Source organism: Mustela nigripes, chromosome 14 (genome assembly GCF_022355385.1).
Source record: "Mustela nigripes isolate SB6536 chromosome 14, MUSNIG.SB6536, whole genome shotgun sequence".
Classification (NCBI taxonomy): domain Eukaryota; kingdom Metazoa; phylum Chordata; class Mammalia; order Carnivora; family Mustelidae; genus Mustela; species Mustela nigripes.
This window is the reverse complement of record NC_081570.1, coordinates 34,091,739-34,153,945: the sequence shown is the minus strand read 5'-3', so window position 1 is coordinate 34,153,945 and position 62,207 is coordinate 34,091,739. Positions and strand designations below refer to the sequence as shown.

Genomic DNA, 62,207 nt, shown 5'->3' with positions numbered 1-62,207 from the left:
CTTACTCTCTCTCTCTCTCTGTGTCAGTCAGTCAAATAAATAAATAAGATATTTAAACATCAAATAGAAAATTGAGAGCAAATAAAAATACCCAGAACTTATCCTCAGAGTATAACTCACAAACAGGAAAGACTACACATTCCAATTTAAGAGAACGAGAAGGATGGGGCACCTGGGTGGCTCAGTGGGTTAAAGCCTCTGCCTTCGGCTCAGGTCATGGTCTCAGGGTCCTGGGATTGAGCCCCACATCGGGCTCTCTGCTCAGCGGGGAGCCTGCTTCCTCCTCTCTCTCTCTGCCTGCCTTTCTGCCTACTTGTGATCTCTGTCTGTCGAATAAATAAATAAATAAAATCTTTAAAAAAAAAAAAAAGAGAGAGAGAACGCGAAGGAGATAAATACCAGAGCCTAGCAGAATTGTTGCTGAAGCCCACATAGATGTGGCTATGCAAGAGTAAAGAATCTAGGTGGTCCGACCAGTGGCAGAACATAGGTAACATCAACACGATTCACTCCTCAGAGGAGAAGAACCCACCCTGAAGGGAACTACTGAGAGCAGGTCTGAGAGAAGTCATGGGAAGTGGCTTGGGAAGCGCCTGCAATCTTTGGAAGGTACTACTTTTAAGGGAGAAAAAAAGAGGTACCCTGAAAGATAGCAGTGGCCCCAGAAGGCCTCAGTAGATGATGAAGAAAAGGAAAGAAGTAGCTCAGAATAAGGATTCTTCTTAAATAGATGAGATCTAAGGATCAGAGAAAATTTGACCATAAATAAAGTTACCCTACAGTAAAGAAACAGCCTTATACTATGGCAATGGAAGAGGGAACTCTTGAGATGAACATTAGTAAAAATACTTAAACCTTCCTTCTTTATCCTCCAGAAATTCCTCCTTCAAATTGTTGGGGTCTGTTATCAAAGGAACGAGACTGAGACAAAGTGAAAGTTATGCAAAGCTTTATTCTATGCCAAGCATTAGAAGTCAGACTGAACAGCCAGGGCCGCCTCCAAAGACAGCGACCCCGTCCCGATCTCACAGGCTGGTTTTAAAGGACATAACCGCAGACCTCAAGGTAGGTGGCTTCTATTGTTAAAGCGTTTACTCCCGGAATCGATACCTGGAACTGATACCAGGAACTACTGGGGCATTAATTCCTGGAATGAAGTCCGTGGATGTAAATAACAATATGGCTACCTAGGCAATATGGAGTCGCTCTAGCTAAGCAGGCCCTAATAGTTAAACAGGTTTCAACATTAAATCGGGCCTAACACAAATAAATGGTCCAGGAAAACCCAACACATTCCAAATACTAATGAAAAAAATATTAAAATCAAGCATACATACAAAGATACAGTAAGTGTTAAAAATGAAAATCAATTATGCATTTTCAGATGAAAATACTCGGAAACATTTCTATCATATAGCAGAGGTCATGATCTCAGGGTCCTGGGATGGAGTCCCGCATCGGGCTCTCTGCTCGGCAGGGAGCTTGCTTCCTCCTCTCTCTCTCTCTGCCTGCCTCTCTGCCTACTTGTGATCTCTCTCTGTCAAATAATTAAATAAAATCTTAAAAAAAAAAAAAAAGCAATTGTAGATATGGCTGGGGGTGGGGTGGGGGTCACAAGAAACAGAAATGAAAAAAAATACAAAATGGACCAAACCAGAGGATGATGTAAAATGGAGTTGATTAGCTCAGGAAAGAGACTGAAAAAGGTAAAATTATCCCAGAAATGAAGATTAAATTACAGGATGTCCAAGGGAGAATAAATTAGTTGCAAATACAGTAAAGGATATAGAGAATATACATGAAAAGAGACAAGAAAATGATTCAGAAGTAAAAAGTTTTTTTTAAAGATCGGAAAGTTAAATTAAAAATGTTTGAAAGTCCAAACATAATAAATAAAAATATCAGAAAATGATCAATACAGAATATAGGCAAGGAGGAGCAACAGATGTATAATTGGAGTTTCTGAGAAAGAAAAGCAGTGGAGTGGAACTAATTTTTAAATTTTAATTTTAAAAATGGTTTGACATTAAATAGGATACAAATATATGTATTTTATTATATTTTAAAAGCACCACATCTGGGGCACCTGGGTGGCTCAGTGAGTTAAGCCTCTGCCTTCGGCTCAGGTCATGATCTCAGGATCCTGGGATCAAGCCCCGCATTGGGTTCTCTGTTCAGCAGGGAGCCTGCTTCCTCCTCTCTCTCTGCCTGCCTCTCTGCCTGCTTGTGAACTCTGTCTGTCAAATAAATAAATAAAATCTTAAAAAAAAAAAAAGCACCACATCTGCCTGGAGAAATCAACTCAGGACAGGTAGAATTACTAGACTTAAAAAAAAAAAGAATTATTAGACTTTAAAGATTTAAAAAAAAAAAAACCTTACGGATTTTAGGAAGAAAGACCAAGTCATTTTACAAAAGGAAAATCAGTACAACATTATGTTCCTGACATAAACATTCAGTAGACAACAGTAGAATAGCACCTACAAAAGGAGAGATACTGTGAGACAGTTTGCCTGTAATACCAAGGCTGTAGGAAAGCAATTTTAAACATGCCCCAACTCAGGCAACATTGTTCTCATTAGCTCTTCCTGAAAGGGAAATGGAGTTGCATAGGAGCTCAGTTTTTTTTTTTTTAATAACTTCTTTTTTTTTTAATATTCTAATTATTTATTTGACAGAGAGAGAGAGACAGCAAGAGAGGGAACACAAGTTGGGGGAGTGGGAGAGGGAGAAGCAGGCTCCCTGCTGAGCAGAGAGCCCAACATGGGGCTCCATCCTAGGACTTTGGGATCATGACCTGAACTGAAGGCAGACACTTAACCAACCGAGTGACCCAGAGACCCAGGTGCCCAGGAGCTCAGTTTTTATATGCTATTAAAGTTAAGCTGGTATAAATTCAAATTAGAGCATTAAAGCTTTGTGATATTAAGGATAGTTCCCATGGTAGCCACGAAGAAAATACCTATACAATATATGCAAAAGGAAACGAGAAAGAAATGAAAACCTATTTAAAAATCAACTAGATACAAAAGAAGACAGTAGTGCAGGAAATGCAGTGGGGGGGGGGTAGCATGGGGAACAATGCTGTAAGGCATATAGAAAACAAATAGCAAAATGGTAGAATTAAATCCCTTCTTGTCAGTAATTAGGTTAAATGTAAATGTGTTAAACTCTCCAAAGACAGAGATTAGTAGTAGAATGGATTTAAAACACATGATCCAACTACATACTGTGTATAAGAAGCTCACTTTAGATCCAAAGACCCAAATAGGTTGAAAGTGAAAGAACAAAACAGAAAGGGGCACCTGGGTGGCTCAGTGGACTAAGAATCTTCCTTGACTCAGGTCATAATCCCAGGGTCCTGGGATGCAGCCCCACATCAGGCTCCCTGCTCAGCCAAGAGTCTGCTTCTCCCTCTCCCTTTGCACCTACCCCACCACTTGTGCACTTTCTCTCTCTCTCAAATAAATGAATAAAATCTTAAAAAGTAAAAGAGAAAAGAAAACAATAAAAGAGAGATATTTTTCTGTTACAAAATAGATACAGATACAGATAGTAGCCAAGAGGGAGGGGAAGTTGCTAAACTAATATCAGACAAAGCAGAGTTTAAATCAAGATGGGATGCCTAGGTGACCCAGTCAGTTGGGTGTCCAATCTTTTTTTTTTTTTTAAAGATTTTATTTATTTACTTACTTGACAGACAGAGATCACAAGTAGGCAGAGAGGCAGGCAGAGAGAGAGAGAGGAAGGGAAGCAGGCTCCCCGCCGAGCAGAAAGCCTGATGTGGGGCTCGATCCCAGGACCCTGAGATCATGACCTGAGCCGAAGGCAGAGGCTTTAACCCACTGAGCCACCCAGGCGCCCCATGGGTGTCCAATCTTTATCTCCACTCAGGCACTGATCTCAGGGTCCTGAGTTCAAGCCCAAGTTGGGCTCCGTGGTTAAAAGAGACAAAGAAGGATGTTATGCATTCCTAAAATATTTAATACACGAAGAAAATATAACAGTTACAAACATTTATTTATGTATGTAATACTAAGTCAAGATATATAAAGCAAAAACTGAAAAATTGAAGGGAGAAATACAGTTTTACAATAATGGCTGAATAATATTCCATTGTAGGTGTATGCCACATCTTCTTTATCCATTCACCTATTGATGAACATTTAGGTTGCTTCCATCTAAAAGTACTATATATTTAAATTATAATTTAACTTAATTGTACACCTGGGTTTACATTTATAATTCTTACATATTGGTGTAAATAATAATAAACTATATGCCTCATAAGGTAATTTTAAGGAATTTAGGTAATTCTTTTAATCTAGCCTTTTTATTGAAATCAAATCCAGAGCCTTAGATAAATTAAACTGTTTGCATGTTTATTTATCACATAAGTAAAATCTAGAAGTCATACAGTAATCATTTAAACCCCAGATTTAGGTGTCTGGGTGGCTCAGTCCATTGGGCAACTAACTACCTTTGGCTCAGGTCATGATCCTGGAGTCCCAGGACCAAGTCCTGATGAGTCGTGCTCCCTGCTCTGTGGGGAGCCTGCTTCTTCCTCTGCCCCTGGCCCCTGCTTATGCTCTCTCTCAAATAAATAAGTAAAATCTTTTTAAAAAAAATACCCAGGGTGCCTGGGTGACTCAGTGGGTTAGGCCTCTGCCTCAGCTCAGGTCATGATCTCAGGGTCCTGGGATTGAGTCCGGCATCAGGCTCTCTGCTTGGCAAGGAGCCTGCTTCTTCCTCTCTCTCTCTGCCTGCCTCTCTGCCTACTTGTGATCTCTGTCTGTCAAATAAATAAATAAAATCTTTTAAAAAAAAAAAGTCTCCTAGATAGTGAGAAAAAAAAATTTAAAAAAAAATACCCAGACTCCCCAAACAATTTATCAAAGGGTTTACCTTAAGTGTATTAATTAATATTGATGAAATTTCAATTTTCTTGATTTCATTTACTTTCTGAATATCAGTTAAAAGTCTTAGTACAGAGGCACCTGGCTAGCTCAGTCGGTAGAGCATGTGACTCTGGATGTCAGGGTTGTGAGTTCAAGCCTCACACTGGGTTCAGAGCCTACTTAATAAAAAAGTCTTGATACAGGGGCACCTGGGTGGCTCAGTGGGTTAAAGCCTCTGCCTTCGGCTCAGGTCATGATCCCAAGATCCTGGGATGGAGCCCCACATCTGGCTCTCTGCTCAGCGGGGAGCCTGCTTCCTCCCTTTCTCTCTGCCTGCTTCTCTGCCTACTTGCGATCTCTGTCTGTCAAATAAATAAATAAAATCTTTAAAAAAAAAAAAAAGTCTTGATACAAAAGAGTTCCTTAAAACCTTTTTTCTGACTAGTAATTGTTGACTTGCTGTCAACTTGCACGTCTTCATTCTGTATCTCCACACCAGCAGTGACACGGATGCCACCAATCAAGGGCTTTTCTTTTATCAAACACTCTTCAGACAAAGGAATTAGATGAATACTATTTAAAATGCTTCTAGGGGTGCCTGGGTGGCTCAGTCATTAAGTGTCTGCCTTTGGCTCAGGTCATGATGGCTCAAGGTCCTTGGATGGAGCCCCGCTTCAGGCTCCCTGCTCAGCAACAGGCCTGCTTCTCCCTCTCCCACTCCCCAAGCTTGTATTCCCTCTCTCGCTTTGGCTCTTTCTGTCAAATAAATAGGTGAAATCTTTTTTTTTTTTTTTTTAATATTTCTAAATACCAGGGGCGCCTGGGTGGTTCAATTGGTTAAGCAGCTTCCTTCCACTGAGGTCATGACCACGGCATCCTGGAATGGAGCCCCACAGCGGCTCTCTGTGGTCCACGGGAGGCCTGCTTTCTCTCGCTCTCCCCCCCTGCAGCTCCCCCTGCTGGTGCACATGCACACTCTCCCTCTGTCAAAATCTTTAAACAAAATAAAATGCTTTCAATAACCTAGTTGTTTACATAGTTATTTACATGAAGTTCTAAATTTAAAAAAAAAAAAAGATTTTACCTATTTATTTGAGAGAGACAGCATGGAGTGGGGGAGGGTTGGAGGGAGAAGCCCACCTCCTGCTGAGCAGGGACCCATCCCAGGACTCCAGGATCATGACCTGAGCCAAAGACAGTTGCTCAACCAACTGAGCCACCTAGGCGCCCTGAAGTTCTAAATTTTTATTAGAGTGTGATGTTTACCTTTTAACCAAAGTTTTAGAACACATTCTAGTCCAATTTATTTTTTTCACTTGCCCCATCCTTTTTTTCGCCTCAGAGATTTAAGAGATTAAGATCCAGAGTAGGAAAGACTAATTTCTTCAAACTATTTACTGTACTCCTTTAATAGATCGATATAAATTCAATCAGCAGCACTGTTGTTGAGGGGCTTGCGCCCTTGACTTTCCATGCATCTGCGAAAGACGACTGGCCTTCCTTATTTAAAGGTCATTTCCCAACTTCTTCAACAGTAACCTGCAGAGGAACCGACTTTCCTCTACCCTGGTGGTGCGGTCACACTAAAAGCTTCCCTACTTGCCTTGCTTCAAAATCAGAAAAGCCGGTCTCTCCTGGGGACCCTGAGACACCTCAGCGGCCCCTCCTCATTTCTGTTCATACAAGGGACAAAAGCAGCAGTTAAAAGGCTGATTCCCTAACCACATGAATGATTGTCAAGACATAACATCCAGTGAAAAGAGGTAAATTTCGGAATAAAAGGTGGATAATGACACTTACATGAATTTATTTTTTTTTAAACATTTTATTTATTTATTGGATAGAAAGAAAGCACAACCAGGGGGAGGAGCAGAGGGAGAGGGAGAAGCCGGCTCCCCGCTGGGCAGGGCGCGCGATGCGTAACCGGGGCTGAATCCCAGGACCCGGAGATTATGACCTGAACCGAAGGCAGAGGCTTAACCTAAGCCACCCAGGCGCCCCCATTTAAGTGAATTTAAAAGCACATAAAAACATTAGTAGGGAGAAAGCAGGTGAGAACTTGCCGGGAGATGGAATGGTGGGAGCGAGATACCAATATGGATTATAAATTTATCCCATGATGGCAGCTCCTCAGCGAGGCCTTCCAGCCGCTGAGAGCCGGAGCCAGTGCCTGGGAGTCCCTGCGGCCCGTCTCCCCTCACCTCTCAACCCACCTCAGGCCCCAGGCAAAAGGGCGTAGTCGACTTGCATTAAAAATTTTAGAGACCCGAGGCTGGAGACGGGGTGGCCCTCGGGCGGGACTTTCTGGGAATCGCTAAAGCCCCAAGGCTAGTTGGTGACGGCTGGGCCATCGGTAGTGGGGACCCAACAGAGACCTGGAGCAGAGTCCAGAGGAGGTCGAAGTCACTCATGCAACCCCAGGCGCGAGTGCCTTTACGGGGGTGAAACAGTCTCGGGACCTGAGGAGTTGGGGGAAGGGAGAAGGGCATCAAGAATGACCATTCTCCTTTCTAGGTGACCTGACCGAATCTAGAGCTTTCCTCTGTCCGTTAATTCGATTAACTTTGCAGCAAAGAGGTGGACTCAAACTCAGTGGCTGATTGGATTTAGGGCTGAAGCCTCGTCTGTTTCGGGACAGACTACACTCGCAAAGCCATTTGAGTTTAAATCTAGTTCTGATCTCCGCGGTCGACTTTCTTTTTGATCCCAGCCAATGACTTAACCTCCCTGAACTTCACTTTTCACATAGTAAAATGCCAACGACAAAATCCACCTCGCGGCACCGTCGTGGGGACGAATGGGCTAATGCGTGCGCATCATTCCCTCGCCCAGTGAGAACACTCGGGAATCGATGACGACGACCTCCAGAGGCGCCTCGCAGGTAACGCGATCAGCCGCTGTCCGGTCGCGGCTGCACAGGTGGCGGGATGGGTGCCCGGGGCTCCGCCCAGAAGGGCGTGGCCGACCGAAGGCGCGAATCTGTGAGCCGCGCGCATCCGGCCGGGTCCTATATGAAGCCAGGCCCTGCGCCTGGCCTCCCAGAGCTGCTTCGCCCTGGCCCACGACCGCACGCTCTGTGCCCGCGCTCTGGAGCCAGTTATGGTGAGTCTGGCCCTTCCCACGCAGGGGCAAAAGTCCTGGGGCAAAATAAGGGAGCGGGAGGTCCGACGGTCTTCTGGTGAACGGTCGGGGGTCCTGGCCCCTCATGGGGAGGAGGGGGTCGAAACATTCGAAATGGTTCATTTCTTGGGGGATATGTTTCCTGAGCCCTCCACCCTCACCCCTGCGTGCCTGCCCTGCCCGAGAAGGTGCCCTCCTCCTCCAGACAGACGGACGCGGCCTGCCGAGGAGACATGGTCGGGATTGGGCCTGCTGGTTGCTGTCCCTGAAGTCTCGGGGCATGTCCGCTCCCTGCCTGGTGCGCTAGAGGTCCCCAGACTACCGCCCTGGCTCTGGGCGACTGCACACATCGTGGAAGGGTTGGAAGGATGGGCAGAACGCAAGGCAGATGAGGCAAAGGGGCCTGGGGTGGGTTCGGTTAAAAATTAGCTAGCATCTGGAGACAGAGCCATGGGGGGGATGCGGGGTGGGGGGCGGGGGGAATGTTTTCTTCTTTCTCTCTCTCTCCCTTCCTGCCATCCTTCCTTCTTTCCCTTTATTTTTTTCTTTAAGGAAAATCTTTTTTAAAATTTCCCCCAATTTTATGGAAGTCAGTTGGCAAACTCGAATTTATTCAAAGTGTACAACACAATGATTTGATGTGTGTATACTTTGTGAAATGACCACTGCAATCAAGGTGATTAACACATCTATCACCTCACGTGGTCACCTTTTTGTGTAGGTGAGAATCCTTAAGACCTACTGCCTTAGCAAATTTCGGTAATTTCAGCATTATTAGCAGCCATCACCAGGCCGTACATAAGATCTTGAACTTCTTCAGCTTTTAACTACAAGTCTGTACCCTTTGACCAACCTCTCCTCTACTCTCTGAGTTCAGACTTTTCTTTTGTATATTCCACATCAAAGTGATGCAGTATTTGTCTTTCTCCATCAGACCTATATCACATAGCATGATGTCCTTCAGGTTCACACATATTGTCACAAATGACAGAATTTCCTTCTTTTTAATGGCTGAATAATATTCCATTGTGTGTATTATACCCCCCCATTGTCTTTTTTTTTTTTTTAAGATTTAATTTATTTAAGGGGTACCTAGGTGGCTCAGTGGGTTAGAGCCTCTGCCTTCAGCTCAGGTCATGATCCCAGGGTCCTGGGATCAAGCCCCAAGTTGGGCTCTCTGCTCAGCAGGGAGCCTGATTCCCCCCTCCCCAACCCGGCCTGCCTCTCTGCCTACTTGTGGTCTCTGTCTGTCAAATAAATAAATAAATAAAGATTTTATTTATTTAAAGAAAAGATTTATTTATTTGACAGATCACAAGTAGGCAGAGAGGCAGGCAGAGAGAGAGGGGGAAGCAGGCTCCCCGCGGAGCAGAAAGCCCCATGCAGAGCTCAGATCCTAGGACCCTGGGATCATGACCAAAGCCGAAGGCAGAGGCTTAACTCACTGAGCCACCCAGGCACCTCCTTCGTTGTCTTTATTTATCCAATCGTCCTGTCAACAGACAGGTTGTTTCCATATCTTGGCCATTGTGAATGATGCTGCAATGAGGTGTGCAGCCATCCCTGAGATCCTGGTTATGTTTCCCTCAGATAAACATACAGAAGAGGAACAGCTGGATTGTAGTTCTACTGTTTTATTTTTGGAGGAACTTTCATACCATTTTCCCTAATGACTGTACCAGATTGTGAATTCCAACAACAGTGCACAAGGGCTCCCCCAACTGTGGGATCTCCTGTCTTTTCAATAATAGCTATTCTACAGTTAATGAGGTGCTAGCTTGTTGTGGTTTATATTTGCATTTCCTGATCATTAGTGATGGTCAGCACCTTTTCCTATACCATCAGCCATCTGTCTATCTTCTTTGGAGAAATGTCTATTCAGGTGTTTTGTCCATTTTTCAGTGGAATTGTTTGTTTTTTTGCTATTAAGTTGTATGACTTTCTCATGTATTTCGATATTAACTTCTTATCAGACAGATGGCTTGCAAGTATTTTTCTCCCAGTCCACAGGTTGCTTTTTACTTTGTTGCTAATTTCCTTCTGCTGTACAGAAGCTTATGGATTTTATGTATTTATTTCATACAGAGAGCCAGCACAAGCATAAGCCAGGGGGAGGGGCAGAGAAAGAAACAGGCTCCAGGCTAAGCAGGGATCCCTGTGCATGGCTTGTTCATGACCTGAGCGGAAGGCAGACACTTAACTGACTGAGCCACTAAGGTGCCCCAGTCTTTAATCCATTTTAAGTAAATTTTGCAAGTGCTATAAGAAAGGGATCTACTGTCATTCTTTTGCACGTGCATATCCATTTTTCCCACCATTATGGAAGAAACTATCTTTTCCCCTGTGTGTTCTTGGTACCCTTGTCAAAGATTAGTTGACCTATATGTGTGGGTTAATCTCTGTGCACTCAATTCTGTTTTGTTGGCCTATGTGTCTGTTTTTATGGCGGTGCTATATTATTTTGATTACTAAAGCTTTGTAACATTTGAAATCGGAAATGGTGATCCCTCCAGCTATGTTCTTCTCTCTCAAGATTACTTTTGTTATTTTAAATCTTTTGTGGTTTGATTTGATTTTTAGAACTGTTTTTTTCTATTTTTGTGAAAAATTGCTTTGGAATATTGTTAGGGATTACTTTGAATGTGTAGATCATTTTGGATAGGGTGGACATTATAACAATAATCTTTTCAATCCAAGAATAGGTGATAGCTTTCTGTTTGGGTCTTCTGTTTTTTCCTTCAGTGTCTTACAGTTTTCAGAATACAGGTTTTTCACCATCGTTAAATTTATTCCCAAGAATTTTATTGTTTTTCATGTTTTTGTAAATGGGATTTAAAAAAAATTTTTTTCAGGGCACCTGGGTGGCTCAGTGGTTAAAGCCTCTGCCTTCGGCTCAGGTCATGATCCCAGGGTCCTGGGATCAAGCCTCACATCGGGCTCTCTGCTCAGCAGGGAGCCTGCCTCCTCCTCCTCTCTCTTTCTGCCTGCCTCTCTGCCTACTTGTGGTCTGTCTGTCAAATAAATAAAATTCTTTAAAAAAAAATTTTTTTTTCAAGTTTGTTGCTAGCATATAGAAACACAACTGATTTTTGTGTATTGATTTTTCATCCTTCAACTTGACTGAATTTATTAGTTCTAACAGGTTTTTGGGGGGAGTCTGTAGGGTTTTCTATATATAAGATCATATCATCTGTACACAAGGAAAATTTTACTTCTTCTTATCTGATTTGGGTACGATTTATTTCTTTTTCTTGCCTAAGTGCTCTGGGTAAGACTTCCAGCACCGTGATGAAAAGGAGTGTGAGAATGAGCACCCTTGTCTTGTTCTTGATCTTAGAGGAAAAGCTTTCAGCCTTTCATCCTTCAGTATGATGTTAGCTGTGGCCTTGCCATATCTGGCCTTCATTATGTTGTGTTTGTTCCTTCTTATTTCAGACTCAGGAAGACCAGCTGAGAGGCAACTGCAGGGGTTTAGACAAGAGATGATGGTGGGGTAGACTAGGATAGGATCAGCAAAGATGGAGAGGAAGGGTTTATGGAATTGGAATTTGAGCTGGGTGAGACCCTTGAACTTCTAACTTTTTTTCAGGATCCCACAATGGAAGATCCAGTTCAGTTATCCAGCAATAGCAAAGAGACTTCCACAGACTCCTTACTTCGAACAGTTGAGGAAATTGAAGAGTTTCTGAAGGATGTCTCTGAGACATATAAGGCAAGAACCTCAGCTGCACCAGAACCGCAGCTTGATAAACCTCCGACTGTCCTTGGTGAGGACAACCAACAGGAGTCAACCCAGAGGGTGATGACTCCTTTGACATCCACAATGATGATTTCTGCATGTTCTAACATCCCTAGGACAGACTTGATTCAAAACTCAATAATACCCACCGCTAAAGCCCTTGATATGCCCCCTGAAGACCTAGGTGAAACTTTTTCCATGAACCCAAAGGTGCCCTTCTTTGATGAGAGAAAACCCACAACAACCTCTTGGATGACAGATACTACTGACAACCTCAAAACATTCACTGAATGCCAAAAGGTAACTATCACTGCAAACAAGATAGCAATCCCCAGTGAAGGTAGCCAGATGAAGATGATGACCAGTGACAACCAGATCCTCTATGAAAGACCAGGGATAACTCTTAAAGAGGGCCATGTGATGACCATCAGTGGTAACCAGACCTTCACTGAGGGCCATACAATGACTGCCAGTAGTGACCATAGCCTGAATTGGAACCAAAGGACAGCACTGTATGAAGAGCAGATTCAGACCATCAGTGGTGACCAGACCCTCTATGGAGGCCAGATTACCTTTAGTGTGGACCAGACCCCGTGTGGGGGACAGATGAAGACACTTTGTGATGATCAGACCCCTTATGGAGGACAGATGGCCTTCAGTGGGGACCAGATCCTCTATGGAGGCCAGACGACAACTCTTAAAGGGGGCTATACAATGACCTTCACTGGTGACCACACCTTCACTGGGGGCCAGATGACAATATACAGTGGTGACCAGACCCCCTATGGAAATCAGATGATGACCCTTAAGGAGGATCATATGACAACCTTTGCTGATGACCACACTCTCTATGGAGGCCATATGATGCCACATCAATCACCATCACTGCCATATCCGGGGTTCCTGTATCTTTCAAGTTCCCATTTGATCCAAGGACAATCCTTAGAAAAGCAGAAGAGCAACATCAAGACCCAGAATCGTCAATACCAGAAGAATCCTGGGACTTTGAAGACCTATCCTTGCACATACCAGGACTGTGGGAAATCATATACTAAGCCTTCCCACCTCCGCATCCATGAGCGCAAACACACCGGTGAGTGAAGGCTAAGGGACTGGGAAGCGCCTTTATAAAACTTTGGGATCATTTGAGATTGTTGTCACCTCTCTCTAAGTCTGGGACCTCAGAAGACTAGAAAAAGTTGGTCTATTTGAAAGGGTATATAAAGCAGTCCCAGAAACAGACTACATAGTTCTGGGCCAGAGCCAATCTGGCTGCAGCCTTTCGCGTTGCTACCTGTGCTGGGATGATGGGAATAAGTGGAAGGCTTTGTTTGCCCTCCTGTGGTTGGTTCTGACCCTGCCTCTACTGGGACTGACACTACATGGACCTCTCCTGAGGCCCAACAGATAGCTATCCCTGACCTTATTTCCTCACTGACTTTCCTGCTGACCTTGGCTTTGCCTATTTCTCTTCCTTGCCCTCCTTCACCATTTTTCTCTTGTCCTTCCAGCTCACGCTGCCTTTCTTGTTTTCCTCTTTCACTTTCCTCCTCTGGTTTCCTCTCCTCTCACACTCTCTCTCCCACTGCAACACACGCAAGCCCTTTATCTTCTCTTTTCTCTTTCTACTTCCCTGTCCCATGCTACCCGGAAGCTTGATAAATCTCTCTCTTTTTCTGGCCCAGGGGAGAAGCCATACAAATGCAATGTGAAGGGATGCATGTGGAAATTCCCCCGTTCAGATGAGCTCAACAGACACAAGAGGAGGCATAGCGGGGAGCGACCCTACCTGTGTACTAAATGCAACCGGAATTTTGCACGATCGGATCACCTGAAGCAGCATCAGAGAATCCATAGATAATACTCGCCCATGACTACAAACTCATCAGAACAAGAGAAAATGAGTTCAGCTAAAAGATTCTCTCTACTAAGTCTTTGTTTGCTCTGTACCTGGCACTGTGCCAGCATGTAGTAAGAGCTTGATATTATTTGTAAGTTTTTAAGGTTTTTGTTTATTTTTTTTTCCAGAAACATACAAGGAATTCATCTGTGCATTTCAATAGGCTCAGAAGCACTTTTCATTCACTTCCCACTCCAAGGGTTACTTTTGATCCTGTGCTATTGATCCTTCTAGATCTTGCTCTGTGCCTTTGCCTCTATGTGTACCAGTAAAGATGTATATAGGTAGATGATTGAAATTTATACATAGTTCCAGTGTGCAAAGAATGTAGCATTCTGTATCTAAGCTCATGTTTCTCTGGGTCTCCATTTCTATGCAGTTAAGAGGAGGGAGACACTTGGTCACATCTTGTGTAAAGAGCTCTAAAATTAAATGGAATTCATTTGGATGAGTACTAAATCTATTCAAAAGTTGAACTTCCTGTCATGGCTGTTTCTTTTCTCAGGCAAGGTGTCTCTTTCCCACCTTACCTTCTCCATATGCTGTCAGGATACAGAGTGATCGCATTGGAACAGGGGTGGTCATGGGATGGCTGCTAGGGGAAGGATCTATCCTTGCCACTGGGCTCTAGGCCCTTCACTCATTGCTTCTGCAGGCAGGGTGACCTGCAATCTGTTGGTCTTTGCCTGGGCATGATTTGACAACTGCTTCAGAGAAGCTCTGCCATCTTTCCTTGCTGACTAGGTCCTCTTCCAGCTCTCAAAAGATTTTTCCCTCTTTGGGCTTAGCTCTTGTCCAAATCCCAGCTTATATAATATCCTCCTGGCAAAAAAGGCTGGGAAAAGTCATGGATGTGATCTATCCCACTCCTCATTTCCAAAGGGAGCACTTTGAAAAGCTCTTTCCATCTGGAACCCTAAAAGGGGAGTGGACCACAAAACACCAGGGCTTCAATCAGCTCTGCAGCATTTGAAGCGCTTTTGACCCACACACTTTCACCTCACCCCCAGACACTAGATCCCTGAGTCTTTAAGGGATTCAGACAGCATTTTAAAAATCCTGTCTTGGGGCGCCTGGGTGGCTCAGTGGGTTGAAGCCTGTGCCTTCGGCTCCGGATGTGATCCCAGGGTCCTGGGATCAAGTCCCACATCTGGCTCTCTGCTCAGCGGGGAGCCTGCTTCCCCCTCTCTCTGTCACTGCCTGCCTCTCTGCCTACTTGTGATATCTGTCAAATAAATAAATAAAATCTTTTTTAAAAATCCTATCTTAATGTTGTATTTGGCATTATATGAAATAGTCCATATAAATTAGAAGTATAAACAAGTGAACATCTGTGGGAGCCCATCACCCTATGGTGCACAGGCAGGTGTCAAGACAGCCAATTAGGACAATGAGCCAAACTGAAAACAATCAAGTCTTGCTTCTGGCTATAGAGAAAGCAGGATGCAAAGAGAAGAGGCACCAGCTCTTCAATGTTGCATCTTTCCTCATGAAAGGACACCAGGCTAGGGTTAAGGAGCATGCAGTGAGGACGGGGGAAGTCTCACACTGCCCTAAGTAAAAAGATTCTCCTACCTTTTCATGGAAGGGGTAACAGAAGGAGGAATAGGGGAAGTGCTAGGATTGGAAAAGTACTGAGTCAGTTAGAGAAAAAAAAAAATATCTCAGCAGGTTCCCCAGTGAAGAGAGGCTTCTGAATGGAGGTGCCCAGGCTGGGAATGCAGATATGCAGATACGCATATGAGCACGGCTGGCCTGTGGAGTGACTTCTTGACAATAGCTCTGTTCAGAAAATTGTGCTGCACCTGCTGGGCACCAAGTCTGGTGTGGAGAGAGCAGTTTTTTCCCCGCAAGGACTGGCAGGCAAGGTCTTGTAATTAATTACCTACGGTTGGGCCTGAAAGATCACAAACAGGATTTTGGCCTGGAGCTGGACTCCTCAGTTTCACTCCTTGATCCTTCAGGGCCTGAGCGAGAAGCATAGTCTGCTCCATGAGGGACTCAGATGAGCCAGACATTGCAATAAGTCTGGTTAATCAGTCTGACGGCCATGGTCAAAGTCACTCTAAGTAGAGTATCAGGCCAGCCCAGAAGAGTGAATATAGCTGCAAGTCCCAAATTCTGCCAAGCCAGACAAAGAAACATAGCTCTTTAGCATCTATCCTAGAGAGCCAGGAGCCTTTCTATCTAAGCCACCTAATGGACCGTTCTCTGTTGCCAGATTCATTGATCCAAGTTGTTGGCCATTACACAGACCCTCCTCAGCGGGCCAGCGGGAAGCCAAGGACTCTGCGGTTAGCCAACAGTACTTGGGCCAAGGAGTTGAGGCTGGGATAGGATTAGTAATAATCTCAATGCAAGAGCAAGGACAGATAAGTGTAGGACCTTCTCTCTCTCTCTCTCTCTTTTTTTTTTTTTTTTTTTTGGTACAGCCTTTTCTAATTGGAGGACAAAGAGAATAACCACACAGCCTCTGTAGGGCAGGAGTCAATGGAGGGAAGGAGGCCACCCCTGTAGCCAAAACAGCTCTGATGAAAGACCCTGCACTGCTCTCCCAGATGTTCTGGTTGCCTCCTCCTCTGACAGGAGTGAGTTTACATTTAGGGAGCTGTTTTGCTCCTGTAGCATCCAGCAGTGGCAATGTGTTGTGCCCACATTAAGTTGGTGCACTTGAGGTACCAGAAAGACCCTAAGAGACCAGTAATTGCCTCTCAAAGAATGTGTACCTTTCAGCCAACTCTAGGGGTTTATGGATTCAAAAACCAGGTGGTGAGACTAGCTCATGGCACAGTTCTGTCATAGCTGTGCTTAGTGAACTCAGAGTTCGCTGAAACTTGTAGCTCAAAGGTAAATGTGGATCTGTGGGAACCAGGGGAAGGTCAGCCAGGGTGGCCCATTGGAGAGCCTCCAGGTATTTTGTTAAAAGCCCCACTCTAAGGGAGCTGTCTTTCTGGTAACCCAATAGATGGATGCCCCGAATATTCCTACATTGATTATATGAGAGTGCCAATAGCCAGAGCACCCCACTAATCACTAGGCCTCCCTAATGTCTATCAGGGCAGTCATCTCTGGAATGAGACATCACACCCTTTCCAAGATAATGCCTAAGAGTTTCACTGGGCACTAGGTCATTGTGCCCTGCCTGTGTTAACGACCCACTTTTGTGTTGCTTGGTGGTCAATAGAGCATTCCGTTCGTGTGGGCTGGTGCCCTTTTGTGGGCCCACTAGGAGGATGTTATCGATATAACAAAGGCTAGTGCTCCTTCTGGGAGCAGAACTTTTTCCAGGTCACACTGATGGCAGAGCTGGAAAATTTAGGTAGCCTTGTAATAGGACATGAAAGGTGTATTGCAATGCATTGCACATAAAGATGAATTTGATCCTGATCATCTGGCTAGAGAGGGGTTGCTAGAAAAAACATTTGTTTAAAAGATTTAATTTATTTACTTCACAGACAGAAATCACAAGTAGGCAAAGAGGCAGGGAGAGAGAGGTGGAGGCAGGCTCCCTGCCGAGCAGAAAGCCTGATGCGGGGCTTGATCCCAGGACCAGACCCTAGGAAGCTGAAAGCAGAGGCTTTAACCCACTGAGTTACCCAGGCACCCCTAGAAAAAAACATTTTTAATAGCAGTTGCTACATACCAGGTTTCTTCAGCTTGGGCAGTAGTTTCTGTGACAATCATGAAACCAGATACTTCAGAACTATGGTCTTGAGCCTCCTCTAACCAATCATGAATCTCCACATACCCTAGGCCATGTGCACAGGCCAAACCGGTCTACTGAATGAAGAAATCATCTCATGAAACTTCGGCTTCCTTGAGATGGGCAGTGTGGATGGTTATTTCTTTTTCTCCCTCAAGCAGTCAGTATTGTTTGGAATAGACAGCAGTACTAGGCACTGGTAGGCAATAGGGTAGGTTGATCCACAGGTCCCACTAAAATGCAGCAGTACTTATCAGGGATTTGGGGCAAAGGCAAGTCATTTATAGACATAGACAATACTTCTATACCAATAATACATTCACTAGTGGGAGCCATAGCAAAGGAAGTTTGCAGGGACCCAAAAGGACCCACCCATAGCTAGGCATGGGGGAGGGTCCCAGCGGTAGAGCTTTATCTATTTCCCCCTCATCCTGGAGCTAGGATTTCAGGGATCACAAGTCACCTATGCGCCAACAGCCAGAGACCCAAGAAGTACAACTCTCCCCCACAACGGTGTTGAACCTTGACCTTGGCATAGGGCCTCTGATACCCCATGGAAACAGAGAGGTCTTGGCCCATCCCAAAGTCTTAATTTTTAATGCAAAGAGGTCCAGACTCACTGGGAGGAACCTGCTAATCAGATACCCCGCAAGCCCTGATTTCCTTGCCCTACCAATTTCTTCCTTTGAGACTGTCACAAAGGAACCAAATTCAGAAATCTTTCTGGAAAGGCTTTACCCAGGCTTCCCAGGAGAGGGCGCTAGTTTATTACTCTTAATGCCACTCTTTGTCCTGGTCAATTTGCTTTCTTGCCAGTGGCTGCTTTTTCCCTGTCCAAGAATTTGTCAGTGAAGACTTGGATTGTATCACAGATGAACTGACCTGATCTCATGGAGAGGTTTAATGAGGCTTGGTGACCAGGGCCGGCAGGGGTAGCATGAACTAACTTGGAAATTTGAGTCTCGCTAACAATCTGACCATCTACTGTTCTCCGTCCCTCATCGTAGACCAAGGGATCACAAGGATGGTTTGCGGCGACATTAGAGCTTCTACAAGTGTGGTCCAAACACAGAACTTGTCACAGGTGGGACAAACCTGTTGGAGCCACATAGCACCCATTGAGGAAGGTGGTCTCGGATGTTTGCCCACTGCCAGGGCACTTCCAAAGACAATTTGTAGCAGTGCGCCCGACGAGCGCCTCTCTCCGTCGCTAGTCCAACAAGGTGATCTATTTCATTGCAGAGGCAAATTCACCAAGTCTCTATGTCTATTTGGGCCACAGGACAAAGACCTCTACACTCTTTCACTGAAGTCAAGTCTCCTATCACTCTACGTCGCAGGACATCCTTTGGCATCAGCAAGAGAGCTCGTAGTTAGGGGGTGCAATTCAGCATGTGTGTTCTCACAGTGTTTGGTCCCATTTCTGGAGGATCATGAGTAGTAGAAGCTAGGGAACAGATGCCTTTCCTAGAGTTCCTAGAGTTTCCTAGAGTTGGATTTCTCACTGGACCCACTGGGCAAGCCCAGCCAGGAGTGGAGAGCTAAAAGGGACCCAACGATTCCCCTTTGAACTGAAAAGTATCTGTAAATAATCCGCTAGCACCCCCACTGCCACATCCTGTTGGTATGGCTGTGGAGGTGCCTTGTGGGGCCGTCAGGGGTTTTATTCTTCCAGAACAGCTTTGTGCTCAGCAGGCCCCCTGTCTTGCTGCATCAGTTTGTTGAGTTGCCAGGTGCCGAGATGGTTCATTAGGACAATGAGCCAAATGAAGGCAAAAGTCAAGGCTTTATGTACTTTCTTTGACAGTACAAGCAAGAGGTGAAGAGGAGAGGTGGTGGCTCCCTAAAGCCCCCAAGTCACTTGGATACAGACAGACAGGGGAATGCCCTCACTGCCGAGGAGCCCTGAACTGAAAGGCTCTTGCCTTTTTATGGACCTAGGGAATCTGAGGGAGGATGGGGAGGAGGGCTTCAAGTGGAAAAGTACTGATTCAGACCACCAAGGCTCCCATAAAGAAACCTTTGAATGTTTGGAGGCCACTGGGCTAGAAATACATATGCACATGGACATGTGTGGCCCATTTGCAAGAAATAAATCCCAACCAAGGGACATTCTACAAAATATCTCACTAGTGCTCTTCAGAACTGTCAGGGTTGCCAAAAACAAGGAAAGTGTGGGGACAACTGGGTGGCTCAGTCGGTCAAGTGTCTGCCTTCGGCTCAGGTCATGATCCCAGGGTCCTGGGATGGAGTCCCACATCAAGCTCCTTGCTCAGCACGGAACTGCTTCTCCTGCCTGCTGCTCCCCCTGCTTGTGCTCTCTCTATCTCTCTCACACACTCTATCAAATAAATAAAACAACTTTCTCAAGATTATAACATTGTTTCATGGCAAATGAGCCAAACATCCTGCAACAGAAGATGGAAGAAATGAATATGGTCCATCCACACAACGGAATTCTGTGCACCCATTGAAAAGATTCTAGTCATTCTCTATTTGCTTCCACCAAACAGGCTCCAAGACGTACTGATAAGCAAAGACAGCAAGACACCCAGCCGTGTGAATAATCTGCCATTTATATATTACAGATATATAATATTAATATCATTAGTAATATATTAATATATAATTATAATATATTAATATTAATATATATCTAATACATATATAATATATATAAATATATAAATGTGATATATAATATTCTTTGGCACATTACCAAAGAAGCATCACTTCCAAAGAGAGGCTCAGGAGCAGGAGGAGGACTTTTCCCTGACTACTATGTTCCGCCTTTTGAATTTTGTACTACATGTACATATTGTCTATTTAAAATGTTCTTCATGAGCCAGGCGAAGGAAAAGGAGAACAGAAATGAGAAGAGAAGACTGAAAGCCAGACGTCCTGCTTATCTTTTATCTCAACATTTAATACAAGTAAAAGTCTGATTCATCGTGTGAGGTGTGAGTCAGGCAAGGGAGAATTGAGTGAATGGATGAACATCTGAAAGCCAAAAGAGGAAGAGGTATTTATTGGAAAAGGCACTCTTCTTGCTACCTCATATGTTAAGAGTAGAATAGCTGTGCCAGTGTTTTCTCAAACAAAGCCTGTTCCCGGGTCATCCCTCCTCTCCCTCCCCCACCTGACTCCTCACACCGTTTCTGTACTCACTCGGGGCTCCATTCTGCAGGTGGCTTCCATCCCCATTGCCCCAGAACCTAGGATTCTCTTTAAAAACTGTCTCTCAGGGTGTCTGGGTGGTTTAGTGGGTTAAGCCTCTGCCTTCGGCTCAGGTCGTGATCTCGGGATCCTGGGATCGAGCCCCGCATCGGGCTCTCTGCACATCGGTCTGCTTCCCCCTCTCTCTCTGCCTGCCTCTCTGCCTACTTGTTATCTCTCTCTGTCAAATAAATAAATAAAAATCTTAAACAAACAAACAAACAAAAAACTGTCTCTCTAGTCTGTGGAAGGTGGCTGAATTCTACACCAGCACAGACAGAGTATTCTCCTTTGGACCCAGGCCGGACCCAGGAAAGTTGCCTTTGGGAGGGCATTAGCTACAGCCCCAGAGCCTCAAGCCAGGCAGCCCCCGGCACCTGTTTAACAAGAGCAGGATCGTCATCAAATGCACCCAGGGCAGGATGAGTTCCCAGCACAGCCAACCGGCAGCAGTTGTGGAGGAGGGCTGGGAGGTGACCTGTAGCAGGAAGTCAGAAATTCTTTTCAGCTCACATATCTTATGCAACCACTTCTCGTGAATCTGCTTGTCTGTGCAAACCACGCTTCATCGTCTCCAAATGCAGCCGCCTGCTCCTCAGCCCAGTATAATGCATCCATTCTTCACCCAAGGCAACCGAGGTGGGCTTTCCAAATGCAACCGTAATCATCTGTTTGGGAGTCAGCCTTTCCTGCATTTAGCTGAGAGCTCCAGGGAGAGCTAAGTTCCAGCCGACGACTTGGCCACTGCATCCCCATCACTGAGACCCCTGGGCACCCAGTAGACACCCAGTAAATTTTCTGATGAATGTAAGAGAATGCCTACAATGCAACTTCTAACACTGTTCAAGGACAATGTTCCAAAGACCTTTGGAAAGCTTTCCCCCATTTTATTTTTTATTTCCCATCCTGCCCTCCGCCAAGTTCCCTCCCAAACTAGCCCACTATACGCTCTGAAATTGCTCCATAATCTGGGAACTCCCCTACATCCTCCATCTCCTCCAAGAAGCTTTTTTTTTTTTTAAGATTTTATTTATTTATTTGACAGAGAGAGAGATCACATAGACGAAGAGGCAGACAGAGAGAGGAGGAAGCCGGCTTCCCGCTGAGCAGAGAGCCCGATGCGGGGCTCGATCTCAGGACCCTGGGATCATGACCCGAGCCAAAGGCAGAGGCTTTAACCCCCTGAGCCACCCAGGCGCCCCACAAGAAGCTGTTTCTTCTTCTTGCCTTCATGTCCTGCCACGTCTCTACCTTGTGAAGACATCCCAACCCATCCAGCTACCCGAAGATTCATTCTCCCATCTCATCCACCTTGGAATCTCTCACTACGGTGCTACTTAAAAAACATGGTTCTCCCAGATATTTGCAAATTATGTATTTCATAAGGGGTTAATATCCAAAATATATAAAGAACTTACACAACTCAACAGCAGAAAAACAAATAATCAGATTTAAAAATGGACAGAGGACCTCAATAGGCATTTTTCTAAAGAAGATACACAAATGGCCAACAGACTTGTCAAATCACTATGTTGTACAGCTGAAACTAATGTAACATTGTGTGTCAATTATACTTCAATTAAAAAAAAAGGAATGAGGGGTGCCTGGGTGACTCAGTCAGTTAAGCATTAGACTCTTGATTTGGCTCAGGTCATGACCTCAGAGAAGTGAGATCAAGCCCCATGTCAGGCTCTGCACTGACCATGAAGCCTTCTTGGGATCTTCTCTGTCTCTCCCTCCACCCCTACACACACCCCCATTCGTCCTCTAACTCTATAAAAAAAAAAAAAAAAATGATGAGGAGTACCTGGGTGGCTCAAGATCCAGAGAGGTTTCCCTCTGCGTCTTTGACTAAGTACTGATCAAGCATGAGAAGAAATTACTTGAGACTAAGAATAAAAACACTGAAAAGTAGGCAAACAATTCCTGGATCTCACACAGGATGGGAAATAGTTTGTTTTCACCAACCAGAATGCAAGAACATAATATATCGATCAGGAAGAATCCTCAGAATGTAGCCTTAGTAGTGGGGTTGAATTAGCCCTAGAAAAAAATGCAGTTCTGAGACTGTTCTAAAAAAGCTGAAAGTGTAAGTCTCACATGAATAAAAATACCCCAGATGCCTGGGTGGCTCAGTTGTTCAACCATCTGCCTTTCTGCTCAGGTCCTGGAATCAAGTCCCACATAGGGCTCCTTGCTCAGCAGGGAGCCTGCTTCTCCCTCTGCCTGCTGCTCTCCCTGCTGCTCTCCCTGCTTGCATGCTCTTTGACAAACGAATAAATAAAATCTTTAAATAAATAAATAAATATTCTCCGAGGGAAAGAAAAGTAAGCCTCAAAGAGATCCAACTAACTCCAAGAAAGTGCAATGCATGCCAGAATTTAAAACTAACAATATGTAAAGGAATAAAACAAAATCCAGCAACCAACAGTGTACATTCACAATGGTCTGGCCTCGAGTACAAAATTATCAGCTATTCAAAGCAGGAAAATAAGGGCAATTATCAAGAGAAAAACCAACCATTACAGACTCAGAAATGATGAACATGATGGAACCGGCATCTGAGGACATTGAAACAGCTCTTTTAACTATGCTTCTTGTGTTTGAGGGAGAGAAAAATATGCGCATGACAAGGAGAGAAATAGGAGATTTTAAAAGATCCAGATGGAATTTCTAGAGATGAAAAGTACAGTATCTGAAAAACACAGCAGATTACACTGTAGAAGATAAGATCTAAAATGAGAAAGAAAAGACTGAAAAAAATGGACAGAGCGTCCGTGGCCTGTGGGACAACAGCAAACAGTCTATTATATGCGCAGATTCTGAGTCAGGAGAAAAAGGGGAGGGGGACAAAAAATTGACAAAACATGCCAAAAAATTCCAAATTTTATTGACTATAAACCTTTAGATGGGGGCACCTGGGTGGCTCAGTGGGTTAAAGCCTCTGCCTTCGGCTCAGGTCATGATCCCAGAGTCCTGGGATCAAGCCCCGGATCGGGCTCTCTGCTCAGCAGGGAGCCTACTTCCTCCTCTCTCTGCCTGCCTCTTTGCCTACTTGTGATCTCTGTCTGTCAAATAAATAAATAAATAAATAAATTTAAAAAAACAAAAAACCTTTAGATGGAAGACATTCAATGAACCCCAAACAGAATAAACAAAGTTCGAAACCACATAAAACAAATCATTATAGGGTTTAAGAATATATACATATGGTAAAAACAAAAACAAACACAAATTCACCAAAATTCAGGATAGTGGTTACCTCAGTAGAGGATGAGGCCCCTGGTCAGAGGGGAGCACCGAGGCATCAAATGTTATTAGTGTGTGCTTCTTTTTTAAGTGGCCTAAAGGGCAAATACGTTAAACTGTATATAAGCAAACTTTTTTGCACATGATTGACATCAATAATAAAAATACAGAAAAATAAACTTCATCCATTCTCCTTCCCGTCACTTCGAACACGAACACAAGCTATTAACCTGGGAGCTATCCTTGACCTCTTCCTAGCCAACCAGATCCAACTATCCCGGGGCTGATTTTATCTCTTAAACCCTTCTACTACTCTCAGGTCACACCCTGTCCCAGCCACCATCCACTCTCTGCCACTCTCCCCTGGAATGATCCCTTCCCCTTAAGCAGAAGGAACAATCACGACTAATTCTCTCATCAGTTGGAAGGTGTCAATCTTGCCCCACTTGCTATCTGGTGCAGAGATAAGGAAATTGCCCAAGGCCACATGGGCAGAAAATGGCAGTGGCAGGATTCAAAATCTATTAATCTCACTCTGGAGCCCACAAAGCCTTTACCCCACCCATACTACCTGGTGTTGAACAAGATAATTCTGGGAAAGGCTTAGCCAAGGTCTGCGATAAGGTAACCTGTAAACTTTTTCCCTTCCAGTAACTTCCTCACCTCCTTATCTTCCTCTTAGTTAGTCCTTACCACTGAGCTCAAACCCTATTTCCCAAGGGAATGCCTTCCAAACCCTTGTCCTCTTACATGCAAGTCCCTGGTATTTGTCCTCATTGCATTCCAAATGTCTGTTGTCCTTCCTCCACTAGATTGTGACCTCCACAAGGGCAGGGCCCCTTGTTGCCCAACTCTATAGTGTCTGGCACACCCCTGCCCTCTCTGGCTCCTTCCAGTTCCATTCCTTGGTGAAAGTGATGGGTCACCAACAGACCTCGCTCTTACCTCCCAACAAGCAATCTGGCCTTCTGACCCTACCAGCAGCCATGTGTATGAGCCAGGAAGGGCAGGGAATGGAGACCCGTGCTGGCCCACTGACCTTGAGATGTTCTGCTTCACAGAAGGGACCCGGTGCCCAGGTGGGAATGAGAGATACTTTGGGCTCTTGAGACCTGAGGCCACGCATTGGGTCCCAATCAAGCACCCCTTCCCTTATTTATCATGTCCACTCCCCCCACTCAAGAGTTTGGGTGGAAGGCACTGAATGCCTGGTGCAGGTACACCGGGGCTACCAAGGTAACAGACCAAGGTGGCCATGCAGGAGGAGGTAAGGGTGGGGATGGGGGTCGGTCACAGGTGTCACTCTACCTGTGGGGCTTCCACAATGCCCGGAATAAATTTGAGCCCCCTGAGATTTGGCGGCTCTTCTTGGCAACACTGAGTGCTTTCAGAATGTTTAACTGTGGTCTTGATGGCCCACAGCAAGGTACTGTCATGCTCTGAGTCCTTAGTGTCCAACATAGGATATGACCAAGGGTAGATATCCAGGAAATTGAGGTCTGGCTAAGGCCCATGAGTCCTTCAGGACTGGCTCAGGCACCTCCTTTTGAGGAAGTCTTTCTTCCCTGACACACCCTTCCATTGTTCCTGTGCTCTCCACCATGAGTCCCCACAGCTCTGATGCTTCTGTAGTGGACTCAAAGAACGTTTGTTGAATGAATAGAAGCTTGCTGGTTTGACTCTCCTCTGAGCAGTTGTGTTGGTCTAGCAATCTGTCTGGAATTCTTTTCTCTTCATTCACCTGCTCAGTTTATTCCAACACTTAAGGGATTACTAAATATTACATACACTCACTGAGCTCAAGGGTGACCTCCTCCAGAAAGCCTCTCTGACCTTCCCTTTAGGTGTTCCTCCTCTCCATGGCCACCACACCTAGGTGGACTTCTCAGCCCCTAGATCAAGATGATCCCTTGGCCACAGGACCTGATTCATATCTCTGTGGCTATCACCTGGCAGTGTTCGGCAACAATCCCAATTCTGATTGGGATCCCAGCTCTGCCACCTGAGTTTAGGCAAGTCCCTCTTAGTTTGCCAGCCAGTGGAATGGCTGGCTGAGAAGTCTAGAAATGAGACTCAAAACCACCTGAATACTCAGGATAGCTATTATGCTCTCAACCCTACAGGAGGGAAAAGGGCAGGACAGAGCCATTAATACCTGGTATTTGGTAGCCCAGGTAGCGGTTAGGGGAGAAGAGGAAGTTACAGTAGGCTTTGTCCTTCTCCGCCCCAGTCTTCTGTCCTCCACCCCAAGTCACCTAGAAAACAGAGCCTGAAACAAGAACTAAGTACTTATGTTTTATTTGAGAGGTGCAAACCCAGGACACCGAGTGAGAAAAGGGAAGCAAGGCAGGGAAGAACTGATGGTAATGCAAACTGATAGTAGTTGGGTCCTGCTTCATGACAAGCCTTGAAGAAACACAGCAGGTGTGTCCAATGGCTACTCGGGCAATCCTCCCATTGGAGAAACAGTACCTTGCAGCTCCCGAGGAAAGGGAGGGAAGAAGGTACTTGATCCGCCTGAGTCTCTCCCATCTCCCATTAATTAAATGTTATTTCAGGAGCATTTACTCCCCCACACTTCTGGGCCGCTAATATAGCAACCTGAGATGCCAGATCCCATGCCCTGCAGTGTGGCATTCCATCCAAGTCTCGAAGCTATAGGAGAAACAATCTCTGGACATGTGGCTGGTGAGTGCCAAAGAGAATCTGATTCAGTACCTAAGATGGGTCCAAAACAGTCCAACACTGTTTTTCTTGTGTACCAGATGAGGAAACATGGCATAGTGACCAAACACCTTTTCCCAGGTCACATGGCTAGTAAGTGGTAAGTAAATTCAGGATTTAAACATAGTCTGGTTCTGGAAACTATAGAAGACCAAGATAAGGAAGTTGGATTTTATGTAGCAGGTGAAGGAAAGTAGCTGAAGAGTTTCAGGCTGGGCAGTGACACAAGATAAAGAGCTTTTGGATAAAGCTCCCAATCTCTACTTTCCTTCGCTTTCCCATGTGGCTAACCTTGGCAAAAGTAGGTGGCCCCAGAGAGGCGAGGGCACGCAAGACAGTTCCAAGGAGTCTCTGACTGGGTCCAGAGCTCATATAGGCTTTAACACCACCTCATAATCTTTCTCTGTCTTCATCGAAGCCTATTCCTACTGAAGACTATCTGGTCAGAGGCAGGCGAGATCTGGGTAGAGAAACCAAGATGAGGAGAGGAGATTCATCTAAAGACCAGCAGCAGGAGGACCAGCCATCTGTCCACTGCTGGCCTGGAGGTCTGGGGATCCTGGCACCCGTTGGTGAATCCTTCGGTGTTGCCTGAGATGGTCAGATCTCATGAATTGTCGGCCGCATTGATCACATCTATGTGGTCGGTATCTGGTGTGTATCCGCATATGTCGTCCAAGCTCATCAGAACGGAAAAAAGACCACATACAGCTTTCCCACATGCATTTATAGGGCCTCTCACCTGTGGGGAGGTGACAAGGGACAGAAGAAATTAAGTAGAAGAACATGCCAGCAGGTGCTTAGAAAGGGGTCTGACTCTATTGAGGAAGAGCAGTCAAGGTTGAGAAACCAAGAGAAAACCAAGGGAAAGGAGTAAGGAGGCAACAAGACCAGCAGTCCCATGATTTTGGCATGGTCACACTAGGTAGCAGGAAAGCACATTGGTGGGGCCAATACAGTTTGACCCCAAGCTTGAAAGATAACAAGCTAATCCCAAGCCATTACAAACCAGTGGTCTAGCACAAATCTAAAGCCCAGAGACTCCTCTACCCCACCCAACCTTATCCCACCTATATGAACACCTCATTCACCTGTGTGTTTGCGTTGGTGACTCACAAGGTGGGAGCGCTTAGTATAAGCTTTTCCACAGCTTTCATATTGGCAGCAGTAAGGCCTTGAAACCGGGGATCTCCTCCTGAGAGCCCTTTCCTGGGACCTGGAGTTCCGCTCTGCTTTCAGGGGGGCATGCATGCGCTGCTTGGGTAAGGGGTCTTCCTGGGAGCCTGGCTGGCTGAGAGAGTCCTGGGATTCTAAAGCCAGAAATGATGGGGACCCAGCTGGGCTCATCCTAAAGTCATGGGGTTCTTTAGGGGGCAACATCTGAGTCAAAGAAGGAAGCATTGCCTGGGTCTCAGTAGAAGGCATGGTTGGGACCAGTAACATTTTAGGTGTTAAAGAGTCTCTGTTAGAAGGTACTGTGGGGGGGCCAGAATAAGGCATTGATGGAACATTGATGTGGGATGTCACTGAGATTCCACTGGGAGCTGAAACTGGAGGCCCACTGCGGGGCATCCTTAGATTCCCACCAAAGGTCATGGCCACCCCTGGAGTACTGGGCTCTCCTAAGGGCATCATCTGGGGCCCCCTGAAAATCACCATGCCTGGCTGGGAGGGAGACATTCCCTCACAGTAAATCATCTGGGAAGGAGTGCGAGTCACTTGGGAGCAGTAGCTCACACCATGCTCAGGCAGCATCATACTGAACTGTGGCCCCGTTTCACTTGCATTCTGCCTGGGAGCCTCAGCTAAGGCCAAAGGGATCCTCTCCAGCTCTGTGCACGGAAGGAAGTAGTGAATGCCTGATGTGCCATCATTCCAAGAGGTATGCATTCCACTGCGTCTAGGAGATGGAGACATGTCCAAGATGGACATTGACTTCTCAGTATCCTTGAAGAGAGAGAAGTGAAATTCACCCCTAGTTCAAATTCCAATTCCACATGTCCCTCCTTCCCAACTCCAATCCCTCTTTCCCATCTCCAGACTCCACCCTTATCCAGCCTCCAAGATCTTTTGCCTGAATTATCCCAGCACCAGGCCATTCTCCTGGGTGGACTTTCTAAGAAGCAAGTCTAGCTGACAGGAGCACAGTGGAAGCCTGGACGGGACACATGCCACTTTTCCTCCGTGTCATGTTCATGTCAAAAAAAAAAGAACCAAGAGAGCAAATAAAATATTCTATATTTTAGCCTATAGCCTATAGCTTCAGTAAAAGTCTGAGAAAACCTTCAAAGATATCTTTAAGTGTAAGGGTGAAAGAACATACAAAATTAGCCTAAGTGCAGAAAGCCACAAGAGTGGGAAGAATTGAGGGTTCAGATGGGTCATGACTCTAGTCAAACTTAGAAAGCATCTGCAAATATTTACTTACAGAAGAGGGTCTGAACTGAGTTGGAACTGCAGAGGACAAGTCTGAGATCAACACCGGAGGAGGTAAGGAAAAGAGGACGATTTTTAACAAGGGTAGGAGATGAGCTTGGAAGTCAAGAGGCGGTATTCCTGGAAGACTGACTGGTGTAAAGGGAAATAAAGAAGAGATGGGCAGTAGAACCTCTTGAAACAGGACAAGATCCAGGAAATATTTTTAAAGCTGTCCATCACTGTAGCATTAGAGAGAGCTCTTGCTGAAAATCCTGATTTCTCACAATATTATTTTGAAACTATCTTAATGAATAGTTTCCCATCTATCCCTCCACTGTGACAGTCCAGAAAAGGCCAATCCATTCAAATAAGAAAACCAAAACGTAAGTAAAAAATACAGTATCCACAGAAGATACTAAAACACCAAGAGAAATTGAATATTGCAATCTCAAAAAACCAAAACAAACAAACAAAATAAATCAGGGCTCCTGGGTGGCTCAGTTGGTTAAGCATCTGCCTTCAGGTCAGGTCATGATCCCAGGGGGTCCTTGGATGGATCCCAGCATCTTCTCCCTCTGTCCCTCCCCCACTGCTTCTCCTTCTCCCTCTGCACACACACCCCTACCCCAACTCAGGCTCAGGCACTTGCTTCTCCCACTTTCTTTCTCTCTCTCAAATAAATAAATAAAATCTTAAAGAAATTGACTGGGAAAAATGTTGCCACAGATCAAGGAAAAATGAGCATCGTTCACGCACACACACAAAAAGAAAGCAAACTTAAGAAAGCAATTCCGGCTTTTACACCAATTACAGAAACATCACAGAACAGAGATAGCGGAATTCAAAGAAGTTATGTCCAGATAACAAGTTATATTAGAGGGGAGCAGGGGAGACAATGATAAGGGGCATGGAGGGGGCTTCTGCAGTGGTGGCAGTGTTTCACAGATCTTCACTGTGTAATCATCCATTAGGCTGTACACTTATATCCACTTCTCTGTTTGTTATTTTTCATTAAAATAGTTTCAAAATAATATTTTAAGAAATTGGGATTTTCAGCAAGTGAAAAATGCCATTTTAAAAATCAGAGTAGAGGCACCTCAGGGACTCAGTTGTTAAGCTTTTGCCTTTAGCTCAGGTCATGATCTCAGGGTCCTAGGATTGAGCCCCGCGTGCTCCCTGTTCAGCAGGAAGCCGGCTTCTCCCTCACCCTCTACCCCCACTTATGTTCCCTCTCTCACTGTTTCTCTGTCAAATAAATAGATAAAATCTTTCATAATTAATTAGTTAATTAATTTAAAATCAGAATAAATTAAGCAAAAATAACGGTGAATTTCAATAGGAAATATTCTGTACATTTTCCCTCCCAAGAGGGAATTTGTAGCTGTGAATGCTTATAATAATAAAAAAAATCTCAATTCAACATCTAGCTTTACACCTTAAGGAACTAAAAAAAAGAACAAACTAACCCCAAAGCTGGCAGAAGGAAGGAAATATTAGAAAAAATATCAATGAAACCAAGAACTGGTTCTTCAGAGAGATTAACAAATTGCCAAACCTTTAGCTAGACTGGCCAAGAAAAATGTGAAAGCGAGGACATTACTACCCATTTTACAGAAACGAAAAAGATTATGAGAGTACTATGAACAATTTCATTCCAACAGTTTGGATAACCTAAATGATATGGATAAATACCTACAAAGACAAAAATCTACCAAACACTGAATCATGAAGAAGTAGAAAATCTATACAGACCCATAACTAGTAAAGAGACTGAATCAGTAATCAAAACCCTCTAGGACAAAGAAAAACCCTGAACTTGATGGTTTATGGTGAATTCTAAATATTAAAGGAAGGATATCAATGCTTCTCAAATTCTTTCAAAAAATTGAAGAAGAGGGAATACTTGCTACCTCATTCCGGCATTGCCTTGATACCAAAGCCAGGCAAAGACATCACAAGTGAACTAAACAACATCTTTCATGAATACAGATACCAAAAAAATCCTTTAAAAAAAATTCAGCAAACCAAATCCACCAGCATATTAATCAGATTATACAACATAACCAAGTGGAATTTATTCCAGGAAGACAAGGCTGATTCAGCATCTGAAAATCAAAGTAAAATAAAGGGGGGAGAAAGCAGAAAAAGCACTTGAAACAATACAATACCCTTTCGTGATTAAGGAAAAAACTCAAAAAAACAAAGAATAGAAAGAAACTTCCAAGTTGATAAAAGGCATTTATGAAAAACCCATAGCTTATAGCATATTCATGATGAAAGACTGAAGGCTCTTTAAGATCAAGAAAACAAGGATGGCCACTTTGACCATTTTTTAAAAAAATGTTCTGCCCCTATACCTTTTTATTATTTATTTATTTATTTATTTATTTGCCAGGGAGAGAGAGAGAGAGAGAGCACGTGCGCACAAGTGGACAGAGTGGCAGGTGGCCGAGAGAGAAGCAGGCTCCCTGCTGAGCAAAGATCCCCCCTCCCCCCATGTGGGGCTTGATCTCAGGACTCTGAGATCACAACCTGAGCTGAAAGCAGCAGCTAAACCGACTGAGCCACCCAGGCATCCCCACTTTGACCATTTTTATTTCACATTGTATTGGAAGTTCTAACCAGAGCAATCAGATAAGAAAAACAAAAGGCACCTGTATTGGAAAAGAAGTGAAGTGTCTGTTCCCAGATGATATGATCATATATGTGGAAAACCAAAGGATTACACATACACCTGTTAAAACTAACAAATTCAGTAGTAAGAGTCATTTTATAAAAGATTGTTTATTTATTTATTTATTTATTTGAGAGAGTGAGTAAACACATGTGTCAGAGAGGGGTAGAGGAAGAGGGAGATAATCTCAAGCAGACTGCACTGAGTGTGGAGCCCAACTCAGGATTCCATCCCATGACCCTGAGGATCATGACTGAGCTGAACCCAAGAGTCAGACACTTAACCAACTGAGCCACCCAGGCACCCCATAAGTAGTAAGATTCAAATTCAAGGCATGAGTAGATACTTTTCCAAAGAAGACATCCAGAAGGCTAACAGACTCATGAAAAGATGCTCACCATCATTCAGCATCAGGGAAATACAAACCAAAACCAGGATGAGATACCATCTCACACCTGTCAGAATGGCTAAAATTAACAAGAGAAGAAACAACAGGTGTTGGCGAGGATGCTGAGAAAGGGAAATCCTCTTGCACTGTTGTGGGAATGCAAACTGGAACAGCCACTCAGTAGAACAGTATGGAGGTTCCTCAAAAAGTTAAAAATAGAGCTACCCTATGACCCAGCAACTGCACTACTGGGTATTCACCCAAAGTACACAAAATACAGATTCAAACGGGTACGTGCACCCCATGTTTATATCAGCATTAGCAACAACAGCCAAAATTGGGGGATATATATCTATCTCAATCACACAGTGGAATATTACTCAGCCATCAAAAAGAATGAAATCTTGGGGGTACCTGTGTGGCTCAGTCAGTTAAGTGATTGACTCTTCACTTCAGCTCAGGTCATGACTTCAGGGTCATGAGATCAGGCTCCAGATGGGTCTCTGCACTGGGTGTGGAACTTGCTTAAGATTCTCTCTCTCCCTCTCCCTCTGCCCTTTTCCCCATCTCCCTCTTCCTCTCTTAAAGAAAGAAAAAGGAAAAGGAAAGAAAAAAATCCTGCCATTTGCAATGATGTGGATGGACCTAGAGTGTATTACACTAAATGAAATTAGTCAGAGAAAGACAAATTACCATATAATCTCATTCATGTGTGGAATTTAAGAAAGAAAACAGGGCATCTGTGTGGCTCAGTTGGTTAAGTGTCTGCTTTGGCTCAGGTTATGATATCTGGGTCCTGGGATGGAGCCCCACATCGGGCTCCCTGCTCAGTCAGGAGACTACTTCTCCTGCTCCCTCTATTACTCTCCTGCCAGTGTTCTCTCTCTCTCTCTCAAAAATCAATCTTTAAAGAACAACAACAAAAAAAGGAAACAGTGAACAAATGGGAAGCAGGGAAAAAAGGAGAGAGGGAAACAGACCATAAGAGATTCTTACTGAGACAGAACAAACTGAGGTTTGAGGGCAGGGAGGTGGTGGGGATGGGCTAGTTGGGTGGTATTAAGGAGGGCACTTGTGATGAGCACGGGATGTTATATGTAATTATATATTATATATATTCAGTCATATGAATCACTGAATTCTACTTTTTTTAAAGATTTTATATATTTGTCATAGGGAGAGCAAGAGCACTTAAGCAAGGGGAGCAGCAGGCAGAGGGAGAAGTAGGCTCCCCACTGAGCAAGGAGCACGACCATGGACTTGATTCCAGGACCTTGGCATCATGACCCAAGCTGAAGGCAGACGTTTAACTGACTGAGACACCCAGGTGTCCCTGAATTCTACTCCTGAAACCAATATTGTACTGTAAGTTAACTAAGTAAAATTCAAATTAAAAAAAAAAATTGGGGATGCCTGGATCGCTCAATCGGTTAAACAACTGCCTTCGGCTCAGGCCATGATTCCAGGGTCCTGGGATCAAGTCCTGCATCAGGCTCTTTGCTCGGAGCCTGCTTCTCTCTCCGCTTCTGCCTGCCGACACTCTGCCTGCTTATGTGCTCTCTCTCTGTCTTTCTCTCTCTCTGACAAATAAATAATAAAATCTTTAAAAAAATAAAAATAAAAATCAATTAAAAAATAAAAAAGATTCAAATTCAATACACAAAAATCAGTTGTTTCTATCCACTGACAATAAACTATCTGTAAAGGGAATTACAAAATCAATTTAATGGATAATAGCATCAAAAAGAATTAAATATTTAGAAATAACCAAGGAGGTTAACTTAATCACTGAAAACTACAAAATATTACTGAAAGAAATTAAAGACAAAATAAACGGAGACACATCTTAGTGTTCCTGGATTGTAAGACTTTAATAGTTATGATGTCAATGCTAAGTATAATAACCTACATATTCCATACAACCTCTTACCAAAATACCTTTTTTGCAAGAATAATCTACCCCCTAAAATTCATATGGAATTGCAAGGGACCCCAAATAGCCAAAAACAATCTTGAAAAAGAACAAAATTGGAAAATTCACACTTCCTGATTTCAAAACTTACTACAAAGCTAAGTCATCAAAACAATGTAATATTGGCATTAACTATAGACCTATTCATCAACAAAAGGAATAGAGCCCAGAAATAAACCCCCATACATATGATCAAATGATTTTCAACAAGGGTGCCTAGATCGTTCAATGGAGGAAAGGACAGCCTTTTAAATAAATGGTGCTGGCAAAGCGGGATATCCACGTGCCAAAGAATGAAAGGCCTTTACTTAATACTACATATGAAAATTGATTCAAAATGGATCAAAGACCTCCACACAAGAGCTAAACTATAACTCTTAGAAGAAACATAAGGGGAAAGCTTCATGACGTTGGATTTGGTAATGATTTCTCGGATATGAAACTAAAGGCATGGCAACAGAAGAAGAAAAGAGAAGCTGAATTTCATCAAATTAAAATCTTTTGTGCATCAAAAGACACCACCAGCAGAGTTATAAGGGCAACCCGCAGAAGGGGAGAATACATCTGCAAATCACATATCTAACAGAGACTAATATCTGGAAGATATAGGGAGCTCCTAGAACTTAACCCAAAACAAACAACCCAATTCAAAAATGGGCAAGGGACTTAACTAGACTTTTCTCCAAGGATATACAAATGTCCAATAAACCAATGAAAGATGCTCAACATAACCAGCCATTAGGGAAATGCAAACCAAAGCCACAATGTGATACCACTTCACACCCGTTTGATTGTTACCAAAAACAAAAACAAAAAACCCCATAGTGATGGCAAGACATGGAAAAATTAGAACCCTCGTGCACTGATGGCAGCAATGTAAAATGGTGCAGCCACTATGGAAAAAAGAGTAGGACAGCCCTTCAACAAATTAAAAATAAAATTACTTTATGATGTAACAATTCCACTTCTGGTATCTCCCTACAAGAATTGAAAGCAGGGACTGAAACAGGTATTTGTATGCCCATATTCGGGGCAGCAGAATTCATCAAAGCCAAAATGTAGAAGCAACCCAAAGTGTCTATCAGCAGATGAACGGATGAACAAACTGGGGCATATACCTAAAATGTTCTATTATTCAGCCTTTAAAAAAAAAAAAAAGAGGAAATTCTGATACATACTTCAACATGAATGAGCCTGGAAGACATTAAGCTAAGTCAAATAAGCTGGTCACAAAAGGACAAAAAAAAATGTATGGTTCCATTCATAGGAGATATTTAAGGAAGTCAAATTCAAAGAGACAAAGTAGAATGGTGATTGCCTGTCAGGGATATGGGCAGGCTGGCATTGGGAAGTTACTTTTTATTGGTTGAAGAGTTTCAGTTTGGAAGGCAGAGGAACATAGTGAAGGGAGGGAAAAACTGCAGGAGACTCTTTTTTTTTTTTTTAATGATATTAATCTATTTGACAGAGAGAGAGAGATCGTAAGTAGGCAGAGAGAGAGAGGGGGAAGCAGGCCCCCCATTGAGCAGAGAGCCCAACGGTGGGGCTTGATCCCAGGACCCTGGGACCATGACCCAAGCTGAAGGCAGAGGCTTAACCCACTGAGCCACCCAGGCGCCCCCCACAGGGGACTCTTAAAGGAAACAAACTGAGGGTTGCTACATGGAGGGATGGGGGAACTGGGTGATGGACATGGGACGGTGTCCCCGGTTGTAATGAGCACTGGGTATTATAGAAGACTGATGAATTACAGCCCCTAAAACAAATAATACGTCATATGTTCATTAATTAAATTTAAATTTAAAAAATAAAAATAAAAGAGTTTCAATTTGGGAAGATGAAAAAAGTTGTGAGGATTAATAGTGGGGATGGTCGCACAGAAATGTGGTATGACTAATGCCACTAATTATACACTTAAACATGGTTATAATGATATTTTTGTTATGTAGATTTTACCACTTTAAATGTCTAAAAAAGGTCCTACTGGCCAAACTTGTGACAATTTGAGAATCAAAAAGAATAATGACTACTCGTTTTAACAGAAGCTTTGAACATTGTGATTTGAAGTGAAAATTAAGTGTTTTTTTTAATCTCTTTCTGGTAGGAAACATTTCAAAATCACCAGAAGAGTCCAATGGTTTAAGAAAAATCCTGCTTTACAGAAGAACACAGACTAATAAATGTAAAAGGAGTGGTAGAATTGGAAAATCATTATTTTACAACCCTTCATAAAACTTTCAATTAAGGGGGGTGCCTGGGTGGCTCAGTGGGTTAAGCCTCTGCCTTCGGCTCAGGTCATGGTCCCAGGGTCCTGGGATCGAGCCCTACATCGGGCTCTCTGCTGAGCAGGGAGCCTGCTTCCCCCCGTCTCTGTGCCTGCCTCTCCGCCTACTTGTGATCTCTGTCTGTTAAATAAATTTAAAAAAAAATTTAAAAAAAAAAAACTTTCGATTAAGGAAAAATTAACATTTGGTTGACACCAATAGGTGACTGATTGGTGGGGAACCGCGCATTTGGATCTATCCAAGATAATGTTACACAGATTACTTTCTGACCACAAGGCTAAAAGTTAAGTTTGAATCAGGAGATCAATCAGGCTTTTCACTAACTTAATTCAAGGGCCAAGCCTAGTGTGACCCAAACGTGGGGATCCAGATTCATCTCTGATGAAGAAGGAGTCTACCATACCCATGAGACCTTCTTCAGGAATCCAATGAAGCTTAAGGTCTAAGTTCAGTTTAGAAATGGATCCAAGAGCCAGAGGATCAAGCTAAATTATACCAGGAGAATGCAAGATGATAAATCCGGAAGAAGAAGAGCCCACAAGACCAAAGACAGGATCATGAAAAATGGAAAGTCAGTCTGGAAAAAAGAAAACTACTCTAATTTCAAAGAAACTCAAGAGATTGAACAACCAGATGTGGCGTGTGGTTTTAAACCAGATCCTGGTTTGGACATAGTATTGTAAAGCACATTTTAGGCACAACTAGGGAAATCTGAAAACAAATTACATTTAAGATGATATTAAGAAATTAGCATTCTGTTGGGGAGGGTATGTGCTTTGGTGAGTACTGTGAAGTGTGTAAACCTGGCAATTCACAGACCTGTACCCCTGGGGATAAAAATATACTGGGGCGCCTGGGTGGCTCAGTGGGTTAAAGCCTCTGCCTTCGGCTCGGGTCATGATCCCAGGATCCTTGGATCGGGTCCCAGATCGGGCTCTCAGCTCAGCGGGGAGCCTGCTTCCTCCTCTCTCTCTGCCTGACTCTGCCTACTTGTGATCTCTGTCAAATAAATAAATAAAATCTTAAAAATATATATATATTATATGTTTATAAAAATAAATAAAAAAATTTAAAAAAGAAATTAGAATTCTGGTAGGTTTGAAAATGTTCTGACTATGAAAGAAAATAATTTTCTTTCACCCTAGAAGGGTTGGGGAGAAACTGTCTCATTCACCACTATACGCAGCTCGCATAAAGCAAGCACATAACAGGCTCCAGATAATGTCTATCAGGTGGGTATTTCTGGGGCGCTCAGCCCCCCTTTTCCTCCCTCTCAGTGACGGCCCTCTTTTATTTTCATGATCCTTCACAGGCAGACTTCTTTGGAAATGCTTAAAATATACACCTTCACCACTACCTTGCCTAGTTATTCCCCCAAATTCGATTTGGCCCCCATTTCTCCACAGAAAACAGCTCTCATGAAGGTCATCAACGACCTTCGCGTCACTAAATCCAAACACTTGTCAGACCCCTTCTTGCTTGACCTCTCCGGAGCTCCTGAGACTACGGACCACACTCTGCTTCAAATGCCTTCCTCCTGCGGCCTTGGGAACACATTTTGTCACACTTTCTTGGTTTTTCTCCTTCTTCCTCAACCACCTCCACAGGTTTCCCATACTGCCTACTTTCCAGGCAATCTTTCTCATGCTAATGATCCATTTAGGTTTATATTCCACTTATTCTAGACCAGTAGCTCCAGGGCAGAAATCTCCGCAATCTTCCAACTGCCTACTGCTCAGGCTCATCCCTCAATGGACTGGTTCTAAAACTCATCCTAACTCACCCCCTCCCCGCAAGCCTGTTCTTCTCATCCTTTGCTCTCTCACAAAATGTCACTATTCTTGCCCAGTCGTGCAGGCCAGAGATCCAATAAGGTGTCCCCGATGACTCCTTCACCGCCTAGATGCAAGTTAATGACCAGTTTTTGTGGTGTCCACCTCCAAAACATGTCCAAGACCTATTTGGTTTTCTCAACGTTCACCCTCACCTTCCTAGTGAGGCTGCCACCTTGGTTCTCACTTGGATCATCACAGCAGCTTTCCAGCAATCACCTGGAATTCTGCCCACCTATCAGGGCAACTCTTTACAAAATGCAAATCTAATCACAACAGATCACATTTAAATTCCTCAGAGGCTTCCTATGGGCTATGGCCCTGCAGGACCTTCGTTAGGTGGGATCTCCGCCTCCCTCCCCTTGGGCCACTCACCCATCACTCTCTTGGCCTTAGTTCTAAGTCCATCTCTCACTTCCTCCCAAGGCTGATTCCCTTCCTGTCTCTGGTCTCGGACCCTGCAAACCCTTCACCTAGCCAGTTCCCCAGGTCCAGACCAAATCCTCAGCTGTCTTCCCCACCTCCTAAATCAACTCAAAGACCTCTGCTATTTGTTCCCGTGGCCCCCGTTCTTCTCCCTCATAGTAATTTGTACGTGTCCAGTCATTCAGCTACTTATTAATATAATAGCATAGTATCCTGCAGTAAGCTCACCCAAACGTCTTGGCAAAGGCCTGCTACTTACTAATTTTTTCCTCCCTGCTTGCTTCCTACTGACAGAAATCTAACTCTGTCTTCTTTCCTGGATATTCAGGTATCCAGGGCGTTCCCAGGTCCTCTTTACCCCCAGGGCCCAGCACAGGCGCTAACGCTGGGTGAATATTAATTGCATAAACGTCACATCATTTATGTCCGCGATCTCCCATCCCTCCCCTTCCCAACCCTACCCTCACACTTCTGATACCTCAGATTTCTGCTTCCCTCCACCCACCACCCACCCCCCGACGCCCGGCCCTGGGGCTGACGTCTGGACTCACCTGTACGAGCTGATGCTGAGGCGGCTGCCACTGTATCTGCATCTCCGCCTCCCGCTCCATCTCAGCCTGGGATGGGCTGCACATCAGGACGGCGTGCGGGTCCAGGCCCACGCCAGATCACAGCTTGAGACGCTCCGGCTCGGCGTCGCAGGTCAAGCGCCCCGCCACCACCACGCCACAATCACAATTGCCTAGCTCAGCTTCTACTTCTCACCGAGCCGGGGGGGCGGAGCCAAGGGCCGCACCCACAGACCCACCCATCAGCAGCCGCCCCACCCCGCCCCGCTGCAGGGGGCACCCAGGTCCTGCCCGGACACAACAGGGTCACTAACAGGGGACCTCAGACCGTCACCACACCTTGTGTCTGAAGTCTGCCTCTACCCGATTTACCCCATTGGCCCTTCAGTCTGAGCATCTCTTTTTGGTCCTTTTGGTCCGAGCGGGGGGAAGAACATTGAGGTTGCAGACTCTAGGCCTTGGAGACCTCAGAGTGGAAAAACCAGGGCGGGAGGCAGGAGGCAGCTACAGACAGGGGTACGGGAGACAGGAGAACCATAACCAGCACCCCACCAGGTCAGGGTTCTTTGTCATAAGCTCCCAGCGGCCTGGATCTTCTCTGCTATAAACCAGGTACCTCTCTCCCTTGTGTGTACAAACCAAATTCTGGGACCTTCCTAGCCGGTGTCTTTATTCCAGAATTCTTACTGAGTACCTCCTGTGCGTTGCACTGTTTTTCGGAACTAGGGATATAATGGCAAACAAGACAGAACCAAGGGTCTTAACTCTCAAGGAATTTTCATGTGAAATGGGAGGGCAAATGAATATAATAAAGTGGTGGCGAGTGCCACAGAGAAAATGATATAGGAAAATGTGAGCTGAGCACTGAGTCCCTGAAAGGGACCTCCCCATAGGAAGACTGGAGAAATCTGAAGCAGAAGAGAGCTTGGCTTGCGGGAAGAATCCCAGGGGGACTGGGGGACAGCCACTGTGTGAGTGTGGAGGAAAGTGGAATGATATGATAGGGAATGGTCTTGGACAGCAGCCTGAACTTCATTCAAAGTGTGATGGGAAGCCACTGAAAGATTTCAAACTGGAAATTAATAGGATCTAAGTTTTTAAAATAATCATTGGGGTCCTTTGAGGTTTATGGATTATAGGAGATGAGATCAAAGCAGGGACGCCAGTTAGAAAACTAAAGCAGGGCGCCTGGGTGGCTCAGTGGGTTGGAGCCTCTGCCTTCGGCTCAGGTCATGGTCTCAGGGTCCTGGGATGGAGTCCTGCATCGGGCTCTCTGCTCAGCAGGGAGCCTGCTTCCTCCTCTCTCTCTGCCTGCCTCTCTGCCTATTTGTGACTCTGTCAAATAAATAAATAAAATCTTAAAAAAAAAAAAGAAAGAACGAAAAAGAAAGAAAGAAAGGAAGAAAGGAAGGAAGGAAGAAAGAAAGAAAGAAAGAAAGAAAGAAAGAAAGAAAGAAAGCAAGCTAAAGGAGCTCTCCAAGAAGGAGCTGTTAGTATTTGGTGGGTGCTGGTGATGGCAATTAGAGGATATTTTAGAATGAAAAGGAAAAGAACTTGGTAATGGGTTGGAATGGTAAAGGGCTGAGAGGAAATGAGGAAACAAAGATGACCCCTAGATTACTGGCTTGAACAACTGAGTGATGACTGCCCTGTTTGGGAATATGGAAAGAGAAGAAGAGCAGATTGGAGGCAGCTGAACCAATTCAATTTCAGGCATACTGACTTTGGATGGTCCACTAAATGTGCTCAGAGAGAGATAGGGGTTTTAAATGTAAATTTGGGCATTGACAACACAACACCTTATGGTGGTCATAAGGCCATTGGAGTAAGTGGGATCAGCTAGGAGCTGGTTAGATAAAGGGACTGGGGACAGAATCTGAGCATCTCCTACATGTAAGTTTCAGCAGAACAGAAAGTTCATCCAAGGAGACTGAGAAGTAACAGACGGAGAAGTAGGGGAGTCAGGAGATTATATTTCGGGAAGCCAAGAGAAGTGTGCATTCAAAAGAGGGACTGTGCCACCACATCAAAGGTTGCTGAGATAAGAACCAGGACTTGACAAGATGGAAGTCATGGGTGACTGACAAAAGCAGATGGAGCCTGGGACTACTGGTCTTGGTGTCGTGAGTTCTAGCCCCATAGCATGTGTGTGTGCTTAAAAGAGGTTTTGCTATAAATGGGGGCAAAGAAATAAGATGGTAGTTAGGAGGATTGAGGGAGGCTAAACAGGGATCCACCAATAAAGAGAAACTGATATTGAAGGAGATAGCTTAATTATAGGAGCGACATTGATAATTCAAGTAAAGACAGGACCCAGACGGAGTACGAATGGGCAAGTGGGACTTTGGTGAAAGGGGGGACTTTTGTTCTTTTGTAACAGGTTGGGTAAGAAGAGTCTTGACTATCGTCGTGTTTCCAGCCACTAGTACATGGTGGGGCTGGGAGCAGGCCCTTGGGAAATAGTGGCTGTGCCTCTATCACTAACACCTGCTCAGGTCTCAGCTCAGGTGTCACTGCCTTCTGGGACCATCTCTGACTCTCAGGTGATACCTCTCCCAGTTTCCATAAACTAATGTTTCTCCCAACATGGCATCTCGACTGTGCCTGCAGAATGAATCATATTTGAGGGGCGCCTGGGTGGCTCAGTGGGTTAAGCCGCTGCCTTCGGCTCAGGTCATGATCGCAGGGTCCTGGGATCGAGTCCCACATCAGGCTCTCTGCTCAGCAGGGGGCCTGCTTCCCTTCCTCTCTCTCTGCCTGCCTCTCTGCCTACTTGTGATCTCTCTCTGTCAAATAAATAAATAAAATCTTAAAAAAAAAGAATGAATCATATTTGATACATGGAGCAAATTATTAACTGCTTATCCTCTATAGGATAAAATTATTTATTTTAATAATTATTAATTTAAATAATTTAATAATTATTAAATAATAATAATAAATAATTATTAATAATAAATAATTAATAATAAATAATAATTATTATTAATTTAAACCATTTATCATTTATGAATAACAACATTAATAATTATCATTAATTTAAATTATTTCATTAGTTCTTTAGTTAATTTAATTAAATATTTTATTTTTTAAAAGATTTTATTTATTTATTTGACAGACAGAGATCACAAGTAGGTAGAGAGGCAGGCAGAGAGAGAGGGGGAAGCAGGCTCCCTGCTGAGCAGAGAGCCCGATGCGGGGCTCCATCTCAGGACCCTGAGACCATGACCTAAGCCGAAGGCAGAGGCTTTAACCCACTGAGCCACTCAGGCACCCCATTAATTAACTATTTTAAAGTTAATTTATTTTGCTATTTTTTTCAAATTTCATATTTTCAAGTGACCATGAAATGAAAAGAAGAAGAATGTGCAGAAAAGAAATATAGGAGTGAAAATTTTCTTTTACTTGTAAAGCAAGTACATACAATTAGTATGACAGTACCAAAAAAATGAAAAAAGTAAAACTGTTTACATCATTTTCACATCAACCTGTTTGAACTTTGATCCTTTCACTGCAATCTGAGACCTTATATAAGTGATCTTCGGTAACTAACAAATGATTTTAATAAAACCAAAACTGCTAAATTGTACCAATGATGTAACATTTACTTTCCTGATTCATCTTTCATTTTAAAACAGCTAAGACTTTTTAAAAATAAATTTCCATTTTAAAAGTGTGATTCCAATTCAGTAAAACATTTCGTGTGTGAATTAAAATTTGCCTTTAACCGGGGCGCCTGGGTGGCTCAGTGAGTTGGGTGTCTGTCTGCCTTCGGCTCAGGTCATGGTCCCAGGGTCCTGGAATTGAGCCCTGAAATGAGATGGGCTCTCTGTTCAGCAGGGAGTCTGCTTCTCCCTCTCTGTATGCTCTTCCCCCTGTTTGTATTCCCCCTCCTCAAATAAATAAAGTTAAAAGAAAAATTTGCACTTAACCAAACAGAAGTATTTTGCCTCTCATTTGCACTGTTTCACTGTTCTAAATTTTAACACGAAACTCCAGCTGGCTGCGCTGAAGGACAGAATGGAGGTAAATCAAGTTCTGTTTCTTTGTCTTTATAATCAATCGCTGTAAAGCTGTGGAAGCTACTGTGTGAACACAGGCATATCTCATACCACACGTGTTAGAGACATGACCCATGCCTAACGTGAGTTCCAAGCACAACTGAGCACTCTCTGAATTAACTTCCAGTAGGGGCACCTGGGTGGCTCAGGTGGTTAAACATCCAACTCTTGGTTTCGGCTCAGGTCATGATTATAGGGTTGTGAGATGGGGCCCTGTGCCCAGCTCCGTGTTTAGCTCAGTCTGCTTGTCCCTCTCTCTCTGCTCCTCCTCTCCACACCCCCCAAATAAATAAATAAAATATTTACAAAAAGGTCTGTAGTAAATATATGCTAGTACATTATTTTCATGGTTTTTTTCTTTATTTTTTTATTGAGATATAATTGACATTTAACATTATAGTTTCAGGTGTACAACATAAGGATTTGATATGTGTATATATCATAGAATGATTACCCCAATAAGTGTAATTAACATCCATCACCACCATTATAATCTTTTTCTTCTCTCAGCAACTTTGTGGTATACAATACAGTATTATTAACTACAGTCACCATGCTGTACATTACATCCCAGGACTCTTACAGCTGGAAGTGTGTACCTTTGACCACCTTCACCCACTTTGCCCGCCCCTCACCTCCTCACCGGCCTCCCACAAACCTCTGACGACCGCAGTTTCTGTTCTACCTATGAGTTCAGTGCCTTGTTTTGCTTTTTGCTTAGGATCCATATATAACTGATATCATATTTGTCTTTCTCTGCCTGACTTATTTTACATACAAACTGCCTTCAGGGTCCATCTATGTTGTCACAAACGGCAGGATTTCCTTCTTTTTTTACTACGGCTGAATAATATTCCATTGTGTGTATATGTATATACATGGCAGTGATCAACATTTTGTATACTCGGTGGTATCCTTTTCTCCGTGTACAAGTATACATGTTATAGCTCATTTTTTGTGCTTTAAATAAAAATGAGTCATTTTCAACAAAATAAAAATCAGGAAAATTTTCTGAATGCATCATCTGGTTAAGATGTGAAGTCTGGAGGCGCCTGGGTGGCTCAGTGGGTTAAAGCCTCTGCCTTTGGCTCAGGTCATAATTCCAGGGTCCTGGGATCATGCCCCACAACGGGTTCTCTGCTCAACAGGGAGCCTGCTTCCTCCTCTCTCTGCCTGCTTCTCTGCCTACTTGTGATCTCGGTCTGTCAAATGAATAAATAAAATTAAAAAAAAAAAAAAAAAAGAGGTGAGGTCTGGAGTCAGGGCCTGGGTTTTAATCCTAGTGATGGCTCTGGTTCTGAGATTTTGGAATGTATTTTTTAATTTTCCTGATTCCCCTGAGGGGTGCCTGGAGGGCTCAGTCAGAAGACCATGGGATTCTTGATCTCCAGGTTTTAAATTCGAGCTCCATGTTGGGTATAGAGATTACTTAAAAATAAAATCTTTAGAGGTACTGGGGTGATCTAAAATCTTTAGATCAGGTCATGATCCCAGGGTCATGGGATCGAGCCCCTGCATCAGGCTCCCTGCTCAGTGGAATCCTGCTTCATCGTCTCCCACTTCCCCTGCTTGTGCTCCCTCTCTCGCTGTTTCTTTGTCAAATAAATAAGTAAAATCTAACAACAACAAAAAAGCTTAAGGAAAAAATAATAAAAATAATAAATAATAAATAAACAAATAAAAATAAAATCTTCAAAAGAAAAAAAGAAAGGAAGAAACCAGTCCCTGAGAAGATAAGCTTTGTGACTTATCAATGTTCCATTAATGTCATTTATCCTATTAACCTCCCTGCAAAGGCCAGGCAGGGCAGGACAGAGCAAGCACTACCCCTTAGCTTTAGAACCCATTTTTTTTTTTTAAGATTTTATTTATTTATTTGAGAGACAGAGTGAGAGAGAGAGAACATGAGCAGGGGGAGGGACAGGGAGGAGGCAGGAGCAGACTGCCCACTGAGTAGGGAGCCCAATGTGGGGCTCAATCCTAGGACCCTCAGATCATGATATGCGCCAAAGGCAGATAGATGCTTAACTGACTAAGCCACCCAGGTACCTGCCCCTAGAGCCTAATTTTGGTGTGGACATCTTGAACACCAGAGGCTTGTGGGAAAGAGGGGCTTACTCTGGGGGTCCTGCTTCATGCCCCAACCTGAGACTACACCCCATCATTGGCTGACTGTCTAACAGGCATGGCCCCCTGATTGCCTTATCATCCTTCAGAACCTGGCTCATTCTAGACTCCAGTCTTGAGTTAATGAGCTGTGCCCCAACCCCCTGTACCCCTCCCCCTGAGGCATCTCTGATTCCTGTGCGTACCCGTTACACACACACAGCACAGTGCCAAATGTCAGGCTCTGTCATAGGCACTTTCGTGGCCTCTCTTCTGTCATTTAAAGAAAGGATTAGCATACCCACTTTACACATGTGGTAGAAATGGATGCTGACTCAGAGAAAAGCAGCCCCTCAAATCATAGGAAAGGTAATTCCCGAGCCGTATGCTGCTTAACACCTCCAGACTCGTTTCCCTGCTGGGAACACCCTGCCCTATTGTCTCTAGAGCTTCCCCAACCGGACCAACTCCTGCCCATTTTGCACTCCCTATAAGGTAGTCTATCCTGATACTCATGCTGGGTTAGGTGCCTCGTCTATGCTCCTGCTGTCCTGGCACAGAAAACCAATTGCTGAACCAATTGTTCTGCTGAGCAGAACATTGTTGACAATGTGCTTGATATTTATTTGCTCAAGAGTCTTCCTTTTCCGGGCACCGGGGTGGTTCAGTCATTAACCGTCTGCCTTTGGCTTAGGTCATGATCTGCGAGTGCATCCGGCTCCCTGCTCAGCGGGGATTAATAAAATAATTAATTAAATAAATTAAGGTAATGAATAAATTAAGTTAATATATAAATTAAATTAAAATAAATGGATTGAATTGATTGGTTAAATTAAATAAATAAAATCATTTTTTTAAAAAGAATCTTCCTTTTCTGCCTTCTCCCCGCCCACCCTGAGGCTCACATATACACACCCTATTCCGTGTTTGCCTCTCAGGGCTCCTCAAAGTGCAGGCCATGGGTGGTACCCGTTTGCAGACTTCACCAGTCCTGCAACGAGATACGGACAGAAATTGAGCGAAACGTTTAAAATTCTTCTAGCTATGTGGCCAGTTATTTCCGTGTGTTGAATCCAATAATGAAAAACTGGGGCTTGTCTTGTGTATATCCTTTTTTTTTTTTCATTTTATTTTCCTGGTAATTAGTTTTCACTGTGTTTTAGAAAAGAATCCATCCTGACTGATTAGGGGTGGGAAAAATTTCCCTCAGCCAGACAGATTGAGAAGCACTGGTTTATTTTTATTTCCCTGGGTTCTGGCATAGAAAGGCATTGAGTAGCTGCAAAAGTGAAGGATAAATGAACGCACTTGACAAATGGGTCTACCCTAAGGTATTAGAAAGAACAGAACTTGGTGCTGCATTGCGTTGATGCTGGGGAAGAACGGGGGGCATCAAGGGAAACTCCCAGGTGTTTACCTTGAGTGCTGGGCGGTTGCTGAGGCCATTCCCTAAGATTATGGGGGACATTGAAGGAGGAGCAGATTCAGACATTTTACAGATAACAAATTCATATTTGACCAGATTGACTTTGAGGTTACCTATGAGATGGCCACATAAGGATGCCCAGAAAGCATTTAGAGATACGGGTTAGAAGCTCAGGACACAAAATCAAAGCTGGAGAGTGCAGATTTCCGAGTTGAAGCCGTTAGAATATAGAATAGGAAGAGAAGTGGCTACAGAAACCTCTGGGTGCGTGGCACCGTGTCTGACACATGGACGCGATGAGCAACTCTCGGTCAAATAGAGAGGCTGTTAGGTAAGAGCCTGGGCCCATTTTATTCTAAGCCCACACTCTTCCTTATTGGATTATAAGTGTTTTAAACTTCTGGGGCACCTGGGTGGCTCAGTGGGTTAAGCCTCTGTCTTCAGCTCAGGTCATGATCTCAGGGTCCTGGGATCGAGCCCCACATCAGGATCTCTGCTCAGCAGGGAGCCTGCTTCCTCCTCTCTCTCTCTACCTGCTTCTCTGCCTACTTGTGATCTCTGTCTGTCAAATAAATAAATAAAATCTTTAAAAAAAAAAAATAAGTGTTTTAAACTTCTTATTTTCCTGCTGCCCCAACAGCCCCACAAACAGGCTGTGAGCCCCCAAGCACCAGTGTGAAGGTGTGGTCTCTGCTACAAGTCCCCTCTTTGTCCTGCCCTGGCTGCGACTAGTGACATTCAAACACACCAATGACGTCCCCTCCTGCCTTTTGCTTGGGTACTCCACTCTGACCCCCATAAAGGCACTTGTCCACGGTTCCTGCTCTCTGGGTTTCCCATCTGTTTGGTTGAACGTGTTCCTTTGGTGCTGCCCTCATAGCCCTCGGCAGGGCATGCCAGCCTCCCTCTTCTCCACCTTCTCTTTCACACGTCTCTGTGTGGTTTTAGTCTGTGTGACTATAAAAAAACAAAAAACAAAAAAAAATTTAAAACCACATATGCACACATTTCAAGTAACAAAATTGTTCCTTAAACCATACTTATAACCCAATTCGACTTTTTTCTTTTTTTTCTTTTTCTTTTTATTTATTTACTTGAGAGAGAGAGAAAGAAAGAGAGAGAGAGCATAAAAGGGGAGAAGCAGACTCCCTTGGAGCTGGGAGCCCAATGCAGGACTTGATTCCAGAACTCCGAGATCATGACCTGAGCAAAAAACAGTTGTTTAACCAACTGAGCCATCCAGGTGCCCAACTCTGTTCAACTTTCAATCTGTGATGCCTTCTAACAGGCACCACTGGGGCTGGCGGTGAAGATGAAGACCAGAAAAGGCTAGGAACCAGGAAAGCACAAGGCAGATTAGAAAACATAGGAGAGCCAGAACTCAGCTGTGAACTCGGGAGGGCTGACTGGGGGTGCTGAGGTGGCTCTAGAAGAAAGTCAGAGCCAGATTTTAAAGGTACAGCCTTGAACTTCATCGTAAGTTGCAGAAAGACGCTTTCTCTCTGCTTCCTGACAGTATAAAGAAGGTATGGACAAAGGTACAAGGATTGCACCGGTTTATTTATTTATTTATTTTTAAAGATTATTTATTTATTTATTTATTTGACAGAGAGAGAGATCACAAGTAGGCAGAGAGGCAGGCAGAGAGAGAGAAGGAAGCAGAGCTTCCCGCTGAGCAGAGAGCCCGATGTGGAGCTCAATCCCAGGACCCTGAGATCATGACTTGAGCCGAAGGTAGTGGCTTAATCCACTGAGCCACCCAGGCGCCCCTGCACCGGTTTATAATAGCCAAAGAAACTTGGAGATAACCCAAATATCTACCAATAGGAGAATAAAAAACACACTGTGTGGGGTGCCTGGGTAGCCCAAGCAGTCTGCGTCAGGCTCTGTGCTCAGCAGGGAGCCGGCTTGAGATTCTCTCTCTCATCCCTCTGCCCCTGCCACTTGGGTTCTCTCTCTCTCTCTCTCTGAAATAAATAAATCTTTTAAAAAACACACACATTGGGGTGCCTGGGTGGCTCAGTGGGTTAAAGCCTCTACCTTCGGCTCAGGTCATGATCTCAGGGTCCTGAAATCGAGCCCCGCATCCAGCTCTCTGCTCAGCGGGGAGCCCCGCCCCTGCCTGCTTCTCTGCCTACTTGTGATCTCTGTCTGTCAAATAAATAAATAAAATCTTAGTAAAAAAATCACACACACATTGTGTTGCAATCAAAAGTGGAATTCTAACTTCAAGTACAATGAATAAGAATGCCAGGTATCATCATAAATCTCAAAAACACACTCTACTAAATGTGATGTGTCCTGGGTTGGATTTAGAACAGGAAAAGGACATTAGTGGAAAAACTGGTGAAATCTGTATAAAGTCTACAATTTACTTAGTAGGATTTTACCAGTATTTGTTCTTAGCTTTGACAGATGTATCACTGTTAGGTATGACGCTAACATTGCAAGAAGCTGAGTGAGCAGTTTACAGTAACTCTCTGACTACCTTTGCAACTCTCCTGAAATTTAAATGACTCCCAGATAGTTTATTTGTAAAAATGTAAGCTCAAAGAAAAAAAAGCAAGTTTTCTTTCTTTCTTTTTTCTTTTTTCTTTTTTTTTAAAGATTTTACTTACTTATTTGACAGAGAGAGACACAGCAAAAGAGGGAAAACAAGCAGGGGGAGGGGAAGGAGAGGGATAAGCAGGCTTCCCACCAAGCAGGGAGCTTGATGCAGGGCTCGATCCCAGGACCCTGGGATCATGACCCGAGCCGAAGGCAGACACTTAACTGACCCACGCAGACACCCCAAAAGCAAGTTTTAAATGAAAACATAGACTCAAAGATAAAAATTAGTTAATGCAATAGGATAACATTTATACATAGTTTCAAACCATACAAATAATACTAGATATGGCTTATGGACACATACATATGTAATAAAGATATAAAAAAATTCATAAGAATGAAAAATACCCAATTTAAGATAGTGGTTTCTCAGAGCAGGAAGGAGGAGAGAGTAAGGAAGCAGATCCAAGAGAAGTAGTGATGGAATTTCAAAAATGTGGGTACTGTTTCTTCCTCTTTAAAGGAATCTGGGGGAATGTCCATCGACAGAGGAATGGATAAAGAATATGTGGTGCATATAGACCATGGAATATTACTCAGCCATCAAAAATGAAATCTTACCATTTGCAACAACGTGGATGGAACTAGAGGGTATTATGTTAAGTGGAATAAGTCAATCAGAGAAAGATGATTATTGTATGATTTTACTCGTATGCGAAATTTAAGAAACAAAACAGAGGAGTATAGGAAAAGAGAGGGAAAAATAAAATAAGACAGGGGGCCTGGGTGGCTCAGTGGGTTGGTCTTCTGCTTTTGGCTCAGGTTGCGATCTTGGGATCCTGGGATCAAGCCCGGCATTGGGCTCTCTGCTCAGCAGGGAGCCTGCTTCCCCTTTTCTCTCTCTGCCTGCCTCTCTGCCTACTTGTGATCTCTCTCTCTGTCAGATAAATAAATAAAAATCTTTAAAAACAATTACAAAATAAGACAAAACAGAGAAGGAGACAAACCACAAGAGATGCTTAACTCTAGGAAACAAATGGAGGGTTGCTGAAAAGGAGGTGGGTGGGGGGGATGGGGTAATTGGGTGACTGGCATTAAGTAGGGCACATGATGTCATGAGCGCTGGGTGTTACATGCAACTGATGAATCACCAAACTCTACCTAAAGCTAAAAAAATGAAGTATCTGGAGCAAATATCACAGATGCTAAGATTTGACAAACCTGGAAGCCAAGTACATTGGTACTCATTATTATATTATTCTCTATATGTTTTAATGTGGTGGGGTTTTTTTTCTGAGAAAGGAAAAAAGACTAGGAGGACTTTCTGAATTGTCAAATTATGTAACTATAGAGCATATCTTAATTTCTCAGGAATGTCATTTCAACTATCAACCCCAGATTGATGCTAATTCTGCTAAAGTAGAATTTAAAAAAAAAAAAAATTGTTTTCCAAGTAGAATATCTAAAAAGTTAGCTGGTTAATCAGAAGGTTGGGAAAGCTGATTCAAGAGCATTTAAGGAATGAGGAGTTACATAATTTCATAGGCAGGGGATATTTCAGTAAGTTTGTAAAGGAGACACTTTTACGGACTAAATGTTTGTGACTCTCCCAAAATTCATATGTTAAAAGGTGATGGTATTAGGAGATGGAGGTTTTGGGGGGAAATTAGGTCATGAGGCTGGAACCCTCATGGATGGGATTAGTGCCCTTATACAAGGTCCCAGCAGACTCTCTCACTCTTACTCTGGCCTTGAAAGTCTGCACTGAGAAGCTGGTGGTCTGTGACACAGAAGAGGATGTCACCAGCACCTGGCTGTGTAGGCACCCTGACCTCAGACATGCAGCCCTGGGAACTGTGACAAAGAATTTGTAGCTCTTCATAAGCCACCCAATCCAGGGGACTTCATCATAGCAGCCTAACCTACTAAGACAGAGATCAAACAAGTTAATGCAAGTAGCCCAGGGAATGAAAACTGTAAGCCTGCCTTACATGAAATGCTAAGGGAAGTTCTTCAAGCCGAAATGAAAGGAGACTAACGAGCAACATGAAAACTTCTGAAAGTATAAATCTCACTGGTAAAGGTAAGCGTGCAGTCAAACTCAGAACACTCTAATATTATGATATGGCGGTGTATTAACACTTAATCTGGTAGAAAGGTTAGAATATTAAAAATAACCAGAGCCACAATCATTTGTTAACACACAATATAAAAAGAGATGAGTTGAGACGTCAAAACATAGTGAAGGAGTAAGGAGTAGAGTTTATTGTGGAATCAAAGCTCAATTGTTTGTTTGTTTGTTTTTATATTTTATTTACTTATTTGACACAGAGAGAGAGATCACAAGTATGCAGAGAGGCAGGCAGAGAGAGGGGGGGAAGCCCAGAGAGCCCGATGCGGGGCTCTGTTGCGGGACCCTGAGACCATGACCTGAGCCAAAGGCAGAGGTTTAACCCTCTGAGCCACCCAGGCACCCCAAGTACAATTGTTATCTGTATAGAACAGGTTGTTATATCTGTAAGATGTTTTGTGTAAGCTTCATGGTAACCAAAAAGCAAAAACCTACGGTAGGTACACAAAGGAAAAGGGAATCAAGCATACCACTGCATAAAAAGATCATCAATTCACAAAGGAGGACAGCAAGAGAGGAAGAAAGGAACAAAGGGCCAAAAAATAATAAGATGGCATTATTAAGTTCTTATCTATCGATAATCACTTTAAATGCAAAAGGATTGATTTCTCCAGTCAAAAGACAAAGGGTTTCTGAATGGATAAAAAATAAGACCCAAGATACACTGTCTTCAGGAGACTCACATCAGCTTTAAAGACGTATGTAGGCTCAGGCGTCTGGATGGCTCTGTTGTTTAAAGCCTCTGCCTTCTGCTCAGGTCGTGATCCCAGAATCCTGGGATCGAGCCCCACATCGGGCTCTCTGCTCAGCAGGGAGAGGAAGAGATGACTAGAGATATTCCACAAAAATGGAAACTGAAAGAGAGCTCTACAGTAACAGACAAAAATCAAGAGGGAGATGAATGGGGGATGGACTAGATGGGGGATGGGAATTAAAGACGGCACTTGTGATGAGCAGTAGGTGTTGGCTGTAAGTGATGAATCACTGATTTCTACTCCAGAAACCAATATTGCACTGTATGTTAACGAACAACAGTTAAATGAAAATAAATAAATAAAGCTGTAACAAGAAGGGTTGTGACTTTGAGCCCCATGTTGGACGTGGAGATTACTAAAAAATAAATAAATAAACTTCAATAGGAAAAAAAAGCTGTAACACGAGGTAAAGACGGTCATTATATGATGATAAAGGAGCCAACTCATCAACAAATATAACAATTATAAAAATAGATGCATCCAACATTGGAGCATCTAACATATATGAAGCAAATACCAACAGATCTGAAGGGACAAATAGGCAACAATACTATCGTGGAAGAATTCGATACCCCACTTTCAACAATGTATAGACCCTCCAGACAGAAAATCAGGAACTAAAGATTGGACTTAAACTACACTTTATACCAAACAGAACCAACAGACATATGAAAAGCATTCTATCCAACAATACACAATACACAGAAAACACACACGCATGTATATTATATAGTGTATATATATTATTATATATATTGTTACATGTAATTTATTATTATGTAACATTGTATATATTATGTATATCATTCAGCCATAGAAAGGAAATCCTGCATGGCTGGACCTTGAGGGCATTCTGCTAAGTGAAATAAATCAGACTGAGAAAGGCAAGTAACATATGATCTCATTTATATGTGGAATCTACAAAAGCTGAATTCAGTAACAGTAGAGTGGTGGTTGCCAGGGCCTTGGGTGGATGGGGGAGGTGGAGAGAAATGGAGAGAAGTCAGTTAAAGGATACAAAGTTTCAGTTCTAGGATGAGTGAGTTCTGTGGATCTAATGTATAGCATGGTGACTATAGTTAACAATAGCTAATTATACATTTCAAGTTTGCTTAAAAAGTAAATCTTTATGTTTTCATCAAAGAAACATGCACGAAAAGGTAATTAGGTGAGGTGATGGAAATGTTAATGCAGTGGTTGTAATCATTTTGCAATAAATGTGGGTTTCAAATATCAGGTTGTATACCTGAAACTTTACACAATATGGTGTGTCAATTATATTTCAATAAAGCTAGGGGAAAAAAATAGGAAGTTGAAGAAAAGAAATAATGAAAAAGGCAGAAATAATGAAACAGAAAATGAGCATAAAACAAAGGAAAGTGCTAAGCCCAAATTGACATTTTGAAATGATTAATAAAATTGATCAATCCTGGGGTGCTTCGCTGGTTCAGCCAGTGAAACACGTGACTCTTGATTTCGGGGTTGTTTGAGCCCCATGTGGGGTGTAGAGATTGCTTAAATAAATAAACTTTTTCCAAAAAAAAAGTATTGATCAACTCTTAGAAAAACCAATCAAAAAAAGATAACTGAGTTTCGCATTCTCTATGTGCAGTTAAAACTTAATGAAATGTGGGGCTCCTGGGTGGTTCAGTGGGTTAAAGCCTCTGCCTTCAGCTCAGGTCATGATCCCAGGGTTCTGGGATCAAGCCCCGCATTGGGCTCCCGCTCAGTGGGAAGCCTGCTTCTCTTCCTCTCTCTCTCTCTGCCTACTTGTGACCTCTGTCTGTCAAGTAAATAAATACAATCTTAAAAAAAAAAAACTTAAACGGGACGCCTGGGTGGCTCGGTTGGTTAGGCAGCTGCCTTCAGCTCGGGTCATGATCCCAGCGTCCTGGGATCAAGTCCCACATCGGGCTCCTTGCTTGGCGGGGAGCCTGCTTCTCCCTCCCTCTGCCTCTGCCTGCCATTCATGTCCGCCTGTGCTTGCTTTCTCTCCCTCTCTCTCTGACAAATAAATAAATAAAATCTTTAAAAAAAAAAAAACTTAATGAAATGTAATGGAATTATAAAAGCCACCTTAAAGGGATTAATAAAGTTTTCTGGGTTTATAAATAGAATAAGAAATATCAGAGCAATATGAATTTAAATGAAATTATACAAACATGAAGTAATAGAAATTTTTTTAAAAGAATAATATAATCAGTAAATGAAAGAAAAGCTTGAGGAAGAACTGAACTTTTTACCATGATAGCTTTCAAGAATAAAATATTAACTTGAAGAAACTAAAAAAAAAGTGTACCTGGTTACATAAGATATTAACTTTGTGAGATGCTGGTGACAGGTATATGAGAACGCTTTGTGCTATCACTGAAACTTTCTGAAAATTGAAAATTATTTCAAAATAAGTTTTAAGAAAAACTTTTTTTAAAAGGACATATAGTCATCCTTTTGCCTTATTACCAATTTTATGTAATTTTTCTTAATAGTCCCCTGCTGTGATCATACCTATTCTCCAAAGATCACTCTCAATCATCGCAAAACTCTGGCCTTACAGTGTTTGACCTGATTCATTTACATCAAGCAGCATGTGTTCTTCTAATAAACTCTGTTGGTCTGTGTGATATTGTGATTTATAGTAAGAAATATATATATATCTGGTTTTCCTCCCGTTTCTGGCCAGGAGGACTTAAAACCCTTGGAATTTCTTGACTGAAGGGAGTGATCAAGGTATCTTTTGTTATGCTAATAAAGCGACTTTTGGAAAGCCCCTAGAGCACCTAAGGATGGGGGCTGGTCCTCAGAGGAACCAACCAGGTGATTAGAGGGATGGAACTTTCAGTCCCATCCCCCTGACCTCTGGGGAGGGGACAGGGCCTGGAGGTTGACTCAGTTACTCTTTTGATCCCTTATGCCTACATAATAAAGCCTCCATAGAACTCCAGAAGGACTGGGCTTGGAGAGCTTCTGGGTTGAACACATGGATGTTTGGGAAGAGTATGAAAGCTCAGCCCATTATCTTTTCCAACTGGCTGGTCCTGAGTTCTATCCTTTTTACAATAAACTGGTGATCTAGTGAGCAAAATGCTTTCCTTTTAAGTTCTGTGAGCCATTCTAGCAAATTAATTGAACCCAAGGAAGAGGTAGTGGGACCTCTGATTTATAGCCAGTCTGTCAAAAGTATAGGGGACATTCTGGACTTAGCACTGGTCTCTGAGGTTGGAGTGGTAGGGACAATCTTGTAGGACTAAATCCTTCATCTGTGGAATCTGATGCTGCTACCTCTGGGAAGATAGTGCCAGAATGCAGTTGAATTTTTGGACCCCCTGCTGGTGTCCAAGAATTCCTTATTGGTTTGGGGAAGCTGCCACACAGGCAGGCGCACACGCGCGCGCGCACACACACACACACACACACACACACTGGAATTGGGTCCAGGAATCTAAAATAATTTGATAAAATTCTTAAGGATGTCTTTCCTAAGTGCCCACAGTTCTTGGTCACGCCACTTCGAAGAATGAGAGGTAGGCCAGACGAAAAGTGGTGGGCAGCAAAGTTTGTTGAATAGTACCAAGCCTCCAAAGAAGGGGAGGGGACCAGAGAGGGTTGCCCTCTGGTAAATCAACGAATTTGGGGATTTTTAAAAAAGATTTTATTTACTTATTTGAGAGAGTGAGTAAGTCAAAGAGCACGAGTAGAGAGGAAGGGACAAAGGGAGAAGGAGCAGCAGACTCCCCGCTGAGCAGGGAGCCCAATGGGGCACTCGATACCACGATCCTGGGTTTGTGACGGGAGCAGAAGGCTGGCGCTTAACCTACAGAGCCACACAGGCGCCCCCTTCCGGTTTTCCTGAGAGTGCAGGCAGGCTGTTTTAATCTGATCAACCCTCCACGCATTTGTCACCCAATCAGGTTAGTGTCCACGTGCTCATTGACCTATCAGGTAGTTGTTCATGTGGGAAACGCCTCCTTCCAGGGTGATGGTAATAGCAGGATGGGTCTTTTTCCTTGAAAGGGTAGTTTCCTTTTGGTGGTGGGAACTTGTCCCTGCCTGCCTTTCTTCCCAATATCCTGCATTATTTGTAAGCGATAGAGGGTTCTCTGTGTTCTACCCCACTGTTCTCTCTCTGAAGCAGACCCTAGATACTTCGTTAAAGGTTATAATAAAGATGATTGACGCTATTCCAGGAGCAAAAGTGGCAGAGGAGTATATTGTGTCTTCAAATGTTCAGCTCACCAATTCTCTTCATGAGGAAACAAAAATGAATCTTAAAAATCAAATAAACTAGGGGCGCCTGGGTGGCTCAGTCGGTTGAGCGTTCAACTCTTGGATTTGGCTCCAGTCATGATTTTGGGGTCATGGGATTGAACCTGGCATGGGGCTCCCTCTACGATTCTCTCCCTCTGCCCCTCCCTACTCTAACTCTCGTAAATTCTTTTTTTTTTTTTAAGGTTTTATTTATTTATTTTTTGACGGAGATCACAAGCAGGCAGAGAGGCAGGCAAAGAGAGGGGGAAGCAGGCTCCCCGCTGAGCAGAGAGCCCCAGGCGGGTCTCGATCGAAGACCCTGAGATCACAACCCAAGCGGAAGGCAGAGGCCTTAACCCACTGAGCCACTCAGGCGCCCCCTCTCTCAAATTCTTTAAAAAAAAAAAACCAGGGGCGCCTGGGTGGCTCAGTGGGTTAAGCCGCTGCCTTCGGCTCAGGTCATGATCTCAGAGTCCTGGGATCGAGTCCCGCATCGGGCTCTCTGCTCGGCGGAGAGCCTGCTTCCCTCTCCCTCTCTCTCTCTCTCTGGCTGCCTCTCTGTCTACTTGTGATTTCTCTCTGTCAGATTAATAAATAAAAAAAAAAAAAAATCTTAAAAAAAAAAAAAAAAACCAAACTAACTAAAATGTATGTTTGTATTCTACTCTACACTGATAAAAATCAGGAAAAAGACAATTTTTTAAAGGCAAATTTTTTTAAGGTAAAATTTCAGGTCAGTTTGACTTGTCCGGCATTCAACCTTGCTTGATTGCATAAACTTGGATTTTGCAAAAAATTGCTTCCAAGGTGCCAGTTTCTAGGAGAAAAGGTTTTGCTTAACCCATTTATAGTATTAGAAGTTCAGCTTCTTTGTTTTCAGGTGGTTTGAGCAATATTGGATTTATATAAGCTCTTGTTAGTCTCTATGAACCAATCAGAATAAATGTCCTTTAATTCGAGAGTCTTTAAAATCTAATTTGCTCATGCCCTTAAGCTGTAGGAAAACATCCTACACCCGCACAATGAGATTTAAGGCTTTTCTCATTTGCAGGCCTGAAGATACCCAGTGTTTGCAGGTTCCGTTTTACCTGTCACTAGTCTGAGCAGACACAGAACCGCAATGACTCACCAGTCCCCATCTCAAAGGGCCCTTCCCTTGTCCATTGGGCATGAAATATTTTAAGTGATCTGATCTCACAAATGGTATCAAGACCAACAAAACCAACAAACTGGATTCTCTGTCATCTCTCACCTGACAGAAAGAGCTCATCACTCACCTGGCAGAGACCACCAACGGTCAAACCATAAAACGAGATTCCTGACCATCACTGCTTCCTGTGTGGAAAACTGAACCACCTCTGCACCACTGGGCTCTTCTGTACACACCATGTTCTCAGCAGTGCAGTCCAGCCTGGTCTGGTGGCCTGATTCCTTCTGTTCCTGGACCAGCTCTGGGAAGGGAAGGATCCCCAAAATAAGCTAAAAAAGTCATAGACCAACTGACCCTGCCAATAACCAGAAACAAAAACAAAGAATCAGAAGGAAAAAAGAAAAGAAAAGAAAAAGAGCAAAAGTGGAGTCACAAGGCCCCCTAGGGTTCACTCCAGCAGTCATGAAAATACATGATTAGACTGAACCCATGCGTTTCTACTGCTAATCCTACTAGGAGGCAACTGGGCAGATCTTCCAGGGCTGAATTCCCAGCACTAATTAAGGGAAGAAAACTTTCAGAATCTCTGAGCAAGGCTTTCTTAGGATGGGTTTATCTGACCGTTGAAACCTCCAAGCTCACTATTAGGTAAGGTCAGGAGAGCACACAGCCTCTTGGGAAAAGAGGCCCTAAACTGCAGTATTGACCTTAAAAATAAAACTGCCAGGGGGTGGCTGGGTGGCTCGGTCGGTTAAATGCCCACCTCTTGATCTCAGATCAGGTCTTGATCTCAAGGGCACGAGTTCAAGCCCCATGTTGGGCTCCACGTCATGGCGCCTACAATCAATCTGCCAGTTATTTTACCAGGGGAAAATGGGTTTCTTTGGGAATAGCAGAGAATTGAAATCAGGAACAAACAAGCTACCGTACAACCGCAGGCAAGGCCAGAGAACAAAACGTAGGAACATTCTTAGAGAGGAAAGGAAGTCTACCAGAATAAAATGGGAGTTCAGTGTATTCGGTTCTTCATTGTCTGAGTTGGGACAGTCTCTCATTGGCTGGGCTGTTGGTCAGGGTAGGAGGAAACCTTTCTTCCTCCCGCTGGGATAGTCAAGGAGGAGCTACAGTAGTGAACTTGCAAGGCGCACCTCTCCCTGCTGGGTCTGCCCTTGACTGCTACAGACTCCTGCTCTGGTGAGTGGGAGGAGGTGAGAGCGCCCTCTTCTGGCCTCCCTACTCCATTCTAAAGAAAGGAGATTTCCCTTTACTAATTTTCAAAGCAGGTGACTGGCTTTTCTAATAGTGATTAGAAAATCACTTGTCACACTTCACTTGTCACATTTCTCTTTCCAGTGCCTTAACAATGTCCCAAGCAAGCGCATTAGCTTCCGGTCATTCAGTATAATTGAAAACTCTAGTCTCCTATTCATCAACCCATCATTATCATCATTACCGTTGCCCCTCTGTTCACAGCTCCCTCAAACCCCACCCTTCTTCCTTTCCATCCTAAAGAGGATCTTCTCTGCAGCCAGGTGAATCAGAGATAATTGTCCATTTCCAGCTCCATTCTCCTGCTTCATTTGAATAAAAAAGCAACAGTGAACAGATAAAGGATTGAATGAAGGGACAGACCACACCTTTCACCTTCTCTAAGTATCTGTGGCAAAATCTGACCTGTGGGGAGAGTGGGAAGAACAGGAGAGAGATTCAGATGAACTGGACTTGAGATCTGTTACTCCCAATTTGTTATTCTTTTGTGTCTCCTGGTCTCTGACATCACCTTAGCTTCTCTTCGTGTTTTTGTCCTTGTGTCTCCCTCAGAGCTGCTCTGTTTCCCTCCTACTCCCTCCTACTCTGTCTGCATTCCAGTCCCTGTAAACACCTTGAATGGTGGAGAAGTTCTATCTGAAATCTAACTTGAGTGACTTCTTTTGAAGTTTATACTTGGAACCTGGGGAGGACATTTTGTATAGAGGGACTATCAACCTTGATAGTTCCTAACATTTCTCCAAACTTTTAGTGTTCTTCATGAATCTTCCTCGGTTTTCACCCTGGAGGAAGTGAGGGTGAAAAGGAATGTGTAAGAATAAGGATGGGGTGCCCTGGGAATAGGATGAAATAGTAATGGGGATCGAGTGGCCCCAGGGATGGGGATTGGGATGGGAAGGGAATGACACTGGGAAGAGGCTGGTGATAAAGATGGATGAGAGTGGAGATCAGAGTGAAAATGGAGATGAGGATGGAATGGAGACCAGATGGGCATGCAGATGGGGAAGAAGCAGAGGATAGGGAGGGGGCTAGAGAAGATGGGGATGGGAATGGAGGTGGGAAGGAGAGAGGAATGGAGATGGGGATAGGAGTGGAGATGGAATGGAAGTGGAGATGGGAATAGGACGGAACGATAAAGTGTGTGGCATCAGGTTGGAGATGGGGATTCACATGAGTCAGGATGGAGCCAGTATACTCCACAGCTCCCAGTGCTGGGGTCTCCTCATGCAGCATTCGTGAGTAGGGAACTGGCAGGATAGCTTACACTCAGCTGTCTTCCATGGTGGCCTCTGGCCCACAGGCAACTCCACATCGTAGGAGTACACTCTTCTCCCTATGCCAGAGACCCACATCCCGCATCTCTAACAGTCCTCTTCCCCTCTCTCCTTCCTCCCCTTTCTTCTGCTTACATGGAGAAGGGGGTTTGGAATGATGGTTAGGAGTAGCAGATTTAGTTCAGTTAGCCCTCAAGTCCTCAAAGGGGTGGCCACTAGCCCTTGATTATTGGAGTACCCGATGCTGCTTTGTCCTCAACTCTGGTCCTAAGGGTCCCTCTGGAATAACAAAAGTCCCTTTCAACATCCTATTATAACCGCTGTCATTGAATTGATTGAGCTAAGAGATGGTCACACCAGATTGAGCTGAGAAGTTGTTTTCCCCTCATGGATGTGAGTGGTTTTCTCAGTATGAACGGAGTGAGATTTCTTCATCAGAACAAGATGTACTTGGGGTGCCTGGGTGGCTCAGCCAGTTAAGCATCTGCCTTGGGCTCTCACGTCATGATCCCAGGGTCCTGGGATCGAGTCCCGCATTGGGCTCTCTGCTCGGTGGGGAGTCTGCTTCTCACTTCTCCCTTTACTCCTCACTCATTCTCTCTCTCTGTCAAATAAGTAAATAAAATCTAAAAAAAAGAAAAAGAAAATAAAAGGAAGAAAAAGGTGTGCTCTCATAAGTACAGTTATGGACAGTGAAGACCTCTATTGACTCAATTTCAGTGTGCTCCTTGTATAAACTGACTTACTAAATCTCCTAGAAGAATGTTCCCAGAGGCCTGTAGCCTGAGCCATTCTCCCAGCTCTCATTAAGGGCACTTCTTCCAGCCATTGCTACATTTCTTGAAGGACACTCTGACTCCAAACTTTGGAGAGTAACAATTCTGAGGAAAGTAGTGATTTATGTGAGGAGTCCAGGGCTCACTTGTCCTCTTGACCAATGCGAAGGTTTGTGTTTCCTTTGTTCAGACTCACACTTTCCCTGTGACTATTCCTTGCATCAATACACTGACTTAATTACAATAGATTTGCAATAAGTACTGTTCCCTGGTAGTGTAGGATGTACGCATTGTTTTTCTCAGGAGATAAGTGGTAATTCCTAGCCCTTTTTATTTCCACACATTTTTTACAGTATTCTTGTCATGTTGGGATTTTTTTTTTTTGCAATGAATTGCAATGAATCTATAAATCCACATGGAGAAACTTGATATATTTAAACTAACGACTCTTCCAATCCATATTATGTCTCTCCATCTATTTAAACCTCCTGTAATGTCTCTTATCAGAGGTTTATAATTTTCCCTGAAGAGGTCTTGCACATATTTTCAGTAGACTTATTCCTATAACTCCATTTTTTAAAAAATGCTATTTCAATTTCAATTCTGGTTTCTTACAGGAATATAGAAATACAATTGATTTTTATGTTGATTTCATATCTGGCAACTATGCTGAATTATAATTATTTGTTTTCAGATTAATTAAGGTTTTTAAATATAGATAATCTTGCATCTGTGAATAATACTGGTTTTATTTATTCCTTCCCAATCTTTTACCTTTTATTTAATTTTTTTTCCTTTTTATGCATCATAGGCTATGATCTCAAGCACAACGTTGAACTGAGTAATAATGTGGGCATCCACAGCTTGTTTCCATCTCAAAAAGGAGTTTTATTGCTCGCTATGGGATTTTTGTAAATAGTTTTTATCAGGTTAAAGAAATGTCACTTAGTTCTTAGTTTGCTAGAACTTTTTGTGAATAGATATTAAATTTTCTCATATGCTTTTTCTATTGATATAGTGTACTAACGAGTATCACATTTTTGTGTTTGTGTTTAAGGGGGAGATTGGCCTATAATTTTCCTTCTTCAAAGTGTCCCTGTCAAGTTTTGCCTCAAAGTTATGCAGGTTCATAAAATGACTAAGGTAGAGCATTTCCTATTCATTAGTTCTCTGGAAACATTAGATTGTAATTGTGTCTCCTCGAATGTTGGGTGGCGCTCACTGGAGGCAGTCGGTCTGCCATCTTGAATCTGTTTGGTAGGCTTAGCAGCTGCAAGCTTCCTCCTACAGTGGCTCTTCCTGTGATAGCCTCCTAAAAACAAGCACTAACATTCTCCAACACCCAGCAAAT

General features: G+C 43.6%; 1 protein-coding gene across 1 annotated transcript; it reads right to left on the bottom strand.

Annotated features, from left to right (window-relative positions):
- Positions 1 to 27,046: 27,046 nt before the first annotated feature.
- Positions 27,047 to 39,155, bottom strand: KLF17 (KLF transcription factor 17). Its single transcript, XM_059377076.1, has 3 exons — positions 39,096 to 39,155; positions 27,641 to 28,496; positions 27,047 to 27,291 (listed from the first exon to the last, which is right to left on the bottom strand). The coding sequence occupies exons 1-3, from the start codon at positions 39,153 to 39,155 to the stop codon at positions 27,047 to 27,049; spliced, it is 1,161 nt and encodes a 386-aa protein (XP_059233059.1).
- Positions 39,156 to 62,207: the final 23,052 nt, after the last annotated feature.

Excerpts from the sequence above, each read along its gene's own strand:
- KLF17 (XM_059377076.1), bottom strand. The coding sequence starts at position 39,155 with ATGGAGCGGGAGGCGGAGATGCAGATACAGTGGCAGCCGCCTCAGCAT. Across the intron at positions 28,497-39,095 it reads CTCAGCATCAGCTCGTACAG|GATACTGAGAAGTCAATGTC; the intron begins GTGAGTCCAGAC and ends TCTCTCTTCAAG. Across the intron at positions 27,292-27,640 it reads TCACCAACGCAAACACACAG|GTGAGAGGCCCTATAAATGC; the intron begins GTGAATGAGGTG and ends ACCTCCCCACAG.